This window comes from Apus apus, chromosome 1 (assembly GCF_020740795.1).
Source record: "Apus apus isolate bApuApu2 chromosome 1, bApuApu2.pri.cur, whole genome shotgun sequence".
In the NCBI taxonomy this organism is placed as follows: domain Eukaryota; kingdom Metazoa; phylum Chordata; class Aves; order Apodiformes; family Apodidae; genus Apus; species Apus apus.
The window spans coordinates 149083729-149152478 of record NC_067282.1 but is presented as its reverse complement, the minus strand read 5'-3'; the positions used below and the strand labels follow the sequence as shown (position 1 = coordinate 149152478).

The 68750-nt window shown below is 43.4% G+C and overlaps 1 protein-coding gene across 1 annotated transcript; it reads left to right on the top strand.

Moving 5' to 3' along the window:
* Positions 1-12919: 12919 nt before the first annotated feature.
* On the top strand, positions 12920-67592 carry NUAK1 (NUAK family kinase 1). Its single transcript, XM_051636761.1, has 7 exons — positions 12920-13277; positions 38825-38945; positions 53640-53791; positions 54888-54953; positions 61894-62013; positions 62306-62438; positions 63512-67592. The coding sequence occupies exons 1-7, from the start codon at positions 12987-12989 to the stop codon at positions 64663-64665; spliced, it is 2037 nt and encodes a 678-aa protein (XP_051492721.1). The 5' UTR covers positions 12920-12986; the 3' UTR covers positions 64666-67592.
* Positions 67593-68750: the final 1158 nt, after the last annotated feature.

The following is a 68750-nucleotide window of genomic DNA, read 5'->3' as shown; positions in this document are numbered from 1 at the left end:
ATGCCTCTGTATCTCTCCCCTGCCCCTTTGTTCTGCCCTTGGAGGGAGCAGCACAATGAATCAGTATTAGCCCCGGCGCAGCTGCAAGGGGTCAGGTCCTGCACTTTTGTACGGGTGTCTTTAATTTAGGCTCCTCGGGGACTCATTTTTCAACTGACGAGAGGGCTAATGCTTGAGCTGTTGGGGGAAATGGCATCAGTTGGTAAGAGGACAGTCATTTAAGAATGGCAGCTTGTACTTTAACCTCTCCTACCACACCCTCTATGTGATGTTCAGGTAGCCTTTACTGCCTTAGTCTCTTCTTAGTAGCCAGTCTAAAGTCAATAGCTCAAATCTATCTGCCTATTCTGCCCCTGATTTTCAGGAACACAAAACTTAAATAAATAGGGAATTGCTTTTGGTGCCACTCAGCACGAGGTTAAGTCCAGTGAGACACAGTCTGACAGTAAAAGAGACAGATGTCTGCTTCTTTTTTTGCTAACAGCATCATAGGGAAAGTTAGGATTATCTTCATTCTGGCCTACTCTCCCAATTGCAAAATACTGAGCTCTTTTGATTGTCTCTGATCTTCCGCAACGCTGCCTGTTACTTGCACATTATTATTTTCTACCTAGTTTTATTGACATGGCCTGTGTTATTAACTGCAAGCTATTTCTCTGGGGAAAATTAGGTTGTCTAGCTAACCCACAAGGAAAAGAAGGGATACCTCATGCACATGGAGCATGACCCCTCTGTCTCCAGTCTTCGGAAAATTAACAAGTAGCATTAATGAACTACTGGAGGGCACAGTGCTTCCCAGCTGCAATGTTGGTGGCTGTGATGGTGGCAGGAGGGAAATGCCAGTGAAGGCACAAGGGCAAGCCTCAGCACCAGGAACGAGATACATACTAGGGAAAAACATCCACTCCAAAGAGTGAGTACTGGGCGGGCACTGGAGGCCTGGCCACCTTCTCGTTGAGCCTAAGAAAATATGAAGTAAATGTAGAAAAATTAGAGCAGCAGCATCTGCAGAACAACTACATTAAAGCAGGAAAGTACACAGGCTATGAAAGTTGTTATCTAGCATCTCTGCTGAAAAGCAAAAAAAAAAATTTCCACAACTTACACCAGTATAAATTAGTATTATTCCTACCAAACTACATGTAGTTAAGCTGGCATAAACACAAAGAAAAATGAGGTCTCATAAAGAACAACTGTTTCTGGATTAAATCTGTTACTGGTGTAAGCAAATACATTCCACAGACCTCAAAGGAGCCCTGCCTGTTTGTACCCATGGTGAATTTGGTTCACTTACCCTGGAGGCCTTTTTCCATTTTAAATATAGCATGCACGCAGATGGCCAGAGCTACAATGGGGTGCCCAGCTTTGTATTAAAACAGGCAGCTTGACTTTGGCTTGGAAGTCGTGATGTGCTCCACCATGATTATATTTTTAGAGCTATCAGTGAGCAGTATTTAATTTCCTTGTCAGCTTTGGCTTTCAGATCCTCAAGCACCAAAATAAACATAAAAGGATGTTTAATATTGGTGGCTAATATCAACAGGGTCCCTACTATAGTTATTTAAGCAATATTAGCTGGCATGTGTGCATATATACATCTATGTAGATATTGTTGTTTATATATATTCATATATATATATATGCTGCTGTTTGTTACATCATCAACAGTTATTACTGTTTATAATAACACCGTGGAAATCAGGCACTGCCATGTGTTTTGACTCAATTTATCTACTTTCCCTCAGGGTCAATCTAGCCTTCTCTTCAGGAGTGCTGAACAGTCACTGTTCCCATTGAACGCTGTGGCAGCCGTGCATACCCACCTCCTCTGAAAATCATATTTAGCTCTCACAAGCTTGCTTTTTATGAGTCTTGGTGCTTCTCTTATTTTCACATAAAAATATATCCATTTGATGTCTGGACTATCTTGTTGGAGGATGAGTCCAACAATCATACCACTAGCAGCTGCTCTTCTCGAAATGGGGCTGTGCAAAGCTTCACCTCAGACTTCACCTCAGGCCCCCCTCAGCTCTGCCTGTTGTGCTAAGAAATGTACTTTTGAAAGCATATGTCTTGTCATTAGGAATGCTGGATCTTCTGCTGCTTTTCCAAAGAATGGCACCTCAGGCATCTCTGGCTGTGTTGCAACTTTGCACACAGGCAAACAGAGAGCCCACTGAGCACCTGCTTTGCTAATTACAGGGTTGTTAGATGGTACAGAAGAAGATGGCCTTTTATTCCTCCCGGGGCTCTTTTCACCTGAGCAGCCCCTGTGAAGGGCAGAGACAACCTTGGTCCCCCCTCTTCCTGGAGGCAGAATGGAGCTTATGTTGCTGTGGCACTGCAAAAGGTCAGTGGTGAACACAGGCCTCAGTGGCCTCTTTTTTGTCTGGGAAGCAAGTAGGGGTCATTGGCTGAGACCTAATGATACCTACAGCTGATGAATGCAGCAATTAAAGGGTGATGTGATAGCTGAGAGGCATATTTCACAGTGAGACTTTCTAAGGGCTAATTACCACAGATGCACAGGCTTCGCTCTTGCGTTGAAACCTGCTTAAATCAGTTTTACACAGATGTAGCCTGATGGTCTGGTCCCAGGAGCACTACTTTTATTCTTCCCATGAGTTAGATTTGTGGGTTCAAATAAGCTGTGACCAGGACAATACTGATGGCCTGGGCAATGTGGATGCCCTCTTATGCTAGATGCTTGTGTGCTCCTGAGGACCATGCTGGGAGCCAGGTTTCACAGGGGTCATCCCAGGCAATTCTTTTGCCTGCAAGTCTGTGGCAGGGGTGAGCTTGGGCAGCCAAGCTGTTACAGGCCCCTCTCCAGTATAAGAAGACTCAAGGCAAAGGAATCCTCCTTGAGTAGCAACCCTGAAGGTAGGGCTGCAACAGCTTACACCATGTCATATGAAAGCTTCACTGATAATTTATCACTGGCACAGGGCAATTTTACACCAGGAGCCTTTTATGGAATGAGGAATCAGATCCTCCCTTCATTTCTGATCACATCTCTTTTTATGGCTGTTAAAATCTGATTTTAAAATTCACACAGATTTTTTTTTTTTCCAGGAGAAAAGTAAATTCTGCTCTAAAGGCATTAAAAGATCATGTCTACCACTAATTCCTGATACCACTGAAAAAATTGTCATACAAAGACCTATCATTCTGTGTCTGCAGCACTCCTAATGCAGCCAAGTCCTGGTTCACAGCTCAAGACATCTGCTCACCCACAAGAAAAACTGATAAAGGCTAAGGTTTTGTCAGTCTTCTTCTTACAGCTTTTAGTGTGACATATCTAATATTGTCTTCACCCACACCTTAGCTGGCTTCAGTGACAGTAATACCAATTCACGCCCAGGTTTGCATGCCAAAAATCTTATTTGCTGCTTAAAATACTGAAAAGTAGTTGAAAAAACTTGCTATGCAGCACTGCTGCGTGCTTGTTTTGCAGACAGGTTTTTTTGTTTGGGTTTTGTTTTGTTTTGTTTTTTCCTACAGATGCTCAACCACTTGGTGGTGCTATAGAAAGGATCTGCTTTGCTTTCTAGAGCAAAGCAGGTTTCTTTTTCATGAACAGTATCCAGAGATACCACATCAGATAAAAAGCTGTGGCAAAAAGCACCTTTTTTCCCCTCTCTTTTTCTCACTTGATTATTTCCTCTGCAATGGTCAGATTGAAATTTTAGACATCTAGCTGCAAGCCTGCTGCATCTGCCCCAGCAAGTGAAGAGTGGGTTGGGGACCGAGTGAAGAGAACAGAAGTGGGGAGGGACGAGACAGAAACCTTCAGACAGTATCATGGGGAGGGGAAATGAAAGGAGAAGATTAGTAATTCCCAGTCGTTTTGCAGCAGCATCTGGTTGATTGTAAGCACCCTAACTGGTGTTGTCTTCATAGGCTTTGGTGCTGGCAAAGGCTCCTGTACATAGAGCCCTTGCAGAGACTAGGACAAGCTGAGGTAAAGTAAGAAGGATTTGGCCTTGCTAAAGCAATGGGAAGTATGCAGAGGTCACGTTGCTCCTCTTATTAAATTGGAATACTTTTTTCATCTGGGTAACAGACCTTCAAACATGTTCTTTAGAAATGAGTGTCCTGTTCCATTAAAAATAAATCTATTTCTTTCTTATAACACAATTAGTGTCAGCAAAGCATTCTGCAGATCCAAGAAGATTTATTTATGTATAATTCTTGGGAGGCAGGAAAGAGTATTCTAGTTCTGGAGGAGAGATAAGGAGACACAAGTTTAAAAGTGTTTTTAGGCCCTGGGCCAGATTTTCTGATTTGAAATAGCTTTGACAGAGGAGAGGGAAGCATCTCTTCAAGCCTCTGTGGACTTGCTGGGGAAAGTAGCTCTTTCTTCCAGTTAGCATTCCCAAAGCGTTGTGTGCTTTGCATTGATACGGAGGGGCTGGTGGCATCAATGTGTTGCCTTTCTTCTCCCAGTAGGATTGTGGCTGCATCTTCTCTTCAGATCTGTGTTGTCTGTTTAGGGTTGTTGAACTGTGGCTGGCTGTGGCTTCAGTGCAGGCTGGAGAAGCTTAGGGGTGGCTGTTGTGTGGGCCAGCTAGCACCAGCTCTAAAGAAAATTACCTGTCATCATAGTGAGAACGTCTCTTCCTGACCTCTAAAATCCCCCACCCCCGCCTTGATGCTCACCCTGCTGTGAGCCCAGCAAAGAGGATGGTGTTGGAGTCAGAGGGGCTGTCATTGTCTTGCTGGACACCACTGCAGGAGGGGGTGGCATCCTCTGCTCCCCTACATCCTCTATGGGGGTTTCAGAAATTTGCATTTCCTTTTACACTGCATGGGAAGCACAAAGGAAACACGGAGAGCCACAAAGCCTTCCCCCTCGCAATTCCCTAGCCAGCAAAATTAAATTTTCATGCATAATGAGGCTTTGATCAAGTTTGTTGCTTAGCCAGTTCGCTATTGATTTAAAGAGTTCTCTCTGCTAGCAAACAGGCATAAAGGATGGGATTTTTAAGAGATTTAATGGAAAATTTTATTTGTTTCTCGGACACCTTTACACAAACAGATTCATTTTCCATTTAGCTGCTCTTTGTAGTTTGCTGCCTCTGATTTCTGGGTATATCCTTTTCCTGTGGAAGTCATGCTGTGTCATTGGTACACATCCTAAAGTCATATTATGTTTACATCTTTCTAATCACTTGCCATAAAGTTATTACCTTGCCATTAACAGTTTTTATTATTTGACCTAATTTTATTTACAAGTCATAGACAACACTATTTTCTAAAGCCAGGAAGTGGCTGCAGCCAAATGAAAAGTAAACAAAGCTATAGGAAGCTGGCAGCCTCTGTGCTTAATCTATTTTCTAATTTAGTGTTATTTCGACTTTGAGAAACTAATGATTAGTGAAGGAAAAATACAGCCAGTCTTACCTTTATGAAGACATGATGCACACTATGCTAAATTCCAGTATTTCTGTGGGAATTTAGAGGGTGGTGGGGAACTGTAGATGATTCCTCAGGACCTGTTTGCATCCCTATCATGGAGCTAGGGGTGGAGCTCTCAACCATTTTCCAAAACAACCCCATGAAGGGAAAGGGTTGCTTTTCAGGAGGGCATGATTCAGCCCTTACTTCCCTTACAGAGGGAAGGAGGTTGCCAACCAGACTGCACCACAGGTGGGAGAGAGGGAATAGAGAGCTGCTTTGCCATCTATTATCCTCAGATTTGTCCCCTAACAGAAGGTGGCACACAGTGCCTTTTTCTCCTCTGGGCTTGAAGCACATGCCCATGGTGCCAAGCCAGGGTTGTGCCCAGGGAAGTGGTGTGTGGTATCAGTGGAATGTAACAAATGCTGTTCTTTCCCAAGAGGTGCGTTGTGCATCTATCATAATATGGTAGATGTTATGTTCTAAGTGTTGTGGGGTGGATTTTCAGTAACCAGGCAGGATTTGCTGTCATTATACCATTTATCTGCTGGTCAGTGATATTCTTGGGGAAATGCTGGCTTAGATGAGTGCATCCAAAGCCATAAACATCCAGTAACTCATGGATGCCACATGCAGTATGAATTTTAGCATAACATCTTGTGCTTAACCTTCACTCTAAATATATATCTATTTAAGAAAAACAAAGCAAACTGAAACACTTTATACTGCCTAAATTATTGAAGCAGCTTTACTCTTGCATTTCCAAGAAAACTGGTTCTGCATCCACAGACAGCGACATCAAAACAAACGTCTTGTGCAAAACATACTTTTGGTTTTCATCACAGGCATCAGCACAATGAACACCACACAAAAGCCATGACCAAAGCTAAAACGTCACTGTATGTAGGATCTACCCAGTGGTTGTGGTATCTCCATGTGATCAGACCGGGCAGGAAATCCCAGAGTCCTAGAGGGATGTATCTGCCCCATCTTGTCCGTGAGTCATCCAGGATGAAGGGGTCACAAGGGCAAAAGTTCACGCTTCCCTGTGATGTTCCCATACGAACACCTCTGGGCAAAGGCCCCGGCAGCACACAGCTCCCGGCGTGGGCCGGCAGCCCCCGGCAGGATGCCCCTTAAGCCTGGCAGCACTTCAGCTGTGTTTCACTTCCCCCTTCTCCGCCCCAGCTGCCTCCAGGCCCCAACCCAACTGGCGGCTCCACCCTTTTCCGCCACAACCCGCAAGCACCATCGAGGTCTGCCCATGTTTACCAGCTAGGGGCTTGGGGTTGCAGCGCTGGAAACCAAAGTTAAGACACCTCACTTGCATGCACTGCTGTGCTGGGGAAGTCGGGGCCAGAGGCATTGTGAAATGGTGGACAGGGAATGACCACTTCGGTGACGTTTGGGAAAAGCCACGTGTGTATGAGCTCCACCGAGCGCGGCTGTGCCAGACGCGGGAGCCGGCGGTGGGCAGAGCGGACCCGGAGGAGATCCAGCTGCCTGCACGTGGCCTCGTGTGCCCGTGGTTGAAAGTGGTGCAGCCAGTCAGCCTCTCAAGGCAAGGGCAAAGAAAGAGGCTTGAAGTGGCGGAAGGGAGGCAACCGAAGGCAAAGAAGGGAAGTGATGAGAGGAGGGGAGCGTGTTGTTGAGTGACTTAATTACTTTTTTCACTTCTTTCTTGCAGTCCGCGTCGCTGAGATAGATGTGCAATCCAGCGAGCGTGGCCTGCCACAACCCCCTGCTCATGATGGTGAAAGCTGCAATGCTGGTTTTCCTTATTACAGCCTGCTGATGTACGGGGACTCTAATCCTGAAAGGTTTAATGTACAGGGGGAAGGAGGGGGGCTGGTAGTTTGGATTGTATGGCTCATTTATTTAATTCAAATTATCTATAAATAGCACAACCATCACAGAGCTTTACTGGAAGAATATCTAAGCTGAATGAGAAAGCAAAGCAACAGACAAAGGAAGAATTGTGTGTGCTTAATCCTTTTGGGAACCCTGCAACAGACGAGATACTGAGCCTCAGCCCTTACATTTCATTTTTCTCTCCTGCACAGTTTGGGTTGTTTCTCCTCACTTCTTAGTGGTGTTAAGTGCCCCAGTTTAGCAACAGCAGTGAGGAGTTCAGGTAGCACACAGAACTGAGTCTAGAAAAGCAGATTTTACATGTATAAAATCATGTGACATAAGCAAGCAGGCACAGGCATGCATATGCAAATATGTAAATGAATTTTCAGATCTAGAGATGTAAATTCAGCAGGTGATTGGTACCCTCTGTGCTATTGATATTCCAACAAAACATACCAAGCAGTAGAAGAAATACCCAGTATTACAGGAAAAAAATGGTAACACATTAGTTGTCTAAATTCTCAGTGGAAGCCACTGAAGCAAAGGCTCAAGGCCTGGAAATGGAATTTTAAAAAGATATTTTATGGATATACAGCTTCTCTCCTATTTAAAGTTTTATAAGGAACCCCAGTGTAAATTCCAGAGTCCTCTCCTAACAGACATTACAGTTGCTTTCTTTCATTACCCATCAAGCTCTGTAATGGGTCCAGGATCCAGACCCAGAGGGCTTAACTCCAGTCAAGTCTTTGTATTTCCTATTGCATGGACACCTCCAGAGGCATAGGGACAATCAAATAACAAGAGGAGATACATCAATTTAGATGGAAGTTCACCCTCTGAATCTGGGCCTTGGATCCTCATCCAGGGTGTGGGTTTGAGCGAGGGTGTGTGTTTGGGCCAGGCTGTTCATTACTTGATTGAAGTGTTGTTTTAATTGTGAACTGACATCTGCAGGATGTAAACAAGATGCACCTCACCAGACTGCTACTTGTAAAGGCAAAGTCTTTAAAACAGCTCACTACAGAGAAAACCAGTGTTGCAGCCTTAATCCTGAACTTGAGTGACTCGTGTAATTTTCATAAAGCACGTGATTTCAAGGGTTGGATGTGATCTGCCAGGGCAAATAATATGCAGATACCTGCTGCAGGAAACAGATGGATGCCAGCCACCTCTTTCTAAAGGATAATCCCTATTGTTGAGTGGAACACATTAACATGCTTTCGCTTCATCCAGCCAAGAAGCTTTATCTCAGTATGTACTTACACAGAGGAGAAAGTTCAGTTGAGTGAATGATCCCAGTTTCACCTGCTGGCATCTTCCAAATATTTGCAGTTACGTCATCTTTAGATTTGCAGACTGGACAGTGCTGAGCTCTTCAGCCTGATCCAGCAAGTAACTATGTCTACACTTTGCTTGGTCATCAGGCATGAGCAGTCAAAGCAGCAGAACTGACTTTAAAACTATGGTTATGTGTTTCTCCACATACAGACTAGAGCTAAACAGAGAGGACTGAAACCTAGAGAGAACATCGGTTTTAGAGAATACAGGTCTGTCGTATTCTGGAATCCCTTTAAATACACATTTCTCCTCTTTCCTCTATCTTACACTGTTGGGAACAGGCAAAGAAGGTATTCCAGTTTTCCAGCAGCCCCCTGGAAGCTGACCTTTTTAAAGGTGGTAACAACACTGCTGAACACTTTGCAAGCACAGAAGGGTGCTTATGAGGAAAAATGCTGTGTACAAATAACACCATCTCACCAAGTTAAGCTGCAATATGCATAATTGTTGCACAGAAAGTACCTGGCCTCAGTTTGTAATATAAGTATATGTAGCAAGTATCTTTGAAATCCAGTGTTGTTGTTGTTTTTTTTTAAAAAAAAATTAGCTAAATACATGAAATTAATTAACATCAGCTCTATGAATCTTATGTTTCCTTACAGGTGTTGTAGACTTTCTGAGGACACCTAAACATTTGACTGAGAGCTATTAAGCCAGTAGTTGTTCGTGTTTTTTTTTTTAATCCTGATGCCTGTATGCCAGATAACAAATAAATGGTGCTGTTTTGAAAGTTCATGGCAAAAATTATTCCCAAAAATGTACTGAGTTTTAAGATAAATGTATATTGGTAACATGTTGCAATCTTTTGAGATTGTTTTCCGACTCACACTAACTTCAAGAAAGTAAGTCTACTGAAACCAGTGGCTTTGTTGTTGTTATTGTGATTATCTGTATAGCTTAGATTTGGTACAGAATATCCTCCAATACTGTTTTGCAAATTAGAGCCTAATCCTATTTCCTTTGAAGCCGACTAGCCCAAGTCTACTGTTTGCAATGGGAGGATAATTCCTTTTTTGTCAATAAGGAAAAGCATTTACATAAAATAATACCATCAGAAATTAAGAATTCCCCAGTGGTGTCTATAAACTCGGAGAGCTGAAATTCTCACCAAATGTTTATTTCAGAAACAATGAAACACTGCATGCTTTACACTGACGTGAACAGCTAGAATGATGCAAATTGCTTACAAAAGTAATCATAGAATCATAGAACTATTCAGGTTGGAAAAGACCCTTGGGACCACCAAGTCCAACCATCATCCCTACTCTACAAAGTTCTCCAAATCATTTGTGAAGGACACTGGTTTACTATTTGCTCCACTGATTTTTATTCCTGTACTGACAAGGATAATACTGATTGCAAGGCTGACAAGATGCTGAAAATTAAAAGGAAAGATGTCTGTATGTCAGTGATATACTCAATAATTTGTGCACTTCTACATTTATAATTATTTTCAATTCCCATTGCTGTTACGTATGAGCACAGAAAGTTTCTTGTGCCCAGTCTTAATGTTCCTATTTAATCTGCTTAATTACCTCTGGCTTCACATTTAAGAAAGTGCAAATTTAAAAGGAAAAGTGGTATTTCTAATGCTACAGAGTACCTGTGCTTACCTCATTATAAATTAGCATTATTCATTTTGGAGCTTCTGGTATTTTATTATGCCTTATATCTCTCCAGTCACAACATATAGTAAAGATTAATGATGTATTTCCTTACAATGCAGCTAGAAGAGAATACTCTTGGAAATATTAACGACACTCGTGAGTATAACATCACAAAACCTGCTTTCATTGCCGGAATTCATGCTTTTTGGCTATTCAATATGTCTAAAGGACCTGGCCATAGGTCATACTGAGTTCCAGCCTAAAGCAAGTTTCCAGACAGACTGTAGCTGGACAGTCTTCCCTGCTGCCTCTGGGGGGACTTCAGCCATTTCTGAGCTGCTCATGCAACGAGTCTAGAGCACATTCAGCTGGCACAGACCAGAGAAGGACCCAGGCGGCTCTCATCTTTGGTGGGACTGGGGCTTTTACTTGGACATGCAAAACCACCAGGCAGTTGTTACTATCATCTTGACAGATTGCCATAGCCTTGGCACTCAGCAAGATGGAAACTCAAATGTAATCTATTTAAGTGAAATTGCACTGAGGTGAACACATCCCAGGACAATTTTTCACTTCTCCCAGCAGCCAAGGGCACCTCTCCTATTCTGTTGCCAGCTCCTCTCCTAACTCCCTCCTGCCTCTTGGTGCTGCTGCATCCCTATCCTTGTGCCAATGCCTACTTGCAGCAAGTCTGCCCTTTGTTTCTTCACATGGATGTTTTGTGGGGTATCCACCAAGTTTGAGAAGAGCTACATAAGAGGGTTTCAAACTGGGGGCACTGAAGGCAGCCGATGAAGCAGCAAATCTCACTCTCCTGCGTGTTCAGGTAGCCCAGGCATTGCTTTATTCTGTGCCAGCTGGTGGCAATGCACTAGCACTTCTGAGGATTAAAATAAAACAATAAAAACATGAAAGCTACCAATGCGGTCTTATTTCTTACAAAGAGAAGGTCTCATATCTTCTGTCCTCTCCACAATTAAAGTAAAGGAAGGTGCTAGAGGAGGATACCGTGCTCTTTGTTTTCCCTGTAGTAACATAGTGAGGCTCCTCTTGCCCTTTCTGCTTTGGAATAGCCAGTTTGTGGTGCACTCTGTGAAACAGATGTTAAATTGCATGCTCCAAGGCTAAAGTCAATATCAGGCTCCCAAAGATCAAGCACCCAACATGGGAGATCTTACTTCTGACCACGGGAGGATTCTTTCTGTCTCTTCCAATCCATGCAAAATGGTGCTGACTCCTGCCAGGAACAGGGTACTATACTAGGCAGACTCACTTCTGCTGATCCTAAAATGAAGAAGCGGAGATGGTAATTACAGAGAAACCTGTTTTCAAATTCATCAACTCAGAAGGGCTAAGACTGCACCCTCAAAGCAGCACATTCACTATCTCAGGAAGAAACCTTGAGGAAGCCCAGCCTTACACTCAGGCACAGTGAGCTAGAAGAACCAAACGAGAGCCCTCACACCCAGACTGCTGCCCGGATGCCACCCCATCACCTTGATGCTGCTGAGTTAGTTACCTTTGACAAAACCGAGCCTTCACAAGAGCCAGCCAGTCAAATTGGCTGAGCACATGCACCAACTTCTGTGTTAACGCTCGCCCAGCAAGGCAGAGGGTTGGAGTTACTGACTCACAAAATTCTGTCACTTGACATCACTGTGACCACAAAGTTGAACCCAGGATTTTGAAAGGTCTGTGTGTTACCCTTGCAGAACACACAATCCCAGATGTAACCTGCACCTTAAGGACAGCCAGTGGGAAGGAGACACACAGCCAGGAGTACCACATGAAGTTTTTTGTGCTGGTCCAGCAAATTGGCCATACCAGACTGCGCCAAAGTGATTTAATCTCATACAAATTTCCCATTTTTGCTGCAAGAGACCATCTGCCTTCTCTGGCCATGGGCTTGGATATGGCTTCTTTTCTGTTGGAAACATTGGATTTGTCTTAACCCTGGCAACGATTTGTATGTCTACATTGGCACGAGTTTTCAAGGCGTCTCTGTGAAAGAATTAACTACCTTATTTTAAAATGAGGAAAAGGATAAAACTGATGCATTCCTTTGTGTGGAGGTGAGGGCCCTGTCAGCTCTAGATCTTGGTGCTGATCTGCAGGTCAACCACAGCAGGACACGAGCCCAGGTGTTCTACAGGCGAAAACCTCCGGGACCAGGCAAACAGCACCTCCCCATGCCACGGCCTGGCAGGTGCTGGGCACGCCAGAGGTTTTCTGCCAGTTCCAATGACACGAAAACCCCACAGGAAACCCTCGCCCGCTTGGTGAATGGGGGGGGGGGGGGGGTGGGGGGGGGGGAAAGCGTTTTCTGGAAAAAAAAACAACAAAACTTTCCAGAGCTCGATTTGGCACAGCCTCACCAGGGCCCCTGCCCGCTGCACCCGCACACCCGTGCTTCGGTGCGGGGCTCCACAGCTGCAGACGCCGGAGGCCAGCCCGCTTGCGGGGCCCTCCAGAGGGCCGGGAGGGCGGCCGCGCAGCTCCGTCCCCGCTGCGCTCCCCGCTGCCAGCACCGTCCCCGCCGAGCCCGCCTCCAGCCGGGCCGCGGCTCGGGGGGCGGCGCCGCCGGGCAAGGGCGGGACGGAGGGGCCACCCCGGGCCCGTGCAGCCGGCGGGGCGGGCGGTGGGGAAGGGGAGGAGAACGCGGGGCTCCGCCGCCCCCCCGCGCCCCGCCCCGCCGCGCCCCGTGGTGCCGGCGCGGGCGCCGGGCCGAGGCAGAGGCTGCGGGGCCGGCGGGGCGCTCGCAGTGTGCGCCCGCCGCCGCCGGGCATGGAGGGCGCCGAGGCGGCAGCCCGCAGCCCCAGCGCCAGCGCCGTGCAGCCCCGCTGCTCCTCCCGCGGCTCCGGGCCGGCCGGCGGCGAGGCAGCGGCGGCCGCGGCCATGGAGGAGCCGCTCGGGGAGGCTCCGTCCCCGGAGGTAGCGGCGGCGAGGAAGCAGCAGGGGGTGAAGCGGCATCACCACAAGCACAACCTGAAGCATCGCTACGAGCTGCAGGAGACCTTGGGCAAAGGCACCTATGGCAAAGTCAAGCGGGCCATCGAGAGGTTTTCTGGCAGAGTGGTAAGGCAGCCGAAGGGGCTTCTCTTTTGCCTTATTTATGTATATGTATATCTATATGCAGAATTTTTCTTTCCAGCACCCGCTTCGGAGCGGAGGCGGCTGGGTGCATCCCTCCGGGACCCGCTGGGAGAGCCGGGCTGGCGTGTCGGGGCGAGGCGGGGGCCGCTCCCGCACCCGCTCCCGCACCCGGGAGCAGCTCAGCATCCCTGCGGCTCGCCTGGGGCCAGGGCTTTGTCTGGAGTGCACATCCTATGGAGAAACTTTGTGGGGTTTTGGTGGTTTTTGGTGGTTTTTTTTTTGGGTTTTTTTTTTTTTTTTGGAAGGGGGTGGTGCTATTTTAGTAGCACATCGATACATTTTTAAAAGGATGTGGTGTTATTGGAAAAAACCAGGGTGGCTCGTTGCTTTTTGTTTTGGTGTTGTGTGCGGATCCACCGGGAACAGTTATTCTTTCCCCACTGGGAATTCCAGGTTTAGCGAAACCTGTCACTCACCCCCTGCCTAACCAAAGCCCCTCACAAAGTACTTGTGGGAATGGCAAACGCCGCTTCCCTGGTGAAAAATGCCGTGATTCAGTCATACTTTGGTGACCTGAACTTTGCTGACACCTAAAAAAAAAAGAAATGGCAGGGGCTGCAGCCCGGCCCCATTGGTTTTTACAACCCGTTTCACCGCTCAGCGGTGCCGGCTGGCTCGGGACTTCAAGCAGCCCGGAGCTTGTCCAGCAGTAACTCAGCTCCAGCGTTTCCTCATTGGTGCAGCGCTCCAGCAGGGCGCAGAAATGCGATTGAAGAAATGTACACATTAGTCAGAGTTATTGTCATTTTTCCTTCCCTGAAATATGTAACTATCCACAGAGGGCAAAGTGAATGAGAGGCGGGCGTTTCATTGAAGACTGCCCAGAGAAGCAGATGCTTTTCTAAAGAGGTCTTCATGCTGCTTTTCGTGTGAAGTAGACTGATCGAGTTTTCGCTAGACTTCATCTAAAAGCAAGGCATTTCCCTGGTGACGTTACAGGTTTTGTCTCATTTATCTTTCGGTTGCCTGGAAGCTCAATGCACGCCCAGCGGCAGGAGCAACAGTAAAACAGAAAATGAAATTGCAGATGCTATGGCTTTAATAAGGGACGCTTACTTTGCAACTAAATATCTTTGTGTCGACTGTGAAAATGAGAGTTCCAGCCAAGTTGTAGAGTCATATCATGTATGCTTTCAGTTTATTAGCTCATTTGGAGGCAGGCTAAAGAGAAACCAGAGATGGACATCTCTGCACATGCTCATTCCCAGTCCATGATTTTTAAAGTTTGCTGTCTTGGCTGTTTTACAATTTCAGGCTAACAAAAGCTCCAGGGCTATGTTATATGCTAACAGTTGTTTTGTAAGTGGATTATTTTTGAGTTGCATTACAAAATGCAGTAAATAAGCAAATACAACAAAACCACCTTTTTTTTTTTTTAAAGTTCTGATCAACTGAAGAAATAGGTGATCATATTTTTAATGAGATTTGGTTTTGGGAAGGGCCTTCTCAGATGAAAGGATGTAGTGTAGATATGTATCTCCTCTAAATTAACAACACACCAGGTCTTTCCATATTTTGCTAACTGTCAAGCACTTCAGCTACACAGCTAAAGATACTTAGATGATATGGTCTGAAATGAATTTATATGGCTAATGCCATCTTGACATGGAGAGGGTGAAAATCAGAATACCCAGGCAATCTTAAATGCAATAAAAATGTTATTCTGTTGGCTGGTATGTAGAAGCTAAACAAATCCTTACTGGAGTGTGAGTTTTATACTGTAGTAATACAAGCCTTGGTGTGTGGCACTTCATAATTATTAACTAGTCTGCAGACGAGTTCTGGTGTAACGTGTCTGTTTGAACTTTAGCATCTGCGAGTGTATGTAAAATATCCACATTTTGTCTGTTTACAGAATAAAAGCTAGCTGTCAGCAATCCAACCAAGCCTAAGTGAATGGAAAATGCTTCTTGTTTTCTGACAGTTCCCTTGTCTGGTTGTAGCAGTGAACACCAATTGCTTTCCATGGGTGAGATGAGAACACCAACAGGATGACTGGTCAAAGAGGGGCAGAGTTTTCCTTCAGGTTTTTCTCCCCTCTCTTTCTATTCCCTTTCCTCTCCTCAGTTCTTAATAGTGGACAGTGTTTGCAGCTTCCATGAGCAGGTTGGGCTGGAGTGTGTCCTGCAGGAATGCACAGAGCAAGACATGTGGCTGGCACTGTCTCTGGCACCACTTCCAGTGCAAATCATCTCACAACCAGCAGCTAGGTAGCAAGAGTCCCAAGGTCGCTCTAGTCCAGTCTGTTTGCTTCCTATTCTGCTACTGGTGCAGCTAATTCTCTTTTTCTTTGCTCAGCAGTAAGCAGGTATTTGATGCTTTATGGTAATAGATTGTGTTCCTAGTCATAAGCCTGGGTCAGGAGAGTCTCCTCTTTGGCTTTTCTGCTTCTCTTGTCCATTAACAATCTCTAGCTGCACAGCATTTCATAAAGATATTTGCATGATTAGCCAGGCTTTTAATATGAAGCACAAACTTTGGGTTTGCCGTCATCTGTATAAATGAAGAGCTGAGCAGTGAAACAGAAACTGGCAGATGTGAGTTAATGAAGTAAAACCGAGGTGAGAAGATGGTTCGATCCAAGGCACAGATGTGCTTTAGTCCTGTGCCATTGGAAATCCATAGCAGGTTTTCTGTTGACTTGAGTGAAAGGAGTATTTGACACTTATTGACAGGTTGCAGGTTTATTCATAGTGTTATAGTTTCTTCGTCTTTCCTCTTAATTCTGTGTAATGTGGTAATAAAGCTTCCTGCCATAAAACTCTTGGGTAGATTGTATGATACCTGTAGTTTGTTATTGGAAACAATTTACGTGCATTTGTGTATTAGTTACCACAGTGACTACAGACAGTATGGCATGTTGCATGGAACAGTTAAAATACTGCCCACTACATGATGTATGAGGTGCCCAATTTTGCGAGCAAGATTTTCTTCATTAGTACTGGCTCAGTATATGTTGTGTAACTTAAAATATTTTAAATTAGGGCACCTGTTGGTAAGTGTAAGGATGAAGAGATGGTATCTCAAGCCTGTGAAGTAACATTCATGTTGACATTTCTGTGCGTGTTTTCTCCACTTGTCATCTTGCACATGTTAAACCGAAGAACTGAGCTTTTGCTTGTGTTATGTATTCAATGTTTGTTAGCCAAAAAATCCACAGTTACACTTATGTCAGCCTTAGATAAGCTGTGTATGTGCCACCTCCAGCTGGTCCACGCACGGCTCATGGAGATGGTAGATGCTGCTGGGTTCTTCTTTGAGTAACTTATTCCTCTGGAGCAAAAACTTATAATGCAACTTTAAATTCGAGATAGGCATTTTCATTCTTGTTATCTGTCTTTTCCTGACACTATACAGAAAGCAATTCCTGGATTAAAAAAATACATCCATAGTAATTAAATTAATGTTGGTAAAGGCGCATGTAGCTCTCTAAAACATGGAAGATACCAGGTAAACACTGGCTGGAGGAGCACTCCCAGCGGAGTTGAACCCAGGAGTTCGATACTTTGGCCAGTTTACAGCTCCCTGAGGGTGCTGTCCTGCAGGGTGCTCTGCTGGGAGGCATTTGCTCTCCCTGCTACTGCTCGACCTGGAGCTTGCTAGTATTGCTGATGTTTGTTATAACCTCTCATGAAGCACCCTGTATTATTTGTGCTTCCTTTTGGTTACTGACTGTCCTCAGGAGAGATTTTGCCATTTGCAGAAGCTCAGAGCTTTTCTCACTTTCACTCCTGAGGCTGCACTTGGGAGGCGATGGGGAGTAGCTGCAGGGGGCTCCCCTCTGCTTCCACCTCTCTCCCTCTGCCTGAGAGTCAGGACATCTTTTCTTCCTCCTCACCAGCAGGTGGAGGAAGCACTATTCTCCTCCAGCGGTTCCGCCAGAAAATTAATTATTTTGGGAATTGATGACAAGCTGCAGCCCAACATAAAAAACAGGCAAGCGTTGCATATTTGTGCAGGCGTGTTATGTGTGGTGGTGCATGTTATTTCTCTCTTTTGCATAGAAGTGCAGGTAAAAGGATGTTGCCAAATTAAATTAGTTTCTGAATTAAAATATTGTAAAATAAAACCTCAAACTTTAGAGCAATAGAAATATTTTTAGTTACAACTCGGAGGTCATCTTCGATTTGAAACAGCTCCACTTCATGATGTTTTTGGAGAGTTGCACAGGGCTTTTGAAACCCTGAAACAGCAACAGATTACATGAAAGGAGGACCTTTGCTTTGCTGATTGTATTTCTCCATATAATAACAAAACCAAAACATGAATACGGACAATGACAGCTCTGTCATGTCAGTAATTAAGGCCTTGTTGGCCACACAACCATTTGTTTGTTTGCAGTGTGGTTTTTAAGGGTTCCAAATAACAAGATAAAAGTGTTCTTGTGGGTCACTGAGGACAGTGAAAGCCAGGTAGGACATTTGTCTTAATTCTCTTGTCTGCTTTGCTGCTGTTGTAGAAAATGTTGATATCACTCTCTTCCATCTTATGCATGTGAATTCTCTTATCTTTAATGACATGTTATATTTCCATTTTTTTCCTGAGGACTTTCTGGTTCAGTTAGCACCTGGGTCACTACTTAATATTGATTTTTATCTTGATTGCTTAGTGTGCATCTTCTGCAGTACAATGTCCAAATCTGATGCAGAAATTTATTTTTTTTTTTAGTTTTTTTTGTTGTTCTTATTAAGATATCTTCCTTTACTGCAGATACCAGTGGAAGTATCTACACAACACTGCTGTGATGTGAAGTGCTTGAACAGTACTTTGCACAGCAGGATCCTGATTCCTGAATGTGGCTTCCACAGCTAGGATAATATACTTGAATAATAGTAAAAATGCCTTCTATCACTACCCCGTTCTACAGATGAGAAAGAAAAACTTGCCGATTGAAGCCAAAATAATCAGAAGTATCAGCTAGTTTGAAGTGTACAACCTGATACCTGTTCTGTCCGGACATACGTATGGATGACAGCTGCCTCCCACAGGGCTCGGTCTCTCCCACCTCCTGGGCTCTCTCTTTACCCTGAGCTTTTGTCCCGGAGTAACCTTCAGCTTCGGTCACCATTCGTGGCCTTTTGTACTCCACTTGTGCTGCTGCCTCTTGCTTTGTTCTGCATGCCAGTGCTGTGACCCGCGCAGAGTGCGCTGCCCTGCGCCCTGCGTCCCAGCTGGTAGCTGCCAGCACAACCTGTGCAGCCTGGGGTGGCTGCTGCAGACACCTCTCCTGCCATGCAATGCTTACGTGGGGCCACAGGTTCCTCAGTGGAAGAGGGATTCTTGCCTAACCAATTGCCTAAACCTTATTTATTCATTCAGTTAGTTAGCTCCTTAGTTTTGTTTTGTTTGCTTTCTTGCTTGTTTGTTTTTAAGATGTACAAACTGAGTTATTTTGGGGACTCATGATGTGACTAAATCTGGACAGTATTTTTGTGGTGCTGGAGGCATGTTAGTGAAACTCAGGTCATCCTCTGTAGAAATTGTACCAAAGTATGCTTGGAAATTCTAGATCTAGAACGAATAGAAATTGGAAGGAGTATATGGGCTTGAAAAGAGTTTTGCTGTTAATTTGTTATTTACCCCACCCTTGATTATTAGATATGTTCTGAGACCCTTGTTTAAAAAAGGAGAAAGAGAAAAAAACACTGGATTTAATCAGTTGCAATTCACCATGGATACTGTGGGCTTATTACAATAGGAGTTACTATCTGGTTGTATAAAATGACTACAGTCTTCACATACACACTTGTATAACTGAAATGCTAAAGAATACTTGAACATTATGCAGACAGAAATAACTGATTGCAGTGTGCAGGTCGCTAGGGGAAAGGCACTAGTACAAAATACTTGTTTTCTGCACTGAAAGTTCTTGTTGAAGAAGCAGATTTCTTGATGGGATTGTGGTATGAAAACCTGAATTAATGACTAGCCAGTAAGAGGGCATCTGGATATGTTAGCTTGTCAAATCTTTTACCAAATTAAAGAACAGCATGTTCTTTCTGAGCTCTTAGTGGACGTCAAGTGATAGTTCTTCAGTGATTTTTGGGCTCCCTTACAGGTGAAGAAATTAAGTTTCTGAAAGACTGTGGCATCTTCCCTCTTCCCCTGCCCCTGCATTGGACTGAACATTTGGGTAGATCAATTAATTTCCTTCTGTCTCAGTGTATCCCTTTCTGAAAGGATACTACTTAATATAGACAAGTTAGACTAATTAAAGAGGCACGTTGTGGCCTCATACATACCTAGTGTGATCCTGCTAAATGTGAAATTCACAACAGAATTCGAACCAATGTTTATAATGCATCCCCCAGCTAAAAACACTATAAAAGGCCTAAGCATTATTACAAATGGTTTCACAGCACCATATGCTGGAGAACACAGCAGAATGGAAATTGCCTGTGCAAAGTCTTTCATTAGATACGGCTAAAATATACTGCATTTTTTGGTGGCATGTGTTCTAAAAATTATTATTATTTTTTAAGAACCACAATGTGGATTTGCCATGTGGAGACAATTATTGTATATATTATAGTTTGGGGTCATACATGTTGAATAAAACCGTGTGGAATGTGCAGTTCTTGTGAACAATTGTTTATTCTTTACAGAACTGTAATCGTAGTTAGTCTGTGTTTTGTCTGGTAAATAAATAACTAGAGTGTCTTTGCTGGAGTGAGGAACTGGGAGGAGGCTCACAGTGGCCACAGCATTGCCAAGGAAGGATGCCAAATGTTGTTTGAAAACCAATTCCAGGTATATCAGCCTTGAACACTGACACGTCAATGTGTGTACAGCTATGTAATACAAATGCAGAGCATATGGGACATGATTCCAAAGCCCACATACCAGGGATTCAGAAATTGGCTGCTGACCTTTGCTTTGATGTGGGTATCTCCCTGGCTTGGGTCTCCACCTCCTGTACCACACTTACATAGCCTCTATCTATGTGAACCACAATGCTGACACCAGAGCATCTCCTCTTGCTGTACTGTCGTGCTTCTCTCAACAGGACATGATTCTCTCCTCATTGTCATCTTGTATGCTCTTCCTGTGTAAAGTGGGACCAAACCATATGTTTTCTGCTGCAGCCCTGGATGATGCTCCAAAACCACAGGCGCAGGTTTGCTTCCAGGCTTGGGGTGGGATAGGAGCTGGCAGCATGGATGGCAAGAAGTGACGATGGCAAGAAGTGACGATGGCAGCTGCCACTTCCTTCTCTATGCAGAGCCTTAGCAACTCCTGACCTGTGCAGGGGTCGAGGCTGCTGCCAGTGTACAACTCTGGCATACAGTTTTCATAGACTCATAGATAGTTTTGGTTGGAAAAGTCTGTTAATATCATCAAGTCCAACCATTAACCCAGCTCTGCCAAGTCCACCCTTAAACCATGTCCCTAAGCACCACATCTACACATCTTTTAAATACCTCCAGGCATGGTGACTCCACCACTTCCCTGGGCAGCTTTTTCCAGTGTCTGATAGCCCTTTTGGTGAAGAAATTTTTCCTAATATCAAATTTAAACCTCTCCTGGCACAATTTGAGGCCATTTCCTCTGGGAAAACTGGCAGAAGAGACCAAGCCCCATCTCACTACGACCTCCTTTCAGGTAGTTGTAGAGAGCTATGAGGTCTACCCTCAGCCTCCATTTCTCTAGATGAAAAAAACCCACTTCCCTCAGCTGCTCCTCTTAAGACTTTTGCTCTGGACCCTTCACCCGCTTTGTTTCTCTTGTTTGGACACTCTCCAGCACCTCAGTGTCCTTGACGTGAGGGCCCAAAACTGAACACAGTACTCAAGGTGCAGCTGCATCAATGCCTAGTACAGGTTAATCAGTTCCCTACTCCTGCTGGCCATACTTTTTCTCATACAAGCCAGGATTCTGTTGGCCTTCTTGGCCACCTGGGCGCACTGCTGGCTCAGATTCAGCTGAATGTTTACCAGCAATTCCTGGTGCTTTTCCTCTGGACAGCTTTCCAGCCACTCTTCCCCAAGCATGTAACGTTACATGGGGGTTGTTGTGACCCAAATGCAGGACCTGACACTTGGCCTTGTTGAACCTCATACAGTCGGCTTTGGCCCCATTGATCTAGCCTGTCCAGATCCCTCTGCAGAGCCTTCCTACCCTCAGGTAGATCAACACTCCCACCCAACGTGGTGTCATCTGCAAACTTACTGAGGACACACTCAATCCCCTCATCCAGATCATTGATAAAGATACTGAACAAGACTGGCCCCAGCACTGAGCGCTGGACTACTTGTGACTCGCCACCAGCTTGATAACTCCATTCACCACAACTCTTTGGGCCTGGCCATCCCGCCATTTTTTTACCCAGTTTTGATAGTTTGCATGCCACCAGTGATGCGTGTGTTGTGTGGGCATCTCTGACCTACAGAGAGTAGATCTTGTCTCTTCTTTCCTCCTATGAAAGTCAGGATTTGTCCCTAAATTGCCCAGTGTGCACTGGCCACTTAATAGAAAAAAACTCTTGTCATTAGCCTTGAGGTGTTGATGTACTTGGGATAGTTGGTGTGTCGGAGAAAATGTCTCAGATGAAAAGGTCTCTGACTAAATATGCAAATGATATTTGTCAGTGTTTCCCTCAAATATCTTCCAGCAGATGTGAGTACCATGTGTGTCCATTTAATAAACTAAACTCAAAATAATTTCCACTTTGCTAGATATATGTGGAATAGCTGAGGGGGGGTGGGGAGCAAACTACAAAGCAAGGTAAAAACTGCATATGTGTGTTGTTATATTTGATGACCAATTCATTAAAGCCATAAGTGTATCCAGGCTTTCAATAGTGTTCTCCTGCTGTTGCTTCCTGTACTCCCTGGCTACAAAATCAGTCTCTATGGCTCTCATTTGTCTTACCCACATGAAAGGCTTTGAGCATCTGCAAGTTATGATTTGAGAAGTATCTGCTTTTAAACAGAATATATTTATCACCGTGTCTTCACAGGCAACATGGTACATTGTATAAATTAGGGGATCCTAGACCTTTAAACACTAGGGGGCTGGGTGAGATACTCCGTGAGTGTATGGTGTCTGGCCATACCCATCAAACATCCTGGACCCACACCAAAAATGCCAGATGTTCAATCGGTGCAGAGGCCCTCCCATAACCTTTGCAGCATGTTGCAAAGGGGGGAGCGTGGAAAGGGTGAGGTTGTAGCCATCCTTTGCTTTCTCACCATTTTAGTACTCTTGTTTAAACTCAGTATTTTTTGTATTTTGAACTACAGACCATGGACCAACCCTCAATTCAGTCTGTTAAACTATTGCATGGTATAAATGCTTAGTGTTCCCTAACTCTCCAAAGACAGGTGGGATTTGCTTCTGGCTCTGGTGGTTTATGAGACGTTAGTCCTTAAAGCTGCCACTCGCCCTTGATGGAATGTGAGTCCTTGGTCTTCCTAAAATGTGAACTTCTTCAGTCGCTGTTCTTAGTCATAGAGGAAAATAATGAAACACTTTAATCTGTGTTCCATTTAATTTTAAAAAAATCCAGTCACACGGCAGCTATGGGAAAAAGGCATGGCTGGCATGTTCAAAACCATCCCAGCCAATTATAGATGAATGTAAAATCAAAACAAATGCAAATCTTGTGACTTATAAAGTGTTAAGAAAACAGCTGAGGTTGCTTAGGTTAATGTGCGACCACCGTAACTGTTAATTTCTGGTTGCCTCCTTGGCCTTCCCTTATCCTTGTTGGCATTTCTCACCTCACCTCTGCGACACCTCCAGCTGAGACCCTTTGCTGTTGGGTCCCCTGCGATGGCAGCCTGGTGAAGAGGAGGGTCTCCAGCACCTTGCCTAGGGCTGGCTGTCTCTGTGACAAAGTGGCAATGCTTGGCAGGCCTCTCTGTCCCTCTTGCCTCTCCTTCCCAGGGGATGTTGGCCTGTGGTAATCCCAGAGCCCCTCTGCTACCCTGGCCCAACACTGACATGTGGGACAACTTAAGCAGAGAGGCTGAAGTAGCCAAGTGTCTTTGTTCTGAGGTCTGGTGGCTTGAGGGACTTGGAATTAGCGTAATGTCTTGCTGTGCTGGGGAGCTGAGTCAGCATATTTGGGCTTGAGCACTAGTGCCTTGGAATAAAGACACTGGTTAGGGAATATTAGGCTTAAAAAAGAAAAAATACCAAAAAAAAAAAAAAGTTCCTGTGGAAAGATACCATGCCGAGTTTGGAGACTAAATTTAGCCATTCATGGGTAGATCAGAAAGATTCAGGTCCTGCTGCCAGTGGAGATCTCAAAGCTTCCATATCATGTTTCCTGTACACAAAAAGGCATTTCATCTCTGCCACAATTTCTAATCTCCATGAGACCCCTGACACTGAATGGTATCTCTCTCATTTGAGGTATAAGTGTTATTTTAAAACTGAGTGCGGATATGATTTTGATCACAAAAGGTAGTGATGACGATTGAATAAAAATACCTGTTTGACCTGTGTGGTTACTGAACAAACATTCCTTTTTGTTAAAAGGTGTTTTGTTGTTGTTGATGCAGAAAGATTAAGCCCTTTGCACACAAGTTTGACAGGGGAAGACAGCGAAGCATTTGTTAAAAAAACAGCTCCTGAGGCATATGTTTGAAGCTGTCATTTATTTGCCATTGCACTTGGCACAAATCAAATATTGTCACTTCCCTGTTGGAGTTCAGCTCATGAAGGAGAAGTGAAGGCCAACCAGTCCCTCAGGTGGCCAGGGATGGCCAGGGATGTCCAGTGCAGGGCTGTACTCAGCAGTGATTTTGGTAGGGCTGTGATACAGGTCATTTTTTTGGCATGGGTGTAAAAAAAGCCTTTGGGAGGAGAAGAGGTGAGAGTGCAGCCTTTCTGGGTGGTGCACGCTGTCATGCCACATGACCTGGAGCATGAGACAGCCACACTCCACCCCAAGGCAGAAACCTCTGTAAAAATACCTGCTGGAGGCAATACTTGCTTGGCTGATCTGCACAGGGATACAACTGAGAGGCACCCACATTGCCTTCTTGGGAAGCCACATTTTTAACCAGGCCTATACATGAGCCATAGCATCCTTCACGCTCCTTTCCTTGTCATGTTTTTTCTCTTCAGGATGCCAAAATGAGGTGAAACATTGAAAGAATCGTTTGTCGGTTTAACCTCCATCTTCTGTAGGAGCCCATTGTCACAGCTGTGCTTTGGGCACCTGGGGAGTCAACTGTTTCCCTGAGATTCATTTCCCTGAGGTCTGTGGCAGAGCTGTGGGGAGAGCCAAGGTCAACCACGGCTCCAATGCAGTGCTGAGCCGAGACGTTCCTTGTATGAGTGTAGCCATCTTGGGAAGGTCATTTGGGAAGGTCACTTATAAAGTGAAGGTCCTCTTTCATGTCTCTCTTTTCACACTGTGAAGGGATGGTGTCCATTTTTCCAAAACCTGCCAGCTGTTGTGTCTTGAAGCCTGGTCACTACTGCATACTACTGTTGATCACCGATGGGTACCACTTGGTCACTGTTGTGTCCTTACAGCCTGGGAGGAGCAACAGCCTTCAGCTACACTGGCAGGGCATTTACATCCACGCTAGGGACATCTTTTTCAACAACAGGATTTTTTTTCTGTATACAGTTTAGGAGTTTTATACCCGCCTCTCTGTTTTGGTGGAATAAAGATATTCTCCCAGTTCATCCTGTCTGGTGTTTCATGGTGAAAACGTGGTGTAATGGGACCTGTGAAGTGTCTCGTTGTGGATTGTGCATTGCTCACAAGGAACTCATTGGGAGAAGGATTTCACACTGTACTTTAACCTTCTTCCAGCCTTTCTTGGATGAAAGGAAAACTATGCAGCTGTGAAAGTAACTGGTTATCATTACTGGATGTCATTACCCACTCACTCCAAGTGTAAAACAAAAAATCGCATCCCCTGTGATGTCCGTGGGTAAAATGCTGCTCTTAGTTACATTAACACTGTTGTAAACTGAGGGGTAGAGTCTGGCCCTTTGTTTCAGTTGGAATATTTGTTTAACACAGGCAACGACTAAACAATACACTTGAAAGCGATTTGTGTTATTGTCTGTAGAGCAGAGCTTGTATTTTATGAACTGGCTGATCATAAAGACAGCATAAATCATGTAAAGCATTCTCATTTACTTTTTCTTTCTTTTTTTCTTTTTGCAGATGGGGCTTGTAGAGTAGAGTTGCAGTCAAATGTCTGCTCCAGGATATTTTAGTTGAACTGTGTGAGTCCATTAAACAAATGTAATGGCTTTTTGGAAAGAAGCGCTGCGTGTTTCAAACCAAATGTTTTACATAGAGAACATCTGGGTAGTTCTGGGTGTTTGTATGTAGAGCACATCAGACAGCAGCCGTAGTGAGCTCAGCTGGGAGGTTGCCTGGGATGTAGTTGTAGGATATGACAGTTCAGTTGTTATGGGGAATAATTCCTATGAAGTATTGCCATAAACTGAATGTTTGGCACAAACAGCTATATCTTTGTTTTACTGTACACCCAAGTTATTCTTCTTATCTGCCCAGCAAAACTCTAAACAATGTTTAAATAACCCAGTAAATGTTGGCACCTCTGAGCTGTGGCATGCGCATTAAAGCAAACTTGAGGAAGCTGTTACAGTTAAGGGGAAAAGAAGCCTGCTCTGTTTTCAAGGAAGCACTGTTGATTCCTGCCACGGGAAATGCAGTGCAAGTGAGTGATGAATGCAATATGTGCAAATGGTTTGTGGGGTCGAGTTGGAAATGATTGATGTTACAGTGGTGTTGCACATTGCTGCTTTGAGGAATGTGAAAATGCAAAACTGGAGCAGTGCATGTAATTAGCCTGACAGTAGAGTTTATTTGGGCTACTGAAAGAACCTTAACCTTGGTTAATAATCCTGCTTTTACTTTGCAGCATCAGAGGTAATATATTTCCAGGAAATGTAGGAAATGCTGAAAAATGTCTTATTTGGGAGTCAGTTCTGAAATTATTTCTACAGTTTAACGGAGGAATGCATGGTTCAAATGAGATTAAACTTGTTATTTCCAGTGTAGCAATGCAGCTTCCCCTTTCAGGATTGTTTAAGCAAAAATTTAAACAAAGTGGGTTAGGCAGTCTCTTGCTCCAGTCCCCTGTGCACAGCAATTTACATTGTGCAGCACTGCTTTAATAGTCCTGCTCGGTCTGACATGATTTGTGGTATTATCTGAGATGAATTTCTGGACTGAGCAGTGTGAGAGGGAATTGCTCCTCACTCTGAGGAAGGTGGTATGTCCAAGTCTGTGTGAAGGTCACTGGCAGGGTGAAGTGGGAAGCCTGTGCTGCTGCTGTTGCACTACCTAAGAGCATAGTTTTTGGCAAGGGAATCCCAGAAATCTGAATGCTAACCCTCCCTTGTTCAACTGACCCCAGCCAAAACATGTTCCAAAAAAGGTGTTTGTGCATGTTGAAGAAGGGGGAAACAGTCTCGGAGATCATAGGGTCTGGGGGAGTTCTTTGCCAAAAGCTTTCCACCTAGAAAAAACGGCTTTGCTGTTTCTCCCTTCCAAAGTTAACCCTCCCCGTAGCTATTGTAACAACTGCCTGCAGCTGTGAAGTCCTGTCCTAGCAGGGAAAGTTAGAATTGTGCATTCAAGGCTGCAAAACTGCTTGATCGCCAGCCACTTAATGGTAGGAAAGCATAATTCATTCCTCACTCCTCACGTCTATTCCAAGCCCAACTGGCCACGGGGACCAAGAGTATTCCTGTTCCTATGTTACTCTCTCCACTGAGCCATTAGGGTGGCCCTGGTAATTTACTTTCGATAAATAGAGGGGAACAACAGGAGGTTCCTCCACCTTCAGAGGTATAAATATTTCTCAGAAATTAGAGACGGATGGGGAAGAAATGTTAACAAACTCCTTTCCTCCCTCTGTAGCAATTCTACCACGTTCCGTCATAAATTCTAGGATGGTCCCTTCCAAAAAGGGACCATTAAGTAGGTAACATCCAGGCAGAACAATGTAGTACTGAAGCAGTGCTTTTACAAAAACAAATTTAATATTGCAAAGTGATCTGCAAGACCTGGAGCAAAATAACCTGGGAGAGGCTTTGATACACACAGTTGCCAATCTTTTTGTTTTCCAAGAGTATTTTTCCAGATAGGATGTGGGTTTATGGTTGACTGGTTTCCCACCAGGAAGTGGCATTTATATTTTGATCTGCCTTAGATCAATTTAGAAAAATATCCTAGACATGGGTGCTTCTGATAGTTCTGTGTCATTAACCCTTCCGACTGTGGTGTTTACATACATTTGTGTGCCTTCCATGATACAGTCTGTGGAGCCCACCATCTTTGTGCCATTAACGAATCCTAGCTCATCAATGTTAATCCAAAGCCTAAACTCTAGAAACTCAACTTTGAAGTCTCTCCACACTTCAAAATTCCACTGGGTTAATTAGGAAATTGAGGTAGTTGAGCAGTAGGGTGTTGAGTTTTAGTGAGTGTTGCGATGCCTGAAAGTATGGACATGTCTTCAAAAGAAGAAAGACTCTTCCCAAGTTTTCCTTGCACTATTGCAATTCTCATGGTGAAACAGCACTTACTTTTTTTTCTTCGAGGTACTGCAGAACCAGGAGAGCAACATTAAAAGTTCTACACAGTGCCAGGTGCCTTTGCTTTTGTGGAAGAAGAAGCATGGTAAAGATGTGCAAAGCTCTGAGGTTTTGAGGCTTCTCTGAACTCACAGGACTTTAGTAATAGAGAGAGGACAAGATGAGATACATTTATTTACCCACAACTTCCTCAAGCAGAACATACCAGTGAATGAAAATGCACTGTGAGTTGGCTTCTGTCCAGCAGTCCTGAGGAAAAGGGCTTGAGGGTGGTAGTAGATGAGAAGCTCGACTTGAGCCGCCAGTGTGCGCTTGCGTGGCCAGCAGGGCAAGGGAGGTGATTCTGCCCCTTTAGTCTGCTCTGGTGAGGCTGCAGCTGGAGTACTGTGTACGGTTCTGGAGCTTTCATCACAGGAAAGACATGGAGCTGTTGGAGAGCATCAAGAGAAGGGCCACGAAGAAGATCAAAGGGTTGGAGCACCTCTGCTATGAAGACAGGCTGAGAGAGTTGAGGCTGTTCAGCCTGGAGAAGAGAAGGCTCCAGGGAGACCTTACAGTGGGCTTCCAGTAGCTGGAGGGGGCCTACAGGAAAACTGGGGAGGGGATTTTCACCAGAGAGAGCAGTGATAGGACAAGGGGTCATGGCTTTAAACTGAAAGAGGAAAGATTTAAGTTAGGCATCAGGAAGAGATTCTTCACTGTGAGGGTACTAAGGCACTGGAATACATTGCCCTGGGAGGTTGTGGAAGCCCCCTCCCTGGAGGTGTTTAAGGCCAGGTTGGATGAGACTTTGTGCAGCCTGGTCTGGTGTGAGGTGTCCCTGCTCATAGCAGGGAGGTTGGAACCTGATGATCTTTAGGGTCCCTTCCAATCTTAACCATTCTGTGATTCTATGATTCTTGGAAAAACCTAGTCTGAAGAAAGAGTTTAAACAATGTCCAGCACTCTTCCTTGTTTAATGTGAATTACAGTCTTGCACTGATATAGCACCTTTCATCTAAACATGTGCAAAATCACTTTAGAGACTGGTAGCTGCTGAGGTTACTGTTATTTAGCAATTATTTAGCAGCACATTACGGTAGTTTGCAGCAGTTGCTTAGAGGGTGTGAATAACTCCATTTCCAATTTAAATTATTGGGAGGAATTACAGGAGACTGTAATTTTCAAACTGGAACTAGATCCAGGCACTAGGGCTTCATACCTCTCTTCTTTAGAAAGTCATAAAGGGCTTTTTCTAACACTGGATCTTGGTTTTGCATTTCATCCCCAAATCAATGCCTTGAACAGTGTGCACTCCTACTTTGGAGGATTACTTCAGTGTGGTTCACTGCTTATTCACAATGAAAAACAACATTGAATTAAAGTCCCTCTCTGCTGCCCCAGGTTAGCATTTTGCATTACATCAGCAGCTGTGCTAGCTGTGAGATCAAGCCTCAAAATTAATGTGAAATCTATCTTCCAGTTTTCAGAGGAAGAATCTGTAATACCCATGTAACACTGAGAACAGTAAACTTGGGGCTTGTGAATTCTTTCACTCCTCTTTAACCTGACTTGCCAGTAATTTAATTAGTGCTAAACAGTCTGCACACAGGCTTGCAGCAGTTAAAATTCTGACTGACACAGGATTCACTTCCAGTGATTTTTCCTCTTTTGCACATGTGCTGGATGGAGCTGTGCTGTGTTTGGAAGTTGATCAATAATGACTGCACAATTCTAACCTTATTTAAACTATGATATAAACAGACATGATAGAAACAGATGCTACCAGGTTTTTTCCTACTTAAAAGTGAAGTTAGGGGTGTTTTTCTACTTCCCCCTCCCCCCTCCTTTCTTTTTCTTTTTGGTTCCAACAAAATTGTAACCTGGAAGAAAAGCAGTTAGACTTTGTGAAATCCGAATTCAGTGTAGCATTTGGCTTTAGTAAATGTGGAAGCCAAAAATAAACATCTGCTTGGCAACTTCACCAGAAGTTAACTGTAAATGCAGTTTTCATCTTTTCAGTGAATGTGGCATTCAGTGCTGGTTAATATCTATTAAGGAGGAACGATCCATAGTTGAGGTTGCAAAGCATTTTTTTCTTTTAATTACAGTTATGGTCCTCCATTGCCTCGGGGAAATCCCCTACCCCATTTTCTTTCCAGATATAATTTCTTTTGTGCCAAAACATGAACTTCCCGTGAAAGCTTGAAAGTAGTTGGATGAGATATTTGTGAGTTATTAGACTCTGGAAAAGAGATGGTCTTCCATCTATCTCGGCATGACAGCCCCATAACTTCAACTTGGCCATTTTTATTCCTCTTTTCTTCAGTCCTTCAGAGTTAGATCATAAGCCTGTTGTTTTGCAGGCTGGGTTATTGACATTTTAAAGCATTAGATATTTAATCTTTGGATTACAGGTTCCTTTCCACCTAATTTGGAAGTGAATTGGGAAAAAAGCAGATCTCTGCTTTTAAGCAAATACTTTCCAACCTCTAGTGCTACCAGGACAAATTATTTTCATTGTGGATCAGGGAGGATTGAAGTGGATGCAGAGTAGAGGACAGTGGGGACTGAAGGGGGAAACTTGAGGCAGCACTATGGGAAACACTTGATTATTGCTAGGGATGGTGATTATTTGTAGGATCTTCTAAAACTGAACAGTCCTACAATTAGGTCTTCAGTAATACTTTTATTTTGAGAAGGGAGAAGTTTTTTGGTGTATTTCTGACATATATGAGTGGACTGTCCATTTCTGAATTCTGCAGCCCTCCGTTCATCTCCCTGTGTTCAAGAATCACTGCCTCAAAACAAAGAATCAATAACCCAAGTTGCTAACTTGTGTTTTTAAATGCTATTGGAAATCAGATCCTTGCTAAACCAGATGAATGCTTTTTTATTATTATTTTATGCCTAGTGATCTATCACTTCTGAAATGATTAATACGGAGCTATAAGATCCATCTGGTAGTGAGGATGATTCAAGGCCAAGATTCTCAGTGTTAAATGAAGGAAGGTCTGCCAGGTAAATTTATCAGAGGATGCATGGTATAAATATGCCAGGCTTCATATACATGGCTTAGGATAGCGGGTACCAAACAATGAAGTGATGTAAATTTTCCAGTAAGGCAGTAGTTCCTCAGGAAATGTGCTCACAAATCCTGTTAACAGGCACCGTATGTGAGGGTGAGGAAAGAAGTGGAGGAAGGGTGTTATACATGTTCCTCCTGGCACCTACTTTGTATACGTGCAGCATAAATGTGTTTATCTGGTGCCTTCCACTGCTCATTACAACTTGGTTCCACATGTGGTTTTGTCTGTGCATGAAGGGGGAACTAGAAGGAAGATACAACTTCATTGCCTAATATTTGTGATTAGTTAATTTGTCTTCACTTGGTGAATCATCATTTATGATATGATAATAGCAGCTGTGTCCAGCAGAACCAGACAAGGAAAATTAAACCCAAGGTAATAATATCCTGGTTGACCAAGAGGCACTGACGTACTCTGCCTTAGCTTATACAAATATAATTTTGATTTAATATTTATCACACTGATTTGGGACTTATAGTATCTTGGTGCAAGAGTGAGTTTCTCTAAAGGTAGTGTGTGGTATAGTGGCAGTAAATCAGCTTTGTTTTTTAGAAATTCATTGGGAAAAGGGGAATGAAGTAGAGAGGTGCAGATGTTTGTTATATGCTTTTACCATGCAGCATGAGGCAGCTGTAAAAAATACCCTTGCCTTTTAGAAGCATATGAACTTGAAAGGTACCCTGCAGCACGTGCATCCTCACCCTTTATGTTTGCAGCTGCTGGCTCACAACAATAAAACAAGTGTTTTGTCTTTGGTAACGTCCATGACACAAGCAAACATTCAGTGGAACTGAGTAATGGGCAGAAACGATAAGATTTAAGTCAGCAGAGTCTCACTAGGTGCAGATGGCACCTGTTTGGCCTGTGAGCAGCTCCCCTGATCACTGCATAGTTTACCAACATACCAAATGATGGAGTTGGGTTGTTGATAAATAATTAATAATGATTTTGTTGTGTGCTTGCCTCCCAAGCAGTATCACTATGGAGATGATCTGGCTTTTAGGATCTGAAAAGTAACAATCTCCAAAACAATGGCATTGTGTTGATGTTACTCTTTCTCCAAAAGAAAGAGCTCTCAGAGATGCGTTATCAAAGTGCACACCACCAGGCACTAATTTTGATTCAATTCACAGTGGCCTTTTGTCCAACTTTTCAGTGAGTGCATCAAGTGCTTTCTTTGACTGTGCAGAGGCTTGTTCTTAGAATTGCATGTCCTGCGTGATTCAGTTTATTACTGCATTTGAGCTGGAATTGGAGTCTCAAGGTAGCTTTTTTCCAGCAAAGAAATAATAATGTGGGAAGAGGCTTACAAGAAGAAGTCAGTATGAGGATGCCTTTGCAGAACCCTCTGGATACTTGGCTTCCATGTAGGGATGTACATCCATGGCTCCTTATTCCCACCTGGAAGGTCCAGAGGCCAGATAGACAGTTATTCAGCCCATCCCCTGTCTTTCTCTCTTTTGTGCCACCCCTGGAAGTGCCATTTCAATGCAACTGCTTTATCAGCATCCCCCTCCTTATCATTTGATTGCAGCAGTCTCAGGGACCACCCAATTTCATAGCTTTGTTTCTCTTCCTCTTGTGTTGGTGATGTCTGGGCCAAGAGCCATAGGCAGGGACTCCCCTGGAAAAAAACATAATATGGTGCCAGACTTTATTCTTTCTTGCTCAGCTCCGTGGAGTTGGAGAAAGAACAATGTGCCTTTTCTCTCCCCACCCCCAAACATCCTCTGCTCTCCATTTCTCTTCCCCGAGGTTGATCCACCTATTCTTTACCTCCCCGCCTCTGCTGGCACTTGGTGTTTGGCACTTCCCACCTCAGAGTCTCAAAGAAAGGAAACAGAGCTGTGAAACCCGCTGGGCTCACCCACTTCCCATTGCTGGGTGGGGATAGCCTCCGTTCACAGCTTTCGGAAAGGAGATGTTTATGTGTATTTAACCCTCCCTTCCCTTTTCACCCAAATAAAATAGTTTTTAATAATTTTCCTTAAGTTACATTTCTGACATATCTCTCACTGGCAGCAAGCTGGTTTCCCTTTCTCAGGAGGCCTGCACTCTCCGTCCCCATGTAATTTTTCTGACACTCCACAAGACTATTGCAAGAGCCCATTGGAATTTGCTCAAACATGGGTGGTATGCACAAGCGCTGGAACCAGCTTAAAAGTCACAGCCCCCATGGTGGAAAAAAAGCAGTTTGTTCATATCTCACCACAGTCCTAAAAATAGCCCTGATAGATAATAAAGAGTGGAAGACTGGTTTCAATGGGACTGAATGTACTGCATGCAGAAATTGCTGGGGAAGGTTCAGTGCTTTGTGGTATTCAGATGGTCAGCCTTGCTTACAGCATTAGCTTACTTAAAAATTTGTGACTTTTGGCACAGTGGCTAATTAATTCTGTTTTGTTTATATTCACACGTCTTGGCTGGAAACAAAGCAAACGTAGGTTCATTAGATTAAAACAAACATGAACTAACTTCCCGAAATAAAGAGAAACAGCTTTACGCTTTGATGAAAATATAGCTTTGTTGCTCATCCCATAAATGATGATGCCAGCAGTGACTCAGCAGACACAGAGATTTGATATGGAAATGGGCACCTACTGCCTGCCATGCCCTTTGCCAGATGTTTAGACTTTGAGATATTTTCCTGTATGCGATGGTCTTGATCTGTCTCTGTAAAAAAAAATAATTCCACCCGTTTTGCTCTGCCCAACAACCAAGAAGCTCATAAAGGAGGAGGGACATTTCTCTTACAGATAGGACTGAATGTACAGAAACCTTTGTAACCATGGTCTTTTTGAAGTATTTATAGTTCAAGTTATTTGTACCAAACAAAAGAAGCATGAAGTGTGTTGGAAAATACTTAGTAATCTCTCTACACCGTTTCAGACAGTGAGTATAAATCCTCTTTCCAGCAAATGGAGACAGGTAATTTATTGCAGCCTTGAAGACATAAGCTTATTTCTCCACACTTCCTGCCCAGCAAACTCTGCAAGCTGACTCATGGAGGGATGGGAAGCCAAAAGCTGTGCTCCCTCTTTCCTATCTCTTTCAGAAGGCAGAGGAGTGGTAGAGCAAGGGCTGTGCTCATGCAGAGCCCTTTGGAAATGCCTGGCAGTATTGGAGGTTCAGAATCCCCTGCTTTCTCCTCTCTGTGCCATACATTTTGGAGAGGATATTCTCTTTACCTGCTTTGGAGCAGAGACTGGTATCAAAACTGGCATCACAGGTGGAGGTCATTTCAGTCCGTCTCTGGTGCTCCTTTCTCCCCCTCTAATTCCATGTGTGGGACCATGTTGCCATCAGAGCTGCAGAAAAGATACCAAGGATGTTACTGGTGTGCCACAACCTGGAGGGGACCATCACATGCCCTAGTTTTAAGCTTGTGACCTTGGTGCTTATGTATATATTTAGCTTTGCATGTGTGAGCTATCCCACAAAAGCCAATGGACTACTCAAGTGTGAAGTTGGGCATGTGCTAAAGTGCTTTGCCAGATTGGATACTGTGTCTACAGGGGCTTTGGGTGAATTTGAACCTGTTTTGTTGGGGTGAAAGGCTTTGGATTTCATTATTAAGAATCTGGTATGTTATTCTCTATGAGTGCAAGGTCTTGGAGTTATCTGAAATTCTCATTAAGACAAGAAGCTAGGAAAAAATATGAATTCCACCACTAGTAAAGTTACTAAAAATACTATAATTAAATTATCTAAGTCTTAAAACCAGTAAAATATATTGAGAAAGTGTGTTAGAGGTATAAGTACAGTGTTCTGAGAGTACCAAAGGGACTAACAGCACTTTCTTTGCAGATTTTGAGCTGGGGTATTTGGAGTAGTTAATATAGCTGATGTAAAAAAGCATGTTGCATTTGCCCTATTCTTGATTCATAGGCTGTGACCCTTAATAAATTTTGATGTTGCACACAGTGGAGCTGTTGCTTTCAGAGAAAGCAAGGAAAGTAAGCAGGCAAGCAAGAAAGAGAAGGACATAAAGAATGAACAAACAAGTTCTTTCATAAGGTATTTCTCAATTGAATTTATTTCTTATTAGGCTTAAATTGTTCAGGTTCATCATGTACCATATCTGGCAGCAGTCCTGCAAGTAGGTTTTTGAAAAACGGAGCCAGCTCTGTCTGGTGTTAAAAGCTTAAATGCACTTTGAAAGTGTATTTTCTGGAATATATTTCTGAGTAAAATGCATTTCATGAAAGAAATTGTTCATATTTTAGAATACCTGGAAGAGAGACTTGTTTTACAGCCCAATACCATAACATACAACTAGGGATCTTATTTTGGTCAGAGAGATGAAAAAAAAAATATATATATAACAAATACCTACTATGTGAGCATCAATAATAACATTTCCATGAAGTGCTAAAAAAAATACTGGACTGCTTTCTTGTTTGTGTTGTTTTTTCACACCAGTAGACTTAAGCCCGTATGCCCTTGCTGTCATGATCTGAGCAGACTGATGCGGGTGAAAGATGCTTGGCTGGCAGAAATCCCTTACTTGGAGGGCAAGAGTAGAAGTGAATGCTGTCCTGCTGCTCCACTAGCCTTGCTTTGGGATGCTGCCTCTGACAGTGACTCCACTGCCAGTGATCACTTGCTGTTTGGCCTTTTCGACCAGAGCACCAGCAAGCCTGTGCACTCTTGATAGCCTCTGAGATGTGTAGCCTGTCCTCTAGGGGATCACGCAGGCCAGCAGGCAGGTGGCACAGCGTAAAAAGTATATATTGAGAGGCGATCGAACTTTTTGCTTCTCTGAGTCTCTTTTTGAGGGGAAAAATAGCAATTGAACATAGGGGAAAGGTATCAGAAGCTGGCCGTTAGTGATGTGATGGTTCCTTGGGCAAGGCTCTCCTGTGATGTGTTGCACAGTTTGGGAGGGAGAGGCAAGCTGGAATTTCTACCATGCTACAGTCTTTGTTTCCTTTTTGAGCCAAGTTGGCTTTCCATTTTGATTTCCTCATCTCCTAAAAGCAGATAAATAGTTCTGTTTCGGTACTTACCTCCCAAGGTTTAATTAATAAATGGCTGCACTGTGCTTTAAGCATGCTTGTTTGCTATGCAAATGGACAGGGGTATTATTTCTTTAGTACCTGTGAGTGTCTGAAGCCTTGCTCCAGTACAGAGTGCTTGTACCAGTAACGGGTGGTGTCCTGGCTTAGGGCCACTGCATCCCCCACAGCGCTCCTGCTGTTTGTCAGGATTGCAGGGATTGGTTTGTGTGTGGGCAGGTGGATCCTTAGTAGGATCCGTTGACACCACTGGAATTAGGATAGTTCACAGCTGCCGAGTGTCTTTCCCTGTTTCTAGATGCTGGTCACTGTGATCTGAAGTAGCTGAGGGAGCGAAGAGAAAGTGTTGAATATGAAAAGCCGAGAGATGCGTTTGGCTTGTGTTCTCTTCTTATGTTGTGATGAGCTCTTGAAGCCTGGTTGTCACTGACCAAATCCCAAGTACTTTGTCTGGGTTACTGAATTCTACCCCTGCAACTGGAAAGTGATGTTTTTCAGGAGACCTTAAATACCATCTTCAAAATTCAGTTAAACTTTTTGGGATAGCTTTTACAAAATAAAGCTCCTAGGTTCCTTAATCAATTTTCAGTACAGGTTGTGAGACTGTAAACTCCTGCTCCTGTTGAAAAATATGTTCCCAGGCAACACATCTGTTTGCATTTGAAGATTAATCCAAATAAATATTTACAGAGTGCCACCACACTTTTCAATCACATTTGCATTTTTGTATCTAAAAATATATGTTTTCACATCTGCAATTATGCCATGGAGGCCATTTGCAGTAATTATGTGTAGACTTACAGAAGTCCTGTCTGTGAAGCAGAGTCAAGTTAGTAGGAGATTGGCATGCCCTCTGGGGTGCCATTACTACTTTACCAGCAATGAATGGTGAAGAATTTGCTCCCCGTTGTATATATGACAATGAAACCCTTCTTAAATTCTTCTTCAGAGCCAAGTACAAGGCTGTCTTTTAATAAAAAATGTGTCTATATTTATTTCTTACAGGAATGCACATGCTGCTCCAAGAGCCACCCACATCCTTCTGGTATACAGGGTGTATTTGCATTTGCAGCCTGTCTCAGTGCAAACATGGGAAGGGAGAAAAATCTGACCTTATCTCTGGTGTTAGTTGCCTTCTCCATTTCTAGAATTACTTGGAGATTATCTTGATCACGTATTCAATTAAAATCTGTTCTATTACCTTTTCTAGAAATAAGTGCCATGTAGATGAGACCTTAGCTATGTTTTTACTTTTAAAATCTCTACACCAAATCTTTGGGTCAAGCACAAGAAAATATTGCCTGTTTTTTGACATGCAAATTGGTTTGTCCCTTGGATTCTGGCTTTAATTCTGCTGCCCCAAGATGGGATAGCACTTGAGCATGAGCTTAATTTTAAGCATGTGCTGAAATCTTTCAGAATTTGAGGGAATGAGGCATGTGCTTAATGTTTTTTTTGAACAATGTTGCTTTTCAGGGTTGAAGGCTTTGTAGGAAACCCGATCCTTTAAACTAGCTCCTGTTTATGTACATTTCAATTTTATAATATTCTAAGTTTTTCCCTTCTTTCTTCAATACCCGTGATGCTACATCATATAATGAAAACAATACGGGTCATGCCACTTGCAGTTACTGAAGTAGGCAGTGAAATTATTTTTTTTTCTGAAGGAACTAGGGAAATCAGATAAATCACAGATTTACAAATGTTTTCCCAGGAGAGGTCCACAGTAGTTGGCTGCATAGCATGACAAAAGTGTTGTTTGCCCATAAAAGGGTGGTCATCTCAGCAGGTCAGTGATGTTTTTCAAAGACTTCTTGTTGATTTTAAAGTATCTGGTAATTTATTCCTTGAACTCCGGCTTACAAAAATAAAGAAGGGTAAATATTGAGTATAAGAAAAGGCCATGCTGCCATTCAGTATGCACAATGCCATCACCTTCCGTCTCCCACCAGCTTCTCTCCATTGTTGGCTTCTGCATTTCTTGTAGGGCATGAGCTGACCTCCGTGATTATTTGTGGCATTCAGATAAGCCCTTTTTTTCACAGGCAACACACACACACTCACAAGGGCTGTTATAATTTGCAAGTTCAGCTATCACTTCCTCTGTTCCCACCCTGCCTTTTGGAATGATACCCAGTCACACGATGTGCTTGAAAAAAGGTTGCTGATTGAGGAAGGATGCAGGAAGGATATGGTTTTGCAGTGATTGCATAAGTGCTGTGTAGGACCTAGAAGTCTTGGGTTTATGTGAGGACGAATTTAGATGTGAATTTCAAAGATTGATTTATTCTGATTTTTAAATAACTTCTGAAGCTTGTCTGCTTTAGAGAACCATGGAGCAACCTGTGATCCAACATGGATTAACATGGACAAATATAAAACTGTAGTTGGCAACCTGGATTTCCAGCCTCCGTTCCATCAGAGATATCAACCTTATTTCTGAGAATTTGTCTCCAAAGCTTCTGTTTGAAATGGTCAGATGCAATAGTGTCTAGGCAAATGTACTTCTCCTGAAAATCTTTTGAGAGTTTTGCCATTTGCCTCAGATGGGTAGTCCTTAGGCTAACACAGAGATTCTTCCAAAACATGCTGTGTTCCCCTCAGTGAAGTCCTAAGACCTGAAGACCCTAAAACTTCACATCACCCATTATTGTAATGAGTGTATTTATTGGTATAAAAGAAGGAGCTGGGACATGAAGGTTTGTATTTTAAAGCTTTGTTTTTGTCATTCCATGTTCTGCCAACATCCAACATCTGTATTTATTTTTTGAACTCTCCTTAATGGATTATATGCATCTGTTCAGTTCCAAGAATAATGCTTGATTTCCTGAATTTATAGGTTGCAATAAAATCCATTCGTAAGGACAAAATTAAGGATGAACAAGATATGGTTCACATCAGACGGGAGATTGAGATCATGTCATCCCTCAGCCACCCTCATATCATCACCATATATGAAGGTTAGTGAATGTGATTCCCCTCTCTGACTGCTTTGTTACGTTCTTGCAGACCTGATACTCATGTTTATTGAGATTGTGCACCAAACAAACCCCTACTCTTAGTATAACCCATCCCTTACCAAAGAGACTGTTTGGAGCACTAACTACCCTCTGAACCACCAGTGTTTCCCTGATGTATAACCCTTTGCTTGGAGGAACTTCTTCATGTGTGACCTGAGCACTGTATCTGTGGCAGATGGGAAATTGTTGCATGTATCACCTTGTCTCCTTGCTCCCACTGGACAGTTCAGTTTAATCTCATCCTCACTCATGCACTAACCTGATGTCTGTTGATGTCCCCAGTCTGTAAACTAGTCCTTGTATACTTTATCTTCCCTGGATTGCACAAGACCAGTCTCATCTGCTCTGGGCCTTTGGTTCTCCCTTACCTGCTGTTCAGCCTTGCTGGTTCTGTCATCGCTGCTTTTTTCCCTTGAATTCCAGCATCCGTTTCCTACCCACCTCTGCATGGTTTCCTGTCAGTCTGGTCACTGGCTTATCGTTCCTGTTTCCTCATCCTGTCTTCCCCCTCTAGCTCCTTTCTTCCTGGGACACAGCTGGCAAGCCTGCTAATTCCTGCCTCCAGGAACTGTTCTCTGGTCCTACAACAAGGAGCAGGAAGCCAGGGGCATTCCTCCCTGATTTGCCTGTTTGTTTGTTTATGTATTTATAGAGTGACACTCTGTAATAAAATATCCTCCTCCTTCCTTCCTTCCTCAAGTAACTTTCCAGCTCTAGCTGGGATGTCTGGATGGGGTACGTGCTAAAAGACACCAGCCAAGATGTCATTTGCCACAAGGAGGGTGGCTGGATGGCAGACCCAGGGTGTGGGTTCCAGAGGTTTGGAGAGACCTGGGTTGGGTAGCCTCATTCCCAGGCATCACCTCTTTCCATGTGTGCAGAACAGGCAGCCTGAATTTAGCCCTTTGTATTTACACACCCGCGAGGTAAACGCGCAAGGTGATGATATGTATATGGCAGCTCCACTCTGAGAGTTGATACGACTGATTAAAACGAGCTGGCTTGGAGTCCTGTTACAGCATCGCATATTGAGTTATTCAAAAGCATGTTCTTGTACTTGAAAAGAGATGAATATCTGTCTTTTTATTGAATAAACTCATAACAGGATCTGGGAACAGAAAAAGGGAGGGATGCTGTGTCAGCATGTGGGTTACAAATGGAACAAAAGTTATTTCAAATGTGCACGGGAACTCGGAAAGAAAAAAGATTAAGCATGCTGTGGTCCTTTGACCAGTTGCCCTTCTCATCCTTATTTTAAATAGCTTTTTTACTGAGTTAAAACATTTGTAAAAGGTAAAAGATTACAGCTTTTTTAAGAAGCAGACAATAAAGTCCTGTGGGAGCAGAACTTTCCCCTTTGGCCCCACGGAGGGAGGAGCAATGCCTGTGCAGCAGAGCCAGTCAGGCTCTAGGATGGAGGGTTCACTCTGTCTGCAGGAAGGCAAGCATCTATCACAGGTGATATTGTGGTCTTCTGGTTTGTCAGCCAGCAGCAATGCTTTGTGGTGACAAGCCTGGAAGCAGTTTTTTCTTTTGTTCCTGGGAAATTTTCCATTCTGTTACTGGTTTGTTTCCTTCTAATTTTCTAGAAAACAGAGCAGCTTTTCATGGTTTCTTATGTTTAATTCCTGGTCTAAAGGGATAGGCAGTGGAAGTCGTCTTCTTGGTTGAACTGTAGTCCACTGGAAGGAATTACACGGAGCAGAACTATAGCAGCTATATAGCTCATCCAGCTTTTCCAAGCAGTCAGAGCTGGTATTTGGCTTTTACAGCCAATGCTGTAATTTAGCTATTGCAGCACTAGGAAGATGTGTGGTTGTGCAGCTGAATCCAGAGGAGCAGTTTTGTACTGCCCAGAGGTAAGGATATGAAGTCAGGGATCCTTAAGCATCTACTTTGTTTCAAGCTGATGAGTACTTGTAGTGAAGTTAAGAGACTACGTCTAGGACTGAAGTATTTTTGTCCTCTTGAAGTTGGATTTTAAACACATGGCTGTACCGAGTGATGCATAAAGAGTGATAATACTGCTATGCTCTGATGCAGAATGTTGAAGTTCTTCAATCCTCAGTGATGGGCTTAATCTCACCAATTTAAGTCATCCCACGTTTAGGCAGCTGGTATACACTATGAGTCTAGTTTCCTTCTCTAGTCAAGAGAGATCAGCATCTACACAGGGTGGTTTGCTCCCTCCTGGGAGATATTTTTTCAGATAGGTAGGATAAATGACATTGGAGGCTCCTGTTGGGTATAGATGAAGTCTAGCTGACTAACTTAGATCAGATGCTTAACTTTTAAACTGAAGCCATCCCACAGATATTTTTCTCCTCTCTCTAATTTTTACTGTAGGTTTTCAGACTGCCGCTGCACATCTGACAGTACTTCCGTTAGGTGCCAGATTGCACAGATCTACCTAGCCTGGACAATGCTGTATCTCCCCATAATATCTTTGAAAGCCCTTTGTATTGCATTTACAAATGTGATTTCCATAAGCAGGCTCCTTGTTTACGTGTCCTTTTGACCTGCCTGCTTAAAAGCAATTAACCTCAGAATTTGTCAACTGGATGTAAACACAGGCTTGCTTTTTTTTTTTTTTTTTTTTTTTTTTTTTTTTTGGTACAGAGCAAATTCGGATGTGTGGAAACAAAGCTTTCTAGTTTAGAGATATTTTTTGTGGCCTGATCAAAAAGCACGTACCTTGCCCATTACTACAGAATCACAAAATCTTAGGGGTTGGAAGGCACCTGGAAAGATGATCTAGTCCAACCCCCGTGCCAGAGCAGGATCACCTAGAGTACATCACACAGGAACGTGTCCAGGCGGGGTTTGAATGTCTCCAGTGAAGGAGACTCCACAACCTCTCTGGGCAGCCTGTTCCAGTGCTCTGTCACTCTCACAGGAAAGAAGTTTTTTCTGATATTCACATGGAACCTCCTGTGCTCCAGTTTGCATCCATTGTCCCTTCTCCTATCACTAGACATCACTGAAAAAAGCCTGGCTCTGTCCTCCTGACACTTGCTCTTTACATATTTGTAAACATTGATGAGGTCACCCCTCAGTCTCCTCTTTTCCAAGCTAAAGAGACCCAGCTCCCTCAGCCTTTCCTCACAAGGGAGATGTTCGACTCCCTTAATCACCTTTGTGGCTCTGCACTGGACTCTTTCATGCAGTTCCAAGTCCTTCCTGAACTGAGGGGCCCAAAACTGGACACAATATTCCAGATGTGGCCTCACCAAGGCAGAAGAGAAGGGGAGGAGAACCTCTCTTGACCTACTAACCACACCCTTTCTAATGCCCCCCAGGATGCCATTGGCCTTCTTGGTTACAAGGGCACATTGCTGGCTCATGGTCATCCTCCTGTCCACCAGGACCCCCAGGTCCCTTTCTCCTACACTGCTCTCCAGCAGCTCAGCCCCCAACCTGTACTGGTACATGGGGTTGTTCTTCCCCAGGTGCAAGACTCTACACTTGCCCTTGTTGAATTTCATCAAGTTTCTCCCTGCCCAACTCTCCAGCCTGTCTAGGTCTCACTGAATGGCAGCACAGACTTCTGGTGTGTCTGATGGTCCTCTCAGTTTAGTGTCATCTGCAAACTTGCTGAGGTTACACTGTTCCCTCATCCAGGTCATTGATGAAAATGCTGAACAGCACCGGTCCCAGCACTGACCCCTGAGGGACTCCACTAGTCACAGACCTCCAACTAGATTCTGTCCCATTGACCACAACTCTCTGACTTCTTCCTTTCAACCAGTTCACAATCCATCTCACTACCTGATCATCAAGACCACACTTCCTTAGCTTATCTACGAGGAGGCTGTGGGAGATGGTGTCAAATGCTTTACTGAAATCAAAATAAACCACATTTACTGCTCTACCATCATCTATCCACCTAGTTCCTCATAGAAGGCTATAAGGTTGGTCAAACGTGACTTCCCCTTGGTAAAACCATGTTGACTGCTCTTAATGACCCCCTTATCCTTCATATGCCAAGTATATAAGATAGTGCCAAGAATAAGTTGTTCCATCACCTTTCCAGTGATGGAGGTGAGGCTGACTGGTCTATAGTTACCCAGGTCCTCCTTCTTGCCCTTCCTGTAGACTGGAGTGACATTTGCTATCCTCCAGTCCTCAGGTACCTCTCCTGTTGCCCACAGCTTACGAAAGACGATGGAGAGCAGCCTAGCAATGACCTCTGCCAGCTCCCTCAGCACCTGCGAGTGCATTTCATCCGGACCCATGGATTTATGGATGTCCAGATTGCTTAACTGATCCCTAACCCAATCCTCATCTACCAAAGCAAACTCCTCCTTCATCCTTACTTCTTTTGTGGCTATAGGGATCTGGGGCTCCTGGGGAGAGTCTGCAGGAGTAAGGACAGAGGCAAAGAAAGCATTCAGTACCTCTGCCTTCTTTATATCCTCTGTCACCAGGGCACCCACCTCATTCAGCAGTGGGCCTATGTTGCCTCTAGTGTTAGTTTTGTCAGCTATGTATTTGAAGAAACCCTTTCTGTTGTCTTTGACCTCACTAGCAAGATTAAGTTCCAAGGAGGCCTTAGCTTTCCTACATCCTCTGACAACAGTCCTATATTCCTCCCAAGTGGCCAGCCCCTCCTTCCATGATCCATAGATTCTCTTTTTCCACTTGAGTTTGCTCAGCAGTTCCTTGTTTAACCATGCAGGTCTCCTGGCTCCCTTACTTGATTTCCTACCCATTGAGATGCTCTGATCCTGAGCTCAGAAGAAGTGGTCCTTGAATGTCGACCAACTATATTGAGCCCCTTTACCACCTAGTACCCTTTCCCATGAGACTTCCCTTAACAATTTTTTGAAGAGGCCAAAGTTGACCCTGCAGAAGTCCAGGGTTCTGGTCCTGCTGGGTATTCTGTTCCTCCCACACAGGATCCTGAACTCCACCATCTCGTGATCACTGCAGCCAAGGCTGCCATTAACTGTCACTGCTTCAACCAGGCCCTCCTTGTTGGTGAGCACAAGATCCAGCAGTGCTTCTCTCCTAGTTGGTTTGTCCACCATTTGTATCAAGAAGTTATCACTGATGCATTGGAGGAACCTCCCAGACTGTGAATGGCTGGCTGTGTAGGCCTTCCAGCAAATATCTGGGTAGTTAAAATCCCCCATGAGAACTAAGGCCTGTAATTGCAAGGCTGTTTTCAGCTGCCTGTAGAAAGCCTCATCAACTCCCTCGTCCTGATCAGGAGGTCTGTATTAGACCCCCACAGCTGTATCACCCATGCCAGCCTGCCCCTTAGTTTGTACCCACAGACTTTCCACTTGCCCCTCATCTGCCCCTGGACAGAACTCAATACATTCTAGTTGCTCTCTCACGTAAAGAGCAACTCCACCACCTCACTTCACTGACCTGTCTTTCCTAAAAAGGACGTAGCCATGCATGACCACATTCCAGTCCTGTGAGCTGTCCCACCATGTCTCTGTAATTGCCACCAGATCATAACCTTTAGACTGCACACAGACCTCTAACTCCTCCTGTTTATTCCCCATGCTGCCTGCATTGGTGCACAGGCATTTCAGGGAGTGAGCTGAGCGTGCTGGTGGCACCCTTGGGAGGCGGGAGGCCTTCTGGTCTTCATTAATACTAGAACAATGCCCACTACGAGGGCAGACATACAGTTGTGACTCCAAAGAAATTCCATCCTCTCAGCAGGGCTGTAATTGGCAATCTGTTGAGCACGGCTGTGAAGGAAGTGCTCTTTCGAGTGACTTTAAACTTCTTGAAAGGGACTGGATAAATGAAGCTGGCTTTGCTAGCAGTGTTCTGATTTCAGCACATAAATTTTAATTTATAGAACATTGCCTCTGTCCATTCATCTGTCTGTCTCTCCCCTGCCCCTCACCCTTTCCCTGCCCTATTTCTTTCATGCCTTGAAAACTCCAGGATTTGATAAAGCCTTTGAGAGCTAACATATTTTTCCAGGGGAAGCCTAAGTGCAAAGCCTATCTCAGCTGGCAATACTTTATGAAAGTTAAGTCAGGGAAAGAGCATCAGGCCTGATTCTGCAAACATTTAAACATGTGTTGGACCAATCATGAGAGTGAAGTTAATGCCTGTTACATTCAGAAGTGGGCTCTTGAGTCTTTGTAGTGTGATTTCAGTGCCTATGTGAGTGTTTCTGTGGTGGAAGAGTTGTCCTTGGTCAGTATGCCCATACAGAAAAGTCTCCCCATTTGCAAAATGCACTTAAAAATGAACAGATTATTAGCTAACAAGTTTGTAAAAAAAGTTTAATGAAGATACTGCCTAAAGAACGAATAAATAAGATAACAATTGGGTGCCCATGGAACATGGTGGCATTAACATGAACGAGTAACGGAAGGCATGTGCTGAAGTGCTTTGCTGGATTTGGGCCAGGATGCTCAGGATAGTGCTGGATTCTTCACAGCAACAAGGCACAAAGAATGGGTTTCTCATCTAAGAGGGACTTTTTTTTTTTTTTTTTTTTTTAGGTTGCGTTTTTGGTACGCCTAAGAAAAAGCACAGAGATTCCCTGTCATGTATCTACCAGTCCACAATGACTTGAGCTAGGTTGCATGCTTTGGTTCATCAGGAAGCTGGTTCAGCTCTTCTGTACTTTCACAATCCCAAAGGCAATGGAAGATCTGACAGCGTGTAGCGATGGTAGCATAGTATTTCATGATACTCATCTTCCTTGCCAAATACATATTCAGTCTCACACTTTGTGCCAGACTTAGTGCAAGAAAAAGCCAATGCAGGCTTGGTGTTTCAGGCACACATAGGCCTGTGTCCAGTGCAGGGCTCCTTGAGTTATGTCACTTAAGTCACCAGGTTGTCAGCAAAAGCAGCCACCTTGCCAAAAATCTGCCTGGGTGGCAGGCATCAAGGTGCACAGCGGTGAGCTGACAAACTGCATCCCCTCCAGCAGTGCCAGCCTAGGCAAGTGTGCTCGGCATGGGTTGCCACATAGAGCCCTGGATGGGGCAGACAGTCAGGGACTGAGGGGGCAGCTTGCACCATCAGAGGGTTTGTGTATGGGCAGAACAGAGTTAATGTGTCTTAGGCTGACAGCGTAGGGGAAGCAATCCCAGCCTCTGTCCCAGTCTCTGCCATCTCCTGTTTTTCAGACGTAATCAAAACAAACTTTGGTGCCTAATGACTTCATTCCTTCTGAAAAACACCTGAAAAAGTCAAAAGTCCCTTAAAACATCACGTGGACGAGTGGACTTTAAACAAGAATGCTGATAGTTGGAAAGCTGGAATGTTTCTTTCTTTTTTTTCTTTTTTTTCATTTGGCCAAGAGAAAGTACTTAACCAGTGACACTATTTAACCACATTTCTAATTGGTTTCCTCTAATTATGTAGGCTTTTGACCTTCCAGTGCTTTATTCCCATTGTTTTCAGTTGATAACATCCAAGAACATAAAGTAATATTTCAAGAGTCTGGCAATAGTAAAGAAACAATTATAAACAAACTTAACTCTTTAGTTAACATGTCCCACATTTATGAATTTCCTGTCATTCAGGGTGATCACCCAAACAACACTTTGTCAGATATGACATGTGTGAGATCACTGGCAGGTCCAATTCAGATGTCAAAATTACTGCAAGCAACAATGACATTTATTTCTATCTTTCTATTTACACAGTCCTCCCACTGCAATGTAGATATTTGCTTGTCTGAACTTCCTCAGCAGTTTGTAGTCATAATTTAAAAAAAAAAAAAAAGAAGAGAATTAACTCTTGTATTCTTTGCTGAAACAAAAGGTAGTTAGTGTAATATTGTGACCAAATTAGCAAGTCTCGTTTTTCCTTCCTTTTTAAAGAGTAGACCATCAAAATCTGCATATCTTCAGTCTCATTCTCTGAGAAACATCCTCAGTGAGGATAATGGTTCTCATTCTGATTTAATCTCCTCACTGGGGAGTAAATTCTAGCATGCTGTCTGATTTAATTAGAAGAGTTGCAATTTGGCTGAATAGGGCCGTAATTCAGGAATACTATTTAACACAAGCTTAGCTTTAAAACACATACTTTGTATCTCACTATCTTAAGTTATAATTAAGCATATGCATACAGGTGGCTTTCTATATTGGACCTTGGATATTTTAATATCTGCTGTATGTTCTACTGAAAAACAGTCATATAATGATAATAACAACAATAATAACAATAATAACAACAATATAAACAAGAATAACAAAAAAAAAAAAAATAATTATTATTATAAATCTGCCAATGGGGCTGTAAAGCTTTCAAAGCAATCAAGAACACAGAAGATGCATCGGGCTGAATTTCTAAGGCAAAAAACATTTTTCAGTTCTCATGTCTTTTTGAAGAATAATTCGAACCTTATTACACAAGTGAGGTAATTGGGTCATACATGACTTCTGAATGAAAAGGTTATTCTAGTCTGCATCTCCAAAATTAAAAACAAACTCGTTTGTTCTTTTGATTTGGCTGACCTTTAATAAAAGAGCATTTTGTAGCAGTGGAAGGTACTTCTGTCTGCGGCTGTTAGGAGAGTAATAAAAATACCGCTGAATGGAAAGACACCAGATGGAAGGAATGTCAACATACTGGAACTAATTTAGAAGATTGCTCTGATAGAGAGCAAAGGCATGAGGAGAATTCAAATGGTTCCAGTGCGAAGAGATTGGCCGCCCCTCTTAAACTAACAAACTAAAATCCTTACCCCAGGGTTACATGTAAACCAAATGGAATCAGCCCACAAGGAGGTAGTGCATTAAGGGGGGGGGGGGGGGGGGGGGCGGAAATCAGCCCCCTTCAGCACTCGTTCTGACTTTAGCATCCTGTAAGCTTGGAGGAAGGGCAAAAGCTTTCTGCTTTGTTTTGCTTTTTGAGTTTGGTAGTAAATAAGTCCAAAGCAAACTGTCCTAATAGAGAGGTGTACAATGTACTATTTAATCTTTCTGACTGATGTTGGCAAAACTGTGCCTGTATGGGTTTTCAACAATTTTAGAGTGAAGTCTATCTTAACATTTAGGAGGGCTACTGAGTATGTTCATCCAGTGTCAAACTTGTCCTGTGGAGTTTCGGTGGAGGTGACTTCAGTGTCACTAAAGGGAAGAATTTAGCAATAGGGTTGAAAAGAGAGGAGTGCTGGTCAGCATGAGGTCCCTATGCAACCAGTGCTATTTGGAAAATGGGAAGCTGTAGATAGAAGCTGAGTTCATCATTTCACGGCCTCTAAATATAAATAAGTGGAGAGATTATATCCAAGAACTATTGCTATAGTAGAACAGCCTGTGAAAGAGACAGATTGTTGATGTTACAAAATGTACTTTGTCTCAGATATGTCTTTGATAGTAAGAAATGAAGTTCTTTCCCAGTTTCACATTTATATTCTTCAATGAGGTCTGAAGCCAGCAGATTTGGTTTTGATTATCAGCCTAGAAGTATAGAACTTTATTTCTGCTATTTAAAAACACAACAACAAACAAACAAACATGTTAGAGTTAAGGGGGGAGTTTAAAGAAAAGCAGTAAGAAATCTTTCTTTGATGACCACATCTTAAGCGCCCTTTGCTGCTTGGTTAGAGTGCTGCTCTTAGCCTGTGCTTGGGCTGAACAGACCAAGCCCAAGCAAGCTTGTAGCCCCCTGGAAAATGCTGATTCTCCACATTGTTGTGACCTGTCTCTTAGTACCTTAGCTCCGTACTCTTGCTTATCTCCTGGGGATACAACCACGCTGTTCCTCACACCTCATGGTACGTCCAGTTCCTGCTCCCTGGTTCCTGATATGCTACCACAGTGCTGTCCCTCCCTCCTCCTTTGTGGCCAAGCAGAGGTGTAGCCATGTCAGGAGTCAGTCCTTCTTCCTGCCGGCTGTGTTTGCAAAGGAGTACTATCGTTTTGCAGTGACTACCCGGCACCAATTGACCACTATGCCTGAGGTAGTGCCAGTGCCCTCCCATCACATCGAGGTCTTGCTACAGCTCTTTCAGCAGAACACAGCTTGCAGAGTGGTGGAAATGAACACAGCGGCTCAGAAATAAATGACACACAGCTTGTAGCAAACATTTCTCCTGCTGCTGTCTCCTTTAATATGTGGAGTTCATGCCTTGTATCTAAGCAACTCCTATCTCTTGATTTGTGACTGACAGACCATTTCTGCTGCTGCCACGTCTGGGTGTTGATACTGACAGTTCTCCACTTATCTTATTTGGCCAGCTGTTTGGAGAGTATAGGTGGTTTGAAAGAAGCAAGATCAGCCCCACCTTTCTTATACATAAACTTCCTCCTTTCCTTGACCTTGTTCAGGGTTGAGAAGCTGGCTTGTACAACATGGCTGTCCCATCAGTATCGGGCTGTAGGATATTCCTGGGGCACAGCATCCTGCTGAAGCTGTGCTCCTCAGTCAGCAGTAAATGCAGCCAGGGTTCAGGCACACTTCTAGGCGGGGGTGAGTTTCGGAATGAATATGCAGTAGGATGGCAGGTAATAAATCATCTGCAATGAAAACAAAGACTGAACCAAGCAGTCCCAGAAGCTATATGGAGGCAATCTGTCCGTCATCAGCCTGCAGGTTATAGCCCAGGTGTTAACAGGGCAGTATATTTATTACCTCATTATTATTTGCAGTAAGTCAATCCAGCCTTTAATTAATGCCCTCTCTTCTCCCAGCCATTGGCCACAATGCTTTCTTGGAGCATATGTTTATGAAACTACATACTGTGCTCAGAAGGAAATTCAGAAGTGTCTGTATGAAGCCTGCCTGGCATCGTGTCATGGTTTGGGCCCAACACGACAACAAAAGGAACAGCCCCATGGCCGCTCACTCAGCTCCCCTCCCCACATACACTCTGGGATGAGGAGGACAAAGCTCCTGGGTTGAGACGAAAGACAAGGAGCGTTCTTCACCAGTTAAGGTCCTGGGCAAAACAGACTCAACTTGGGGAAAAAAAAATAATTTCACACTAATCACACACTCACAGGACACAGACAACACAAAGAGCAGGGCTTGCATGTGTTACCCCACCCTTCCCTTCCTCCTGGGCCCAAATGACTCTCTTCTCAGTTTCTCTCCCTCCTTCCCCCCAGCAGCACAGGGGGACAGGGGATGGGGTTTAGAGTCACTTCCCAGGCTGGTGGTTCCTGCTTCTCCTTCCTTCTCAGGAAGAAGGATTCCTTACAGTCCTTCCCCTGCTTCCCAAGGGAGGGGTCCCTCCCATGGGAGAGAGTCCTCCACAAACCTCTCCTTCATGAGCCCTTCCCACGAGGTCCAGAGCTGCTCCAGCCTGGCTCCTCACAGAGTCACGGGATCCTTCGGGAACAAACTCCCCTGGAACCAGGGTCTTCCAAAGCTGCTTAATCAGAGACCACAGACAGCAAATCCTCTGGCCAAAACATCCAAGTCCACTGGCCAAGTTCACCCCTCCTGGCACCTTCAGGGAATGTTCCACCACCTTCCCCTAGAAGTGCAGGGGGACAGCTGCCATCTCGCCATGGGTTGCAGGGAAACATCTGCTTGGGCACCTTCTTGCCCTTCTTCCTCACCAACCACCAGCACTGTTCTGCCTCTCCAGCACAGCTCTTCTCCCTCCTCTGCTAGCTCTGCTCAGGTGTTACATCGGTTCTTTTGTAAGTTAATTGCTGAGGCTCATATACTGTCCCTCTAATGGCTCCTTGGCTGGGTTTGGAGCAGGAGGAGCTTCTCAGCTTCTTACCGGAGCGACTCCTGGGCCCTTCCCCCACTACCAAAAATCCCACCAAACCAAACCAGAACACATCCTAACTACTACTGTGAAAATTTCTGGTGCACATGGCTGATGGTCTGAGACTTATCAGAATGCTGCCTGATAGTTTTGATCACTGAATTCTTCTTTAAGATTGTGTGAGTGTATTGACATAAATCCTACTGCCTTTCCACTCCCTTTTCCTTCAGTGGCACCTTTCATTTAAGACACTTTTGTCAGCTGTTCAGTCCCCTCTCAGCAGAAAAGTAGCTGCATGCCCTCTCATGAGATGCAGCTGATATGGGTATGCTCTGAACTGCAATGATGCAGTTGTAAAAAAAACACCTCCCACCTTCCCAGAAAAAAAAGAAAAATCTCCCTCATGTAGAATGTGCCAGTTTCTCCTGAATGTGCTTTTAAACTGAAACTCAAATGTGAGTTACTGGGATGCTTGTATTCTCATTGATTCTGATGCGATTTTCTGACAAAAATTCAAAATTTGGAGCAGTGACTTATGCTTTCCTAAATTCAATTTTAAAGGTAGTATCTCAGTTTCCTAGGGGACATAAGAGAAAGTTTGAAATTAAAAATACCTTTAAATGCACATTCCTCTAAACCAATGCTTTCCACTTTGTTTCTTTAGAAATGCAAATTTTAGTACAGAAAAATTAGATTTTGGGATTTAAAGCTGAAGAACATCAGAGGTGATTGGAGAAAGCTCTCATGACTGAACGATGAAGGAAAAACTTTAATAGAAACACCAGCTGGCAGCATGTTCCACTGTAGCAGGGCTGTTATCTCTGTCATCATTGGCACTGAATACCTGGTAGGGCATCAGTGGCCAGGTTAGCAGGGCGGGAAGATCTGAGGGCCCCTTTGCCCCCATGTGTGTCCCTCTGGTTATGTGAACATTCCCCTGAACTCCTGGTGCTCCTCAACTGGTGCTGCTTGGAGTGTGCACTCCGTGAGAGTCCACTGAGATCAGTGGTGACATGTGGCGACTTTACCAATATGTGGATGATGTAACAACCCCTAACTCATTGAATCAGATGGTGTTTTGGGGGTGGGGGATTGTTTTTTTGGGTTTGTTTTTTTTTTCTTTTACATCAAATCTCTTAAACAAGAACATTTTTAGTGATTTGTTACATCTTACTGGAACTATTTCTTTTTGCCTTCCTAACCAACCCTGTTTCTAACAAGCCTTTCCAAGCTTAGAGAAACGAGTGTGTGCATTTCTGCTTTATTGGTAACACATCACAGCATTTCTCTATATGACACGGGGCATGTTCAGTTTTTCCCAGACAATATCAGTCTGTCATTCTTGGAGAGGATACTGTAAGTATAATCCATCCAGAGACGCTCTTCCAGTTTCCGAAGTTTATTGCTAATGAGGATGCACATAGGATGTAATCACTGGCAGGAGCCTCTGCTTCAGGGTACAGTGAGGCCAGCAGACAAGTAAGCAGCCAATTTTATCTGGCTGTTCACTCCCCCTTTTATCAGAGCTGTTTGGCTGGAGTTCAGCAGTGTTAGAGGGAAAAGCAGAGGCTTTGGCTTTTAGAGTTGAGTGACAAGGTGTGACAGGACATGAGACAAAACCTAAAAGCAGCAAATATCTGTGTGTTGAGAGGGGCAGCTTCTCATTTCACTGCAGAAGCTGAAGAAGTTGGTTTTTTTTAGAAAAGAACCAAAAACCAAGGACTACTGGATGAAATTTGCTAAAGAGATATAGCAAGGCATCATTCCAGTAGGGCTGGTCAAAACTAGCATCCGTTTGTAATAACCCCTGTAACCTCATTAATTTGCAGATACTTTGCTGCCAGTGTGACCTGGCCTCAGCAGGCTGCTGCCACAGATAAAAAGAGAAGGAAAATCACCCTGTTTTAATATGAGCAGAGGTTATTTATGGCAGATACAGGAAGTTTCCAGTGGGCTGCAGTGGATTTTCAGTATCAGAAGGGAAAAACTATTTAGCAGCCAGGGCACTGTGGCAATTTGAGACTACTCACAGCATGCTTTACAGGATTAAGTGTTTAGTTATCTGCAACTCCCAGTGAAGTCCTTGACAGCATGTGGCACAGAGTACCCTGAGCTCCAAAGAACGGTCAAGTTGTGGTGTGTATTAGATGAATATTCCTTCACTGCTTACGTGGGAGTCGTGCATTGCCTGCTTTGCACAAGTCGCAAAGGACATATCTACATCATGCAACAGGACTGGTGGTGGTGGCAGGAGATAAGTAAGCTTGAGGATGAATTTGGTGCATGAGTCAGGGTGCAGAGATGTACTGGCAAGAGCTGTACAGCTCCAGAGATGTTGCATCTACTGCTAGCTCAGGTGTTGGTGGCCACTATGCTGTTGCACGGAGCTGGGCTGGAAGAGGACACATGCATCAATTAACTTGTTGGGTTTTGTTGGTAGGTGAAAGCCAACCAATAATCATTATAAGCCAAATGGCAATCCTGTATCAACCAATTGTTGAAGACAGAGTTTGTTATGCCTCCTACTAACCCTTTCCAAGTGATGTGATAGGTCCTGTTTTCTTCTGTCCTCTGGTGTCAAGAGGACTACTGGTAAAAGACAGTCCCTGTTGGAACCGGGGTTAGTATTCAGGTGTTGCTGGCACAAGTGTCCACCTCACCTCATTAGGAACAAGCTGACTTTGTCACTCTGTGACCCCATATTATAGAGGCAAAGAGCTTCTTTCATATAGCCGTATGAAAGCAAAGGTAGCCTCAACTTCCTTCTCTTAGGCTGAATGTCATGATCTTCCACTGGAATAATCTACCTTTGCAGCTTGCTTTCTGCAGTGGGGTTGGTAGTACAGCTCTCCAGGCTGCAGTGATGACACAGGATGTGTTCAGTCATCCTCACTCTTCAAAGTGTCAGTTTTCAAATGTATTGAGTCAACTGTGATGTGATTTTTTTTTTTTCCTTTTATCCTGCGCAGTGTTTGAAAATAAAGATAAGATTGTGATCATCATGGAGTATGCGAGTAAAGGAGAGCTGTATGATTACATCAGTGAGAGGCGGCGACTGAGCGAAAGGGAGACCAGACACTTCTTTCGACAAATAGTCTCTGCCGTGCATTACTGCCACAAGGTGAGCAAAAGAATTGATATTAAAAATTGCTATTTGAAGGCTGAGTAGTGACTTGCATATTTCAAAGCATGTCTGAAGCAACAGTATTCATTATTAAGTATGATAGCATGTGATTATATCAGTACAACAGATGATCTTTGTTAAAATGCTGCAGTAATACGCTGCCTGTTTTTAAAGACTAAGGATGTTTTCCTGTGTTGCAGCAGATACCAGCCACTCCCTTACATTAGTCCTACATTGCATTTTTGCCTTGGAAATAATTCTCCTGACATGGAAAAACTAATACATAACATAAACTAGAAAAGGCATCCCATAGTGCTTCTACAACATTAATGTTATACATTCAAACAAATGACATTAGCCATCATGGTACATGACAATTTAGGCAACTGAAACCAAGGTAGCTGACTGGCTGTCATCATGGACCTTTTATCCCTGCTTGTGATACTGCAGAGAGCTAAAACTTGCATGAGGCTAAAGGCAACGAGCAGATAGCACAATTTTTATTTGAATTCTTAAACACTTTCATCTCCTCTTGAATTCTGGTAAACAAGGGCAGTTTTCAAAGTCTTCACTATGTAGCACTGAAAAGCTGCAGCTCCCTGTGCAGTTAATTTTCCCCAAATTTCTTTAGAGAGGGCTCTGACCTAAACCCAGCTTGTTCACTTCCATCCCTAACATCCTGTAGGATTGTAAGTATCCCGATCCACGTGGCTGCACATTGGAGGAATGAGGGCCTTTGTAAGGACTAACGTCATTGACAGATATTGTTTTCTGGTGCCTGGGAAGAATATATTGCTTTCACGCCGTGGGGGCAGGATCCGGGCTGGAATTAAGTTCCAAAAAGACACCCCTGCACTCCCCCACCCCTCCTGCTGTTTTAGAAGCTTTGTGGGAGGACAGATTCCAGTCATTCTTCCCTTAACCACACACCAAGTGACTAATACATCGCCTGTCACTAGTCACTGGGCCGTGAGTGTTATGACAGTGAAATCAGCCCTGAAACGTAGATACAAAGACCACCCTGCCAGCTCACCTTTAATTTTCCCAATATTTTCTCATATTCTCCTCTCTGTTTTTTGATTTCTTGTTTCAGAATGGTGTTGTCCACAGGGACCTAAAATTGGAAAACATCCTTCTTGATGACAATTTTAATATTAAGGTAGGATTCCTTTTTCTCAGCTTCTCAGAATGGATTTCCATGTTTTGTCATTTTTTTATCCAAGGTATTAGAAGAGCCAGTGTTATGGCAACAGCTACTAAGCAACAGCATCTGTCAAGAGGCTCTGGGGTTTGGAGGTTGTGGAAAGAGCACTACTGGTGACGAGTCATACATACTAAATGAAGCTTTGCATAATTTGGGGGAGAGGACTCTGTCCTGCCACCCAAGGGCAAAAACTTCCAAAGCAGTATCTATTTACTGGTAGGAAACAGCAGAACATTTCATAGAGTCAGGTTTATTTTATAAATTATATTATTGCTGACTGATGCTGTGGCTAGGAGAAAACTTTCCTGGTCCAGAGGGTTCAAGTGCCTCCTAGAGAACACTCTGAATGTTCTTTTGATCATAGCTGGAAAATAAGCAAATAGATTTTCAAAATAAACCTAGTAAAGCACATGTGCTTCATTAGGAAATGGCCTTGGAACTCCAGACACAAATGTATACTTTGGATAATGATGTCACTGATGTCATTTCCATGTCATTTCTCCCCAGTGAAAGCATGGGAACAACCTTTTTTCTTTCTTCTTTTTTTCCTAATAGCTGTAGTACAAAGATGAATAATGAAGAGATGATTGTAGTTTCCAGGTGGTTGAACCTGTTTCGACTTTGTTCCTCCCTGGGTAGCTGGATGTGAGGGTGGCTGGATGCACTCATCTACAGGGAGACAAATGGAGGGTGGGACGCTGAAGAGTTTCTGCTGACACTTGGGCATCTTTGCTTAATTAGCAAAGTAATTGAGGAGCTCCCTGCATAGCCAAATATCTAAATAGGCTGGATCTTCATTTTGTCTCTGCTGAAAGCCACGGGGCTGCACGCACTGCCTTCTGCACTTCACACTGGAGAGATTGTCTTCATTTTAAGCTGATGTTGCAATGGAAATGGAAAGTAACATATGGTAGCTGCCATCTGTGTCACGCTGATGACAGAAGCTAACTTGGATCAACTAGTGGATTAAAGGCACATAAATATGTGGTTTCTAAAAATAGTCTTTTACAGAAGGCCCATCCAATGCAATTCTTGGACATTTTGCTGTTAACATCCAGTGTTAGAGCAAACCTCCCCACTCCTGTTCCTACAGGGACATGGGCTGCAGCAGCCCAAGCTGTTCTCAGCAGCGCTGAAAACAAAAAGTAGCCTTTCTAGGACATTGTATATGGAACAGGCTTCCGCAGGCAGGATGACCTTTCTTTCCGCATTACACGCCAAACTATCTTCCCAGCTAATCAGAGAATTCTTGAGAGAAAAGAGGAATTTGGGGAATTTGCTAGCTGCGGAGTCCTGGATCTCCGCACTGTGGTCCTCATATGCAAAACCAATCACTTCCCCAGGTCTCTGGGGAGCTGCTCTTTGTCAAAAGGCTCCACTCCCTCCCCTCTCTTCTTTATGGGAGTCTAATCGTCCTGCAGGGAAAGTAGGAGGATGGGCAGGGATGAGTAGCTTTGTATTTGAGTCCAAACCATGGAGATAACCCAGGGGTTTCAGAACCACAGATGCAGTTCAGCTGCTGTGCTCAGTGGCACTGCTGTGGAAGACATTCAGGTAGCCACAACTCCCCGCATCCCTTCCAATCATTTGGACATCTTTTTCTTGAGGGCTTCCCTTTCCTGAACTGCATCGTGTTGAAGCTGCCATGTAGGTATTTTGCATATTTCCAGACTTTCCTCAGCTACTTCCCTGAAAACCGTAAGGCACAAACACCTCTGAATGGGCAAGGCTGCCTCAGCACGGGTAGGTGGCTGCAAGCTCCTCTGTTGGCCCCTGGTAGCTATTTCTGCAAAGGGTCTCGTGAAGCTAAAAAATAGACTGAACTTGGGAAGCAGTTGGTATCTCATACATTTTAGTATCAGCAATGTTTGAATTTGGATTGCTTCGATTATTTTTTGTATTGTTTTTCTTTTGCTCACTGCTCTGAATACACTTTGTATCACTCTTTGTATCTTTTGCTCACTGCTCTTTGAATACTTGATGGGAAGCACACTGCCACTATTTCACTTAATCGGAACCTTTGAATATGTTACTGTGGTTTCTATGTTACTTGCACAGAATTTTACTTCCCACTTTTTCTTTGTTTCTCTAAATAGTAACTGTTGGCAAGGAAACACATATGAAGCTGTAAATGATTTATTAGGAGTAAATTTATCAAGTCCTCATTCTGAGAGTATTTAGATATGGTTTATTCATGCAGAAAAAAGAAATACACAATTTGGGGGTTGGTATTGACTGATTACTTCAAACACTCAGTGGAAGCATTTTCTGGAAGTGGAGGGAGATAGTCTTATCTGTACTTTTCCTGTATTTATATTTCATTCCTTGGATTACAAAGGACTTACAAAATTGGCAGTTTGATTTTAAGAATGAGAAAATGAAAGGAATCCCTTTGTTCTTGAGTGCAGTGTGCAATCAAATACGTTTCTGAAGAAGCCAGTGATCTCTACATTATAACGTAAAAAAAGTCACAGCAACATGAAGAAAAAAATAAGGTGTTGTAAATATAGATCTATGTGTAGCAACTTAAGCAATACTTTTAGAACAGGAAATAAAGAGGACAAGTAATCCATTAGAAATTATTATCCAACTTAAAAGGGCCCCAAGCCATTTTACATGATACTATGCTAACTTGGAAACCATTCCTAAATTTTAACTAATTAATTGAAGGTCATGAAGCAGTGTATGGGGACATAATCACTTTTTTTTTTTTAAGAGTTAAGATAGAAAAAGTCTCTGGAAACAGAGTCATGTATTTGAGTACAGCAACTTGGAAACACCAGTGTCTGAAAGCTGACAAAAAAATATGTTTTGAAGAGTTCTGCTGGCCCACAGACCAGAGGTGGAAGGTGATGAGGGGAAGAAAGTGGTCTGATCTGTGATATCTAATTATGTTTTTCAGAGACTTGGTGTACGCAGTACTACTTCCTGTAAACTATTACTTAAAATCTCTAAATGCAGCAAACACAAGTGAACATAATGAGCTTTAAACACATGTGAAACAGAACATGCACACAGGTCTATGGGGTACAAAGAGTTCATCCAGCCAGTTAATCAAACAGTACCTTGCCTTGCTCCCCACATACGCACCCAGAAACCCTAAGTGTGAATGTTTCTCATGGGAGCTAGCTGGTCTGTGGAGGTCAACAGTGGGGTACAGTCCTAGAGCTAAACCTCACCAAGGCACTCTGCCTCCCAGGGTAGAAGAATGTTATTTGCTTTCTTACCTCAGTCGTAGTGCCATGTTCTTTAAAGAAATAACACAGTTTCTACAGCATGTACAAGCCTCACCTTACTCACATTCACGCCTCAGCTGCTAACAGCACCATTCACCTTAAAATTTACTCCATTCTCCTTTCAGCTGCTCACAATTGCTGCCTTCCACCCTCCAGCTCTGGGTAGCTCCGAGCTGCCCCCTCAGTTTGCCCTGGCTTCCCAGGGGTAGGTGCAGCTGCTCCCCCAATGCAGAGCAGCCTTTCACTGGCATTTTCATCCCATCAAGGCCATATCATCATTCTTAATCCTAACACAGCTGGAGGTGGGCAGGGTCAGACAGGCAGCAGGGCCAAGGCAGCTCCAAAGCACCAAAAGAGCTGGCCTGAGTTGGTGAGTTAGAAAGCTCGTTGTGGGAAGAGATTCACACCAGCTTTAGGCATTGCCTTTGGTGGTGGTCATCAGAAAAAGCCTTCTGGTGATGCTGTCCTCTCTTCATTAGTTTCAAAAAGGCTGAAAATGCTAGTTTTTGATTTATTGTAGGTATCAATTTACTAGAAGAGGTAGCAACAGGGTGAGCGTGTAGCTACCTCCATTCGCCCGTAGCTCCTGCAATTTGGCATGATGAGAACCACATGTCCTCAAGCCCTGCAGCTCTCCTCAGTGCCTAAATCCCCAAAACTGCAAGCAGGGAGGTGGAGAGAAACTGCTGTCCAGTGTGGCAACCAGGGAATGAGTGCCTCTTGCTGGTCTGTCCAAATACAGTGTCCCTGCCCCATGCCACAACCTACCCCCAAGGGACACCTCTGTCAATGCAGCCTGGCACGGTGGAGGGGGGCTCCTTGTTCACAGCAGGGCTGTGGCTACTCCTGGGCTGGGAATTGCACCTAAGAGAGATGTCTAGCAGAGGTTGACGTAAACTGTATGATCAACCCCAAAGTGATAGAAGGAGAGAAATATGCAAGTATAATAGTAACATAATCCTACTAACTGCACTTTCTCTTGGGCTGGTAAGGGGACACCAATCAGACTAACCACTAAAAACCCATGGGGGTTTCATATATACAGAGTAAGTATATGTAATTGGGATTTACCTTGCTGGAAGTCTCACCCACTACACATACATTTCATTTGCTTTAAGAGACCTAATTATTTCTCTCTCTACAGTACAAAGAGACAGATTTTTAAGTGGGATAAAACTGACAATTTCTGTGAGTGTGAACTTCATGGAATTTATAAGCCACATTTAAACAATAAATTACATCTGGTTTATCATAGCTAGGAGTAAATATGAAACATATACCTCCTGAAATGAGGGGAATACAAGTCCGCTTCCCTGCTCCTCCCAATTTAGGAAGTTTTTTTGACTTGATGCCTTAGTTCCATTTAAGTGCCAAGAACATGAAGTAATGTTGGGTTCTATTAATCTTGTTTTGGGGGGCATGACAGTTTTAATGGGAAAAGCTGATAAACATCAGTCTGTGAGTATGGGAGTGGGCTGTAACATAAATACTCTTTTCCTGAATGGTCAAAATGAAAACATGAATGCCCAAGTTTGAGAGTTTCTTAGGGTGAACAATGGTATGTGTATCCCTATATATATATATTCATGCACATCTACATGCATTTTATACATTCCACGGTGTTAAGGGAATGTATTTTCTTAAGGAATCACGCTGTGCAGTGTTTGTCCTTGTCTTAGCTGCATCCTGAACTAAAATTAAACTCCATCACCAGCACGAAGTTTTAACACTGAAATGATCCTGTTCTTGCCCTGATTGACAGGGCACACTTCATAAGGCTTAAAACCAACTTCCTGCAAGCCAGGCAGGGTGACTTGATAAGAAAGTGGAATTTAGGGCAATTAAGTGCAATCTGAGCCATGAGAATATGAGTGCAGGCTGCAGTTGTACAGCAGCTGTTTTCAATGACATTCCAGCCATACAATGAAGATTTTACAAACCACATTTATTTAAGGGTTGAATTTTCTGCTGTGGGTTGATAATATGCTGTTTGGGGGACTGAGTGAGTTCAAACTGTGAATGGACATGGTGAGATGAATTAACATTAATGAACAGGAATCTGCTGCTCTTTGAGCAGGATGTTATGAGTGCAAATTGTCAGTGGAACACCTGCATAAGCAGAACATCAAGATAGGAGAGGGTAAAGCATGAAATTTCATATTTGCTCTGGGACTTCAAAGTTTCTGTGAAAGTTCTATTTTAAAATATGTTTGTATTTTTAACTTAGAAGTATCTATGTCTGTATCTGTGTCTATATTTATAGATAAAATGTGTGCGTATGTATTTCTGTTTTGGGGTGAAAAAAGAAAATTGGGAACTTCTGTCCAAACTTCACCAACTTTGTTCATTTTGGTCTCAACTGTGACATTTTTAGGTGTAGCTGCAGGAGTTCAGATAGTAGACTTTGTGTCTCCCAAGAGTTTGCTAGACATTGCAATTAAACAGGTATTAGTAGCACTGGTGAAACACATTTTAGGCAACCAGGAGTGAATAATGCTGCTGGTAAATCCATTTATTTTCTCTTCACTTTGTGTCTTCTTGAATCTTCTATTGAAAATTCATGTGATATAATTTCTTTCTGGTAGGAAAGACCCAAATAAGGTAAAGAAAACCTAGAGAAACTCCTGTCTCTTATAGCTGTAATACCTTTTCTTATGCCCATGCTCTGTTTCTTTTATGGATGCCTAGTGGGCAGTAATAGGAGTATCTCTGGGAAACAGAAGCATTTGGGTTTTAAACAAGATAGAAAATAATAAGTTTTGCCTTGTGCTAGAGAAACAAAGGAAATGCAAAGGTTGTGGGTGTATTTAGTGTTTCTATCCTCAGCCTTTGTTTTGTAAGAACAAGAACAGAGAATTGAAGTAAACAAAATATTTGGACCTGATCCTGCAATTCCTACATGGGCAAAATTCCCAATAGTCTCAAGGGAAGTTTTGTTTTTGTTGGGAAAGCCGGATTTGGGCCCATTGTTTCCAGTTAGGAACCAGACTTGTGTTTATTATCTCGTGATAGACATCTCATGTGCTTTACAACTCAGATTCCTCAGCTGGAGTCCCTGAATCTGGAAGAGTTAGCGAGTGCGTCACTTTCTGTGTCCTCCAAGTGTAGCTAAAATCCCAGATTATTAAAAAAATTACTTTCTTCTGTAATCTTATGTTTAGTTTCCTGTGACACTCCTGCCTTGCTCCTCCTGTTGCATTTTAAAACCTTAACTTTTGGCTTTGCGTGTGCATGATAAGAATGGTAGTACTTTCTGCCTGCTTTCCTTTGATATTAATGATTACACAAGATAAAGAGCAATCTGTGGATAGCAGGCCCAGTGCCTACCAGTATGAGATTGTCTTTGCAAGCATATGCAAGTCATCCAGGATAAAATTAGGACCGATGGCTATGCAGTCAATCAGTGACCTGTCTGTGAAAGCATCCTTGTTTGTAATCTGGAGGATTTTACCTGGGGATCCTTTTCCTTCTCTGGAGGATATTTATAGAGAAAAGTAAAAAAAAAAAATTGGTTATCAAGGGAACTTGAGAGATTTTCCATGCTGAGATCCCTGCCCTGCAGCAGCATCAAGTATAGCTAAGTTCTTCCTCATAAAGGATTTTCTGTTGCATTAAGATATTGTTAATATTACAGATGGCTTGTGCAATTCTGTTTGCAGATTGCTGATTTTGGACTCTCCAACCTTTATCACAAGGACAAGTTTCTGCAGACCTTTTGTGGAAGCCCACTGTATGCTTCCCCTGAAATAGTTAATGGACGACCTTACAGAGGCCCAGAGGTAAGAAGGGTCACCTTTTCCGTGGCAGTATGGGAGTGTCTTTGATGATAATGTTCTTGAGGACTAGTCTTAATGCACATGTAGGTTCACTTTGGTGTCTCCCATACTGAAAGTTCTCAAGCTGCCTTTATTTGCTTTCATTTACTTTGCCTGTGGTTAGTCAGATGTTAGATACTGGTTTGCCCATCAGTAGGCACAACAGGAGGTGATGCTGCTCTTGTGGTGCTAATGGTGGGCAGAAGGGTGGAGACCAGTTTTCCTGGGCTTCACACACATTGTCTCTGTATTTCAGGTTGACAGCTGGGCACTTGGTGTGTTGCTTTACACTCTGGTTTATGGAACAATGCCCTTTGATGGCTTTGATCACAAGAATCTCATCAGGCAGATCAGCAGTGGAGAATATCGAGAGCCAACACAGACCTCAGGTATAAAAAAGGAGTGAGGACAATGTATTGAGCTGACAAGACAAACCCTCAGAATGGAGGGTTTGTCTGGCACCTTCCAACATATTTGGGTGTCATATTAGAATGATGAAGAAAAAAAATATCTCATTCCCCTACTGACTTCATCTGCTATCAATTCCCATCTGAGTACACCATTTACCAAAACCCTTTTTGAAATGAATGTTTTATGGCAGATAGATTTTGTTGCCTTGGGGAAGCTGTAATGGGCTTTTTTAACTGGGTATATGACAGTGGAAGTTCTGTTAGCTATTGCAAGTGGAATTGTTCAGACAAGCTGTAAACTGATACAACAAACTGGTATAGATCAGTCCTCTAGCTGCACTGTGTATATCACAAGCAGAGAGAAGATGAATGGTCAGAGTGATGCAGTCTCTTACCCAGGAAGGCAGGCCAAAGTCTGAATGAATGTCACTAAGTTCACATTTACTTCTCCTTAGAGGAGAACACATGAAACAGTCACCTACATCAGTTAAGTCTGGGCCATTGATTATAATGATTCCTCCCAGCCCTAAACATCTGTGTGTGTATTATGTTTAAATGAATATTCATCTTGTATAATTTGTTTGCCATCCCTTTCAGTATTCTGCCTTCTTGCTCTCCTTATGAAAATACACCTTTAAAATACACAGAAGACTACACTCTTTATGGAAAAAATAAATACAAAAGCAATAATGTGTAGATAATTTAAAATATCCCAGTTCCCCTTTGTTTTCCTCTAAGTTTTGTAATTGGAGTTTACAGTTTGGCAAATTTCTTCCATAATATAGAACTATTCACTAATACAGTAAAAATATTAATTTCTTCGACAACCCAGTGTACATTTCTGAGAGTGAATCATATTTTTCTGGTAAGAAGTAGTTCTCAAATGCATTTTCCAGCACTGACTGATGGCCAAAGCGTTTCCTCCTTTCACTTCTTCTGTAGTAAGAAGTATTATTTTTGAACATTTGATTAGCTCCACGCTTCCATTTTAAACTGAGAAAACCAGAAGAGCCTGTGTTCTAAATGTGTTATGTCCTGTTCTTTTTCCATAGATGCTCGTGGGCTTATCAGATGGATGCTGATGGTGAACCCTGAACGCCGAGCAACCATTGAAGACATTGCCAACCACTGGTGGGTTAACTGGGGCTACAAGAGTAGTGTTTGTGACTGTGATGCCATGAGGGACTCTGAGTCCCCATTGCTGGCAAGGTTTATTGATTGGCATCACCGATCTACTGGCCTCCAACCAGAGACCGATACCAAAGTGAAGTGCCTTTCTAAGCCCAAAGGTCCTGAAGTTACACTAGAGAGACAAAGATCTCTGAAAAAGTCAAAAAAGGAAAATGATATTGCACAGTCCATCCAGGAGGGAGGAGCTGAGAATGCATCCAAGCCCACCTCCAAGAGACCCAAAGGCATCCTGAAGAAAAGGAGCAACAGTGAACATCGATCTCACAGTGCAGGTTTCATTGAAGGAGTGGTCAGCCCAGTTTTACCCTCTGCATTTAAGCTGGAGCAAGAGTTGTGTCGGACTGGAGTAGCCATCAAAAGTGTTGCGGAGGCAGAGGCAGCGGGCAAATACAGCACTAAGCAGTCTTCACTAATGCCAAAAAAAGGAATCTTGAAGAAGACTCAGCAAAGGGAGTCCGGCTATTACTCCTCTCCAGAACGAAGCGAATCTTCTGAACTCTTGGACAATAATGATGAGACAGTAAACAGTGACATTTCTCTGGGGGTCACAGAGCCATCCAGAAATGGGTCTTACGCCCATTCCTGCAGGCGTAAGGGCATCTTGAAGCATAACAGCAAATATTCTACCAGCAGCACTGAATCCACTTTGATTAGCCCCGACACACCAACGCTGGAGGCCATGGAAGAAGTGGTCCTGCCTGGAGATGCATTACCTCGAAGTTACAGTCGCCCTTCCAGCGTCATTAGTGATGACAGTATTTTGTCCAGTGACTCCTTTGATTTACTGGATTTGCAAGAGAACAGGCCAAACAGACAGAGGATACGGAGCTGTGTCTCTGCTGAAAACTTCCTCCAGATCCAAGACTTCGAAGGACTTCAGAACCGCTCACGGCCACAATATCTAAAGCGTTATCGCAACCGCCTAGGGGACAGCAGTTTTTCCCTGCTTACAGACATGGATGATGTGACTCAGGTCTACAAGAAAGCCCTAGAGATCTGCAACAAGCTCAACTAGCAGAGGGAAGAGGGAAAGGGAGGGAAGGGAGTTTTTCTGTGTACCTTTATGATGGAGTAAGCCAGGTCACTGATTTGCTGACAGTTGTAGGTTTGCTTCAGAGGAGTTGACTGTACCTACCTAGCTGAATTCCTCATAAAGAAGCCCCAAAGCAACCTCACACTTCTCTAATTTTGTGTCCTCAAAATATTACCTATCTGTCCAGAGAAAAATCTTTGGTCTTCGTATACGTGATGAAAGCATGTCAGGATCTAGCTGACAAAGGCATCAAGACTTGGTGGCTTGAAGTCAAAGCTAGACAGAATTAAAACTGGAAGTGAGTGACACACATTTTGAGAGGTTTGACAGCTTTGATAAAGATTAGCTTTACCAAGAGATGAGCTGAACTCTTCAAGTAAGATTTGGATGTCTTTTAGAAAGAGAGCCTTTATTTCCTGCTGAAGTTGTTCATCTGGGCACAGTCATTGCACATTGGGAATCTTTGGCTTACATTATGCAGGAGGCCAAGCTTGTTGGTTACTGTGGATCCTTCCAGCAGGGTGACCTGAGAGGTTCTGAACACATTCTGGGACAGGTAATGTGAGACTCATCCCAGAATAATCTCACAAGGTGTATGTGGACAAGCAGTGGAGCAGGCATTGCTGTTCAGTAAGCAGGAGAGCCTGAAGTTGTTTCCAGCTACCCTTCTAGCAACAAAAACAGAGTCACAGAAATTATAATGGGAACTGGAAGGAATGGATGTTATCAGCAGCTAAATGACCTTTTAAGGCATTTCAAACTGGTTGTTCAACTTGTGACTCTCTCAAAATGGCCAGTCAGATGAATGCCCAGACAAAGATGGAACTAACAAAGGTTCTCAAGGATTAACTGACCCTCAAATCTAGAGTTCAGTTGATGTCAGCAAATGGTACTACCTTGCTGTTAGCTTGTAGTATTTGAGGGTGACAGGTAGTTTGTGACCAGAATGTTAGGTAAGAGAAAGGTTGTAGCATGTAGGAAAGGGATAGAGGTCAGAAAGTTAGTGGGAAGATGCCTTTCTCCAAATGAAAATGTTTCTAGGTAGGTAGTAATGGAGCAGAAAGAATTGAGCGATGAAGTGATAGTGGTAGATTTGATAACAGGGTTAGCATAAAAATGCAGGCCTCTCTATATATAATGTAGCTGGTACTGCATGTGCAGTGATACCAGTTTGAAAAAACCCAGGAAGGAGATGTGTTTGTGTTCTCAAACATACCTAAATATCCAGACTGACGGCTTCAACTCCCATAAAGGTACCACATGGGTCTACTGGATTACCTGAATGTAAGCCTAAGTCAGAAAGGCACTGTGTGTTTGACAGGCCTGGGCAAACTGGAATCTTCAGGCCCATTTCAGTCTCATTTCCATGAGCACATACCCCCTGGCTTCCTTGGAGGTGCACTGGTGCGAATAAGGGGCAAGTTTCAGCCGATGATGTTAAATGATCCACAGCTGCAAAACTTACATCTATCTACACACACACCCAGAGCAGAAGAGCATGGGGCAAGCTCTGTTTTCACTTCTACCCTATAACTGAAAATGAAAGAAGAATTTGGCTCACTGTGTCCCAAATCCTAGAGATCGTGCAGAAATGGAATAGAATTCCTCTGGGGATTCCCTGGGGACTGGGGATAACTCCATAAATCATTGGCATCTGGGGCAAGGAGCTCTTTCACTTGCAGGTTTGTCATTTGGTTTCTCATGGTATTTAAATCTGCTGGTTCCTCCTAAAAACCAACTGGGCTTCCCAGCATAAAGGTGAATGAGCTTGAATTTGCTAAATCAGTTAATCTGCCTCTGTCTATGGAGATCCTTTACTTATTGTGAAACACTGGACCAAATTTGGCCCTGGAGTGAACAGCATCAGTACCATGAAATCTGTGAGAGATGTGTGCTCTCAAGCAGTCAAGTGAAATTTATCTCACTGTCCCATTTGCTCAGGAAGGACAACTGCAGGTCATTTCTCTACAGATATGTACCTCTCTGTATGATACTCAGCGTCCCATCTTCTCAGAGGCCCTGCATGTGCTGTTTTAGTCCATCCCAAATCAACACCCCATTTTGCAGTGTACTGAGTTAACAAGTTTGCTGTGGTGCATTTCAAAACAACTCAATATAGTCCTCATGGTCTTGTTGAAACAAGGATGTTCTTTGTGGCCATGGCTTTTAACTCATGCCCTGGAGCATAAGAGCCAGATCCTCAGCTGGTGTAAATCAGCGCTGTCCTGCTGACATGATGGAATATCCCTTCGGTGGGGCTATGCTGACTGACACCTTCCCTGCAGATCTGGCACTAAACCTTGGATGGATTTATAGAGGTTTCAGGATGAAGGCAAGGTAACTCAGCTGGCTGTGGCAGGGAAGTGAGGAGCACCCCTAAGGCTTGTATCTCATGAGGCTTTGGCCCAGGCCTGCTTCCTTGTGTACAAATGTGAATGAGTGAGTGACTGCTTGCTGCCAAACTGGAAATGTTTTGTAGGGATTTACTGGCATGTTACTGGCATGTTACATGTTTACTGGCATGTTATCATTCCTAGAAGAGAAGAAAAAAAAACAAACTTGACTGCACATTGTTATTATTAGTGTTGTGATTTTTATTTAATTTTTTTTGTAATACAAAGTTGACTTTTTTATTTGAATTTGTCTTTCTTTTTATTTATTGGTCTGAAAGCCATTTCAAAGGTATAATAATATATTTGGTGTAATTTAATTGGTGCAACATTATTTTACAGCTCCGGCCAAAATTGTTTGGTGTTATTTTTCAGTTTTTTGTTTTTTCTCCCAATCCTTGGTTGGTTTGAGCTCTACGAGGCACACAGGGGAAAACGCTGGATAATCACCCAAAGTGTTTGTATTTTTAATCTGATACTGTTTTTTATTAAATAAAATAAAATTAATGTCATTGTGAAGAGTCTCCCTTTTCTTTTTCACTGTACATCAGCATAAGCCGAGGCCAAATGGTAATGAGCTTGTCATGCAGAAATACAGCAGCATCTCAGCACATTGTACCAAGTTGTTTATGCAAAGCTTCTTGGCTTCTTTGTGCATTTGAATGTAATGTGGGTGGCCACAGAGACTCCCGTGCTACGAAGCATTTGGCACTGCAACACACCCAGAGCTTTCAGTTCTAGAAACGTTTGGTGGAGAAGAACAGCTGACTGGGGCTTCTCTGCTGGAGGTGAATGAGGTTTGTGGGCCAAGTGTGCTGCAGGTGAGATAGAGCAGGCTGGCTGACCAGACATGGCCCAACGCATTGTGGCCCAGAGACAGATGGACACGGTCCTTTCCCCTCTCTGATGGGAAGGACAGTTTATTAACAATTTTTGTGTTCCCATTGATATATATAATTTAGGGGTTGTCTGGGCAAAAAAGACTGGTGGCCATCCACGGTTGTCAAATGAGGGATGGTTTCAGATGGCTTTGAGCTGCCAATGTAGTCGGCTAGTAAGAGGGAAAAAGGGAGTCAGGTTTCATTGTTTTGGAGTCCTCTTGATAACCAGAAGGCTTTAGATAATTTTTCTTGGAAAACGGGGGGTAATCATAAGAGAAAGTGGGTGTTAGGTATGCTGTGTGAGCTGGGGACTTGTTGAAATAAAGGAAATGGTTGGCAATGTCCTCATATTGGCTCTGAGCAAGACACCATTAAACTTCACCCTTGATGCAGCCAGCCAAGAGACCTGTAGTATATATTATGCTTTTTAAATTACAGGTGGGTTGGATTAGGATCCAAGGTTTGAATATCAAGCAAAAAAAGGCTTTCATTTTTCTAATTTTCCTAATTCATATTCTCTCTCTTGAACTTTTTAAGGCAAGAGACCATGGGTGTAGGTGCTAGATTTGTTCATCTTCACCACTTAACAACTAGTGGTAATAAAGGGAAAAAGCCAATGATGCAGAAAGGCAAACAGCCTCTAATACATTACAAAGCAAATGATTAGCTGCTGCATGCTAGTTGAGTCAGAAACTGTAAGGCATATATTCAAAGCCAGCACACATGTTCTTGTACCTGAGGTTAATAAGGTCTAACTCTGTGGGTGCCGGTTGATGGAAAATGTAATGCAAGTCTC

Coding starts and splice junctions, on each gene's coding strand:
- NUAK1 (XM_051636761.1), top strand. CDS start 12,987: ATGGAGGGCGCCGAGGCGGCAGCCCGCAGCCCCAGCGCCAGCGCCGTG. Junction 53,792..54,887: donor CCGTGCATTACTGCCACAAG/GTGAGCAAAAGA, acceptor TTCTTGTTTCAG/AATGGTGTTGTCCACAGGGA. Junction 62,439..63,511: donor AGAGCCAACACAGACCTCAG/GTATAAAAAAGG, acceptor CTTTTTCCATAG/ATGCTCGTGGGCTTATCAGA.